Genomic DNA, 72089 nt, shown 5'->3' with positions numbered 1-72089 from the left:
GTGTAAAACAGCACCCTTTTCCGTACTCGCGCTCTGCTTCTGCCCACTGTGGAGGCTGCGCTTGAGTCGCGGAACTTGTTCTCCTTCATTTGTGCACTGAACTGAACTGCCTGACTTCCTTCGAAGAGACTCCCCTTTTGCCCTTTGGCACCAGCGTGTGCAGGTACTTTTGAGCACAAAGCTCCACTCTTCGCAGGGCTCGGACTTCCATCTAGTTAGGTGCCTCTGAAGGCGAACTGGGTCTAAGCATTATTTCGCACTGCCTGTCTTCCTTCCCTTTTAGGTGGACTACCCATTTCGTGCCTCTAATGCTTGAGACTGTCGTATTTGTATATATATTGTGTTGATATGGTATGTGTTGGTTTACTATCGTTATAGTGTGATTTTCTCGCTACGGTCATTGTTTTAAAGGCCTTGAAATAAATGTGTATATATTTTTAATATAACAACTGTTTGGAGTAGTTTGTAAGTGATCTTGCTTTGTGTGCTCATTGCAGGCTTTCAGTCACCCTCAACCCTCTTGAGACCTATTCTTGACCGCCGCGATCGCTACCTTGATTGGTCTGGCTCGTCCAGAGGTTACCCTGTTCCAAGTAATTAGGTTGGCCTTCTGAACTTCTGCGCCACCAGGACAGAGTTCAGAAATCCGTCTTAACAAGTAGGTCGAAGATCTTTGAGTGTTTTGACATGGATCTTGCGTTTGTAAAATTGCAGTGGAGTTTGGGAGTGTTACTTGGGTTACACTTTCTTGTTGAGGTCGTCTTCTGATCGGCGTTGGGGTTTCCTTCCTGGTTGAATTCTTCCTAAGGTTTGGGGTTTCTGGTGTCGGCGTCTTCGAAAAGTTCTTCTAGGTTCTGTCTTGGGTTTTTGTTTTCATCGTGTTCATCTTCAAAGATTTGTGGTTGCCGATTGGAAGTTCTTCTTGCTTTGGTGATGAAAGGTTTTATCGCATCGGAGGTATGTTTGTTGTTACATGTGTTATCCATCCTTCTTCTGCACGATTGTGTGGGGTAGTTTGATGTTGCGGCTTCTAGCAATGGGTTGGTTTGCTCTGGTGACCCGTAGTCAGCGAGGTAAGGAGTTAAGTAGAGGGATTTGTCTCTTCTCTGTGTTGGTTCTATTCTTGTTCCAGACTTTGGGGGTGCTTTCGGTAGTTGTGCTTCTATGTTGCGGTTCCGGAGTGTTTGTTGTTTCATTTTTGTTTCTCTCGGAATGGGTCGTTTGCGTGGCATTGTAAGAGGTTGTTTAGTCTTTGTTTGTTTGCTGATGTCCAGTTGGTTCTGCTTTTGTCTCGTTGTCTTGTGGTGTAGTGTGCGTGGAGGGCTGTCCGCTAACAGTTAGGTCTCTGTGGGTGGTGATTTCCAGCTGATGTAGTCGGCTTGTTTAGTAGCTGCCTAGAGAGTAGGGGAGGTGGGTTGGGGGTGTATCGTTAGGTGTTGTCAGGGTTCCAGGAGTCCAGGAGTGGCACAAACCAACCACCTCCTCTAAGGTTTTGGCTCCTGCAAGCGAGAGCTTACGCAGGCATCTGCAACCCCGGCGGGGAAAGAGGGTAAGGGAATGTTGGTTGGATGGGTACGGGAAAGTAGGAACACCGGATTGAGGTTGCAGGCTATAGTAGTGGATGGGACATGGGCAAATTAGGAAAAACTCATTTAAATACAAGATTTCAACATTGCATTCATTCATGCACTGTTACACCCATTGGGGGTGGCACTACAAACAAATCAAACAAAACATTGAGGCACTTAGCTTTGGTTTTGAGTGCTGGCCTCCTGCCTGCGCACTCCAAGTCCGGTCTGCCTCAGAAGCGATCAAACGCTGCAACAAGAGCAAAAATTTGGCAGTGCTCTGTATGGTTCTGATTTACAGTAATACACATACCATTCACACAGTCATTCACAACGTCTCACTCTCCAACAACACAGAGATTAGTCTCTAAGCCACGTGGGGCCCCTGCCGTGTCTTTCTCCGCCTGGTTCACACATGAATATGGTTACACGCGCCTGTAATGTTCTCTCCTTGGGCGTGCACAAAAGAGAACCGCATGTGATAGTTTGCACGCTTTAGCCAGCAATGTTTTTGGTTTCCTGGACGTGCGTTTAAAAGAACCGCACGTGGTGGTTTATGCTCGCTCCCCGTACTGTTTTGGATTTCAGGGCATTCATTGTTTAGTAGGTGACATGCGGGAGCCGCACGTGGCTAATTAGTAGTCTACGCATGCGATGTTAGTTTGCACCCGCATGGGTTAATAGGGAACCCAAAAGGTAGATGCTGCTTCCTGGATTAACCCCTGTCCCAATACAACTGTACGCTCCACTTATCTTAACTGAGCGCAGGGTGGCTTAGGAGTTTGGGTGGCGTTACCCCCTGCGCGTAATCCCCCTGTAACTCTCTTCCCCAGCTGGTCAAACATGCGCCACTTATCTTTGTATCACAAGGGGCCTGATCGTCGGGTCCTTGGGGCGTGGCTCCTCGTGTTGTCCCCTCTGGCTGGAGCTCAGGTGAATGCGACCGATCGCGCCGGAGTTCTGAGCACAAGCCCCGTGCTCGGAGCTTTGCGCATACGCGTTGCCTTGCCACACCCCATGTGGCTTGTGGAATGTAGTTCTTGCTGCCGGGGTTGCTGGGAAGTGTGGTCCTGGAAGGCTTCTTCCTGTAAAAAGAGTGAAGAAGCCTTCTGTAGGGCAGAACTCTGTTCTGAAGCGCCGTGGGCAGTCCTTTCTTCTGCCTAGCCCCTCTTGTTTCCCCACACACATGCTTGGGCACCCTCGGCACCCTGACAGTACCCTTTTGAAGGATTTGAGGTTTGGGTTTCTCGGGATGGGTAGTGTAAAAGATGCTCACCAGTTTCGGAGCATGGACGTTGCAGGCTGGTTCCCAGGAGCGGTCCTCAGGCTCGTACCCAACCCAATCTATAAAGTAGTAAACCTGACCATTCTTTCGTAGCTGGGAATTCAAAATAGCTTGTACCTCATATTCGGGCTGACCTTGTACTATCACAGGTGGTGGTTTAATAGTACGATTAGAAGGCCTAGCAGGTTTGAGTAAGGATACATGAAACGTGGGATGGATTTTCATCTGGTTTGGCAAAGCCAAACGAACAGCCACCGGATTTATTACCTCAGTAATTGTGAAGGGCCGGAGATACCGGGGTTGTAACTTCTGAGGGCCTTGCAATCGTATGTGTTGGGTGGATAGCCATACTCTGTCTCCCTGTCGATACACAGGGCTGATTCGTCTTTTCTTGTCTGCATAAGATTGGTATGATTCTTTAGCTAGTCGTAGATTATTCTGTATATCGCACCACACTTGTTTTACATGAGCATGTCATCCTACGAGTGTGGGCAAGTCTAAAGAGGGGGCTATGGGCGACATGGGCATGGTCCGTGGATGATAACCATACATGCCAAAGAATGGCGTATACTTTGTTGAGCTGTGCACAGAATTGTTGTATGCAACCTCAGCCAACCAGACATATTGTACCCAGGAAGTTTTGGCGGTTGTGGCGTAGCAGCGTAAATACTGTTCTAGGCCTTGATTGACCTTTTCGGTTTGCCTATCGGTCTCGGGATGGTAACTAGAAGACAGACTAACTTCCATGCTAATTAGTTTGCAGAATGCTCGCCAAAAATCGGGATGTGAACTGGGGACCCCTGTCTGTGACAATACGAGTGGGAAGCCCATGAATGCGCACTACATTATTCAGGAATAACTCAGCAACCTCCCCGCAATTGGCACACCTTTACAAGGGACAAAATGACCCATCTTAGTGAGGGAGCCAACAATAACCAGGATCGAAGTGTATTTATCCACTAGTGGTAAGTCGACAATCAGATCCATTGTTACTGTATGCCACAGAGCCGATGATGTGGGCAGAGGTTGGAGTAATCCTGCTGGCTTTTGATGGCCGGCCTTTTGTCGACTGCAGGTTTCACAGTCAGAAACATAGACTCGAGTGCTTTTTGCAAAGTGGGCCACAAAAAACCTCGCACCACATTTCTTTGGGTTTTTGCTATAGCAGGGTGTCCTGCTAGAGTGGAATCGTGACACCACTGCATCACTTCTGCCTGCAATCTGGTCGTTGGCAAGTATAAGGCTTTCTCATAATAGGGAAGACCATTAATAATAGTATTTTTGGGCCCTCTAGTGCTCCATTTTTGTAACTCTGAAGCTGACATGTTTTCCAGCACATCCTCAAAAATGTTACGTCTACCAACCATCCCTACAATCTGGTGTGGGGGAATGATTGGTCGGGTCTCGCTCACTTTTTTCTCCTCCGGTTCCGGATACGAGACAAGATGTCAGCTTTACGGTTATCGGTCCCAGGCCGATACGTAATGAGAAAGTCGTAGTCGGCAAAGAACAGTGCCCACCGTAATTGGCGATGACTAAGGGTCTTTGCGGTCTTAATAAACTGCACATTGCGGTGATCAGTCATGACAGTAATTTTCTGACGGGCCCCTAACAGATAATGCCTCCATTCTTCAAAAGGTAGACTTCCCTGCCAACAGTTCTCTGTCGCTATAGTGTAATTCGATTCAGCCAGGAGCAGTTTCCTGGAATGGTAGGCTACTGGGTGCAATAGACCAGTCTTAGGATCACGCTGGGAAAGGATTGCGCGCAGGGCGTAACTAGACCCGTCCGTTTCTACCACAAAAGGTAATGACAAATCCGGATGCCTTAACACTGGTGCGGACGTGAATGCCAACTTAAGTTGTTGAAAGCCGCGCTCGGCAGATTCGTCCCAGAGGAATACTCAACCTTTTCGCAGTAGTGTAGTTATCGGGGTTACTAGTTCAGAGAAATTATTGATAAACCGCCGATAAAAATTAGCAAAGCCTAGAAAGGCTTGAACTTCTTTCACGGAAGTAGGTGCAGGCCAATCCAGGACTGCTTGAACCTTCTTTTTATCCATTTGCACTCCTAATGGGGTCAAGAAATATCCTAGGAATTCGACCGTGGTGCAGTGGAATTCGCACTTTTCGAGTTTGGCGAACAAATGATGTTCTCTAAGACGTTTTAAAATAGCCTTCACATGCCGTACATGCTCCTGCATATTCTGTGAGTAAATAAAGATGTCATCTATGTATACAACAGCGAAGACAAAGAGATACTTGCGTAGTACTTCATCAAGGAAGTGTTGGAAAGCCGCAGGGGCATTACAAAGGCCAAACGGCAATACTTGGTACTCATATTAACCTAACTTTGTTCGAAAAGCCGTTTTCCACTCGTCACCAGCTCTGACCCGCACCACGTGGTAAGCCCCCCTTAGATCCAGTTTAGTGTAGATTGCAGCGTCACGCACTTGATCTAACAGAACGGGTATTAGGGAAAGAGGGTATCGGTTTTTCACTGTGATGCAGTTAACCCTGTGGTAGTAGTTGCAAGTTCTTAATTTGCCGGTCTTCTTAGGGATGAAGAAGAGTGGCGACGAGACTGGCGAGTTCGAATGCCTAATAAACCCACTGCGAAGATTATCGTCAATGTATTTCTTAAGGTGGGCCGTCTCAGCCTCAGTAAGGGCGTAGATACGACTGCAAGGAAGTATTGCCCCAGGCTCCAGATCAATATGACAGTCGAAAGACCTGTGTGGGGGTAGTGTCTCAGCAGCTTGTTTATTAAATACATCTTGGTACTCATGATAGACCAAGGGTAAGTGCTGAAGATCTTGTACTTACGTCAACATTATAGTTGACCTTGGCGAAGAGTCATGATCATTCTGGTGAACAATACAATGCTTCTGACAATAGGCTGAAGAAAATGTAACTGTGCCCTTAGACCAGGACACCTGTGGGTCATGCCTTCGAAGCCAGGGGAGCCCCAAGATCAGGCGAAACTGTGGCGCTGCTATAAGATCAAATTGCACCTTCTCAAGGTGAGTTCCCAAGCAACGCAGTTCCAAAACTTGGGTTCTCTGGGTTATGGGCCCGGAACTTAGGACTGTGCCATCTACTGCACGTACTGCTTCTGGATGCTCTTTTTGGCATACCAGTATGCCCAACTTAGCGGCATATGCTATATCTATAAAGTTACCGGTTGCACCCGAGTCCAGTAACAGCGTAACCTGGGTTTCATGATTCTGAAAACCCTTGCAGAGAGATATATGGCGCGTAATTAATGCATTTGTTACTTGGGGCCATTAGAATGTCCTGGCTCGACTGTATGACCCCTACTGTCGAGCTGACGCATTTCCCTGAACCTTGGGCCTTGAAGGGCATTCTCGAATGAAGTGCCTTGAGGTCCCACAATGCATACAAAGGCCCTCTTTTCTTCGGCGTTCCCTTTCCTCCTTATCAAGTGGTCCCCGGGTTGTGCCAATTTGCATGGGCTCATCCCTGCTAGCTTTCTCGGGGCCCGTGTGAAGCGCGACTGATCCAGACGAGCAATCGGGCACGAATCTCTGCGTCGCTTGTCACCCCTTCGTTCTGCCTGACGATGATCTAACCACAGAGCTAGATCGATCATAGCTGGACAGCTAGTCGGTTGTGGGTCTACCTGGGCAATTAAATCTTTTAACTCATCCCGCAGACCCTGGTAAAAGAGGGACATCCTTTTTTCTCGAGGCCAATCGGCCTCTGCCACCGGGCGATTAAAGTGAGTAACATAGGTGATCAACTCCCTACTACCTTCTCGTAAGGTTAAAAGCTCTCTGTCCCTATACAACGCTGCAGCTCTTCAATTAAATATCTTTTCGAATTCAGCCAAAAACTCGTCCCAATCGTATAGAACACCATCATCCCATTGTACCAGCGGATTAGCCCATGCCGCCGCATCACCACTGAGATAAGAAATCACGAGGCTGTTCGTGCCTGTACAGATCTGGAGGCAGCGGGTTTGGTAAGGAAATCGAGCCTGCATTGCGTAATAAAGGTCTGATACTTTTAGGGGTCCCCGGAATACCTCTCCGGTGGAGCTAAGGGTACCACTGACTCAGGAGTGACTTGTACTTGAACTGGAGTAGGAGTGGGTACTCCCCCACTGGGCAAGGGTGCTACCTGAGCACTAAGCTGTGCACTTGAGCAGCCAAGGTAGCATAGTCCTGCCTAGAGGCGGCTAGCTCGGCCTGTACATCCTGCAACACCTTGGTAAGCTCCTCCATGTCTAGGTTGGGTCGTACCACTCGGGCGCCTGCCACACGTGGGCTTGTGCTACTGTCAGGGCTCCAGGAGTCCAGGTGCAGGAGGGGCACAAACCAACCACCCCTCTAAGGTTTTGGCACCTGCAAGCGAGAGCTTACACAGGCATCCGCAACCCCAGCGGGGAAAGAGGGTTAGGGAACGTTGGTTGGATGGGTACGGGAAAGTAGGAACACCGAATTGAGGTTGCAGGGCACAGTAGTGGTTGGGACACAGGGAAATTAGGAAAAACACATTTAAATACAAGATTTCAACATTGCATTCATTCATGCACTGTTACACCAATTGGGGATGGCACTACAAACAAATCAAACAAAACATTGAGGCACTTAGCTTTGGTTTTGAGTGCTGGCCTCCTGCCTGCGCATTCCAGGTCCGGTCTGCCTCAGAAACGATCAAACGCTGCAACAAGAGCAAAAATTAGGCAGCGCTCTGTATGGTTCTGATTTACAGTAATACACATACCATTCACACAGCCATTCACAACGTCTCACTCTCCAACAACACAGAGATTAGTCTCTAAACCACGTGGGGCCCCTGCCGTGTCTTTCTCCCCCTGGTTCACACATGAATAGGGCTACACGCGGCTGTAACGTTCTCTCCTTGGGTGTGCACAAAAGAGAACCGCATGTGGTAGTTTGCACGCTTTAGCCAGCAATGTTTTTGGTTTCCTGGACGTGCGTTTAAAAGAACCGCACGTGGTTGTTTACGCTCGCTCCCCGTACTGTTTTGGATTTCAGGGCATTCGTTGTTTAGTAGGTGACATGCGGGAACAGCATGTGGCTAATTAGTAGTCTATGCATGCGATATTAGTTTGCACCCGCTCGGGTTAATAGGGAACCCAAAAGGTAGATGCTGCTTCCTGGATTAACCCCTGACCCAATAAAACTGTACGCTCCACTTATCTTAACTGAGCGCAGGGGGGCTTAGGAGTTTGGGCGGCATTACCCCCTGCACGTAATTCCTCTGTAACTCTCTTCCCCAGCTGGTCAAACATGCACCACTTATCTTTGTATCATGAGGGGCCAGATCGTCGGGTCCCTGGGGCGTGGCCCCTCGCGTTGTCTCCTCTGGCTGGAGCTCCGGTGAATGAGACCGTTCGCGCTGGAGTTCTGAGCACAAGCCCCATGCTAGGAGCTTCGCGCATGCGCGTTGCCTTGCCACACTCCGTGTGGCTTGTGGAATGTAGTTCTTGCCGCCGGGGTTGCTGGGAAGTGTCGTCCTGGAAGGCTTCTTCCTGTAAAAAAGGGTGAAGAAGCCTTCTGTAGGGCAGAACTCTGTTCTGAAGCACCTTGGGCAGTCCTTTCTTCTGCCTAGCCCCTTTTGTTCCACCACACACATGCTTGGGCACCCTGAGCATCCTTGGCACCCTGACAGGTGTTCTCAGTGGCTCTTTTGTGTCCATCTCCGTATAGGCGGTTCACTGCATTGTGCGAGCTGTGCGGGCTTTGGGAGGAAATCGACTAGTTCAACGTTATTTGGAGAGGCGCAGCTAGGATATATGCGTATGAGTGTTAGCCTCTAATCACTTTGTCACATCACAGTAATTCATTGGTGGGTTCTGTCTCCCTTTCGGGGTGAGTTGATCAGCGGGGTTTGGAAGGCCTGTCTAAGGATCTGTTCAGGAGATCTGAATATCGTGCTATGCAATCTAGAGCTGGAAGCCCTACTTATCTTGAGAGACCTGTAATGGGAGAGACACCTATCAATGCAATCTAGATGTATCACAATCGACTTTTGACCCAGAGACCCCTGCTAAGTTTGAGAGACCTGTATAGTGGGAGAGAGGCCTATCTATGCGGTACAGATATCATACAGTACAAATTTGGACACTGAGGCCCTGTTGGATTTGATAGTGGTCTGTCACTGCGTTCTAGATATCACACAATGCAATTTGGACACAGAGAGCCCTGCTAAATTTGAGACCTGTATTGTGGGAGAGAGGCCTATCAATGCAATCTAGCTATCGCACAGTGCACATTTGGACACAGAGGCCCATTTGGATTTGAGAGAGAGGCCTGTCAGTGTGTTCTAGATATCACACAATGCAATTTGGGAACAGATACCACTGCTGAATTTGAGAGACCTGTATAGTGGGAGAGAGGCCTATCACTGAAATCTAGCTATCACACAATGCAATTTGGACACAGAGGCCCTGCTGGATTTGAGAGACCTGTAAAGGTCTATATTGAGGTGGGGTGATCTGTGCCTAGCTCGTTGGGTGGTTAGTCTTGATTGATGATTACATTATCTCTAATTTGAGGGTGAGAGGGATGCAGAGGGGAGTAATCACCTTATTTATTATGGGTTTGGTAAGTGGTTCGGGATCTGGGGTGGGGTGGTTGGCCTTACTCCTGACCCCGGCCACTCCTACCTTATTGGTCCTTGTAGTTGATGGTTGACGGCTGGTCACTTCTTCCCCTGTGGACACCTGCTGACACTTCCTGGGGTCGCCTCTGTTGGAGCCGCCCTTGGCTTTGGGCCCTTAGCCGCAGGGATGCACGGGCAGATGGCTGCCCTGGGAAGACCCGTGATGAAGGGTGGGAGGACCAATGAGAACGGTGCTGGGTGGGTCGGAAGGCGGGAGGCAAGGGAAAGCAGGAAGAGGGTGTGGGGTGGGAGCGGGCTGCTGGGGGGCTCTAAAGGCCTCAGGGCCTGCAAATATACAAAAGTTAAGGCCCTCCTAGGAAGGCCTTGCAACTCATCATGCTCCGCTGGGAAATGGAGCAGTGCTACCAAGCACGTCACTAGGTTGGCTGCAGTAGATCCTAAGGACCAATGAGAGCGGTGATAGGCAGATCGGGAGGCGGGAGGGAAGGGAAAGCAGAAAGAGGGTGTGGGTGGGAACGGGCTGCTAGGGGGGCTCTCAAAGCCTAAGGGCCTGCAAATATACAAAAGTTAAGGCGCTTAAAAACACAAGTGGCGACTCAGAAGACCTCTCCAACTACAGGCCAATTTCAAACATTCCCTACCCGGCAAAACTCCTGGAAACCTACGTATATAAACTAACCCAAGAATATGTAGAAAAACACCACCTGCTGGACCAAGCTCAAGTCGGTTTCAGACCTGCAAGAGGAAGGGAAGCAGCACTACTATCCATCTGGGACGACCTAAAAACCAACACCGACTCAAACACAACCTCCGCCCTCATTCTATTCGACCTCTCCGCAGCCTACGACACAGTCATGACACCCTAACCAAAAGACTAGAAGACATAGGCATAACAGACACAGCACTACTCTGGACTAAATCATTCCTAGCAGGCAGAACAGAAACTGTGTGGATTAAACCCTTCAAATCCACTCCATGAGTTAACGACTGTGGAGTGCCACAAGGATCTTCACTATCACCACTGTACTTCAACATCTACCAAACTCCGGTCATCCGAATCTTCAAAAAGTAGAACATTACATGCTACAACTACACAGATGATACCCAAATCATCTACAAAATCAATGACACCCAAGCTGATCATTCTACCCTCATCAAGTGTCTAAAAGAAGTCTTCAAATAGATGGCTGCCAACAACCTAAAAATCAATCCAGGGAAGACAGAAATCATGTTCATATCCAAAGACCAAGAGAACGAAATCACCATCCCGTGGCCAATGAAAATGGGAACCGCACCATCACCATCTAAGGTAGTAAGAAATCTGGGAGTCCTGATGGACAACACCCTAACCTTAGACCCACAAGTAAACGCAACAGTCAAGAAATGCTTTTTCCTCCTCCACACGCCAAGATGAATCCTACCTTTCCTCTCCTTCACGCACAAAACATTCACTATCGTCGCCCTCATCATGTCAAGTATCGACTATGCAACAGCCTCTACCTCGGAATTCCAGAATTCCTCCTGAAGAAACTACAATGAATCCAAAATGCAGCACCCAGACTACTCAAACTATCAAAAAGAGAACACATCACCCCTGCCCTAAAAACATTACACTGGCTCCCAGTAAAACATCACGCCACCTTCAAAACAATGTGCATAATGCACAGGGCAATCAATGGACAGGGAGCAGAATTCCTACAAAAAATAAAATAACAATCTACAAACCAACAAGACCCTTCAGGTCAAGCAACGAAATCCGCCTGGAACCTAAACCATTTTGTATTTGTATTTTGTTTATTTGTAGTGCGCACCTTGCCCCGGGGCATCTGGGCGCATGTTTAAGAGGCAGTTACAAGTTACAGCAAATAGATACAATATCCTTTTTACACATATTTACATAAAGTTCAGAGCATCGAATAGAGAGGAGAGGAACGAATATAAGAATACAGTATGAACAGTCTATGTACAATGAGCAGTCGGTAATGAGATTGACAGATGTCCGGATTATTAAGAGGAGGCTAGGGCATCCCGTTCATGCAACCAAAATTTGGTTTTAGCTTTGAAGGAATAGATGTAAGGAACGTTTCTAAGAGCATTGGGTAGAGTGTTCCAGAGCTTAGCCGTGAGGACAGGGAAGCTCGAGCCTCCGGCTGTCTGTAGCTTGAAACTGGGAATAGACAGCGTGTGAGCCTAAGAAGATCTTAGTGGTCTAGTTGCTGTGTGTTGTATGAAGCGAGTGGAAAGGTAAACTGGGGCTGCGTTGTTCTGGGCCTTGTGTGTTAAGGACAAGTGCTTTGAGGGATATGCGGTGAGTGATGGGTAGCCAGTGCAAGTCGTGTCTTGAGTTAGATATGTGGGAACGCCTGGGAACATTGAGAGCTGCCCTTATGGCATTGTCTGCATGACATGGAGTTTATCAATGTTTCTTTGACTAGTCCCTAGGTAGAGGGCGTTGAGGTAATCGATTTTGGACATGATGAGGGTTCTGGCGAGAATCAGACAGTTCTCGGTTGTCAAGAAGGGACGACATGCTGTAATCAATTTGCAAGTATAGGATGACGCTGAGACAAGTGCGTTGGTTTGTCGATTGAGGGATAGAGTAGAGTCAAGATATATTCCAAGTGTTTTTGTGACGTTAGAGACTTTAATATTGTTCCCGTCAATAATGCAGGAATTGTATTTGGGGTCAAGTTTAGTGAGTTTGTATTGAGAGCCAAGAATTATTTACTCTGTCTTTTCATCATTAAGGCAGAGCCCATGATGTGCCATCCAGGCCTGAATGACAGTGTAAACTGCATTGAGTGCTTTAGCATCTGTTACATAATCGCCAGTGATAGGGATCAGTATCTGGGTGTCATCCGCATAATTAGTGTAGGAGACACCCAGATAGTCAAGTATATCAAAGAGCGGTTTAGTAAACACGTTGTAAAGTGTGGGAGATACACAAGATCCTTGTGGAACTCCGCACGGGACGTGGGCTGGATCAGCTGCGGCTATGGTAGAGAAGACCTTCATGGTTCTGTGTGCCAGAAAAGAGCTGATCCAAGATGTGGCTGCGTCGTAGAAGTGGGCTGCAATTTTGAGGTGGTGGCAGCTGAAAGATCAAGGAGGAGCAGGAGCACCAGTTTGCCCTTGTCTTTCAGCTCAAGAAGAATCTGGGAGGCACCTCCTTCTACCACTTAGCCACAAAAACTTGGAACAACATCCCAAAAGAAATAAGAAGCACCAAAGATCAACTGAAATTCAGGAAATGACTAAATACCTGGCTCTTCAACACCACAGACTTGAACTGAAAACCAAATCGAAAAGAAAAAGGGATGAATGAACTGGACTCGCCCAATCCCCAGTACAGACGGTGGACATCTCCCTATGTGACTAAGCCCCGCGGCACCTGGACGAAGGACGCCGGTTAAAGGGGAACACGGGCGACACCCGGACTGAGACGGAATAAACTCCCCCACCCAACAACTGCACTCGTCGTAAAATTGCCACCGGGTACCATAATATAGTGGAATTATCGGGATATTAGCAACCACCACAATATATGAGCTGTGGACATGGGCAGGTGCACTAGCTGTATCAGTGTGAAGGGAAGACCGGGGAGGAGGGGGGCAGATGTGAAAAGTGACCCCGAAGGCCGGTTGGACCATGATCTAGACAGAGGCGCAGGGGCGCTCCCGAACCCCACCTGGGGAAATTACAGAAGCCCAGTGCCTCAATTCCAAACCAAACACAACCACAAACCTACAGCACAACAAACCGCAAAAACTTCACTACATTGCAACAACAAAACAAAAAGCACACATAGGCCCTCATTACAAGTCAGGCGTTAAGGGTTAACGGCGCCGTTGGCGCCGTTAACCCTTAACGCCTGATTAAGAGGTCCCGGGTTTTAACGCCTGCTTTTTGCAGGCGTTAAAACCCATGCCGGAAAGAGACCTTGGTGCTAAGTACGGTGCCGCAATTTGCGGCACCGTACTTAGCGCCGTTCCGCATTCCCATTATGCCCTATGGGGCAAAAATGGGAATGGGGAAGGGCAAATGGTGAATGGGGAATTACCGCCCCACTCACCTTGGAATGGGGCGGTAATTCTGCCATCCACCATGCCGGAGTCCGGCCTGGACCATGGTGCTAAGAGCACCATGGTCCAGCGCCGGACTTGTAATGAGGGCCATAGACTCGCACAACAGTACACAACGACTACAGGCTGCAAAAAACCCCAAGCCCAGCCAATGGACCCACCGGGCTGAGACCGCCAACAGCACATCATTGCTCTCTTGCACTTCTCCAACTACTCCCCACTAACCCCCCTTCCCCTTCCTCTTTCAGAGCTGCCAGAGCTCCATGGGACCACTCCGGTGGTGATAGTGTGCGGTACAAATGTCCTTTAACATTAACATTAACATTGTGCCTTTCATCATAATCAAATCTACGTGTTCTCAATCCCACACCCCATATTATGCATTTCATTTTATGCCTTACTGTTTCAAACCTAGGTGTGTACTCCATCACACACCCCCATTTTGCATTGTGTGCCTTTCTTAATATTTCAAATCAATTTGTCCTCCATCCCGCACCCTCATTTTGCATTGTGTGCCTTTCTCAATATTTTGAATCTAGGTGTGTCCTCCATCCCACACATCCCATTTTTTAATGTGCCTTTTTTATTAATTCAAATCTCGGTGTGTTCTCCACCCCACAAACCCCATTTTGCATTGTTTGCCTTTATTCATATTTCAAATCTGGTTGTATTCACAATTCCACACACGCCATTTTACATTTTATTGTGTGCCTTTCTTAAGATTTTGATTCTAGCTGTGTTCTCCATCCTGCACACCCAATTTTGCATTGGATTGTGTGCCTTTCTTCATATTTGAAATCTAGGTGTGTTCTCCATCCCCCACAACCCATATTGAATTGTGTGCCTTTCTTAATATATCAAATCTAGGTGTGTTCTCCCATCTCACCCCCATTTTGCATTGAATTGTGTGCCTTTCATATTTTTAATCTAGGCGTGTTTTTCCACCTCCATTTTGCACTTTGTGGTTTTTAATATTTCAAATCTAGGTGTCCCCATCCCTCTCACCCATTTTGCTTTGCCTTTAATATGTCAAATCTAGGTGTGTTCGCCATCTCATTCACCTCCCCATTTTGCATTGCATTGTGTGCCTTTCTTAATATTTTGAATCTAGGTTTGTTCTCCATCCCAGACCACAATTTTTGCATTGCATTGTGTGCCTTTAATATTGCAAATCTAGTCATGTTCTCCATCCCACAACCTCCATTTTGCATTGTGCCTTTTTTCATATTTCGAATCTAGGTGTGTTCTCCATCACCCCCCCCCGTTTTGCTTTGAATTGTGTGACTTTATATTTCGAATCTAGGTCTTGTGCTCAACTGCTCCACTGTATCTGCTTGCTCTCTCTCGGATACTAGGTTGCCTTGTTGAGTTTCTGCCAGAGTTCAGTCTTGTGTCTATTCTCCATCCAGTATCTCTCTGCCACCCCTATGGCACACATCTCCCCTATCTACTCTAACTGCTGCAATATCACATATGCCCCTTCTCTCTCAAAGTCTGGAAGAAAAAAACATTTTAAAAAGATCTCTTGACCACTAACCCTGGTTTACCCATCGCAGACACCTACGTCACCACAACCTCCAGACAGATTGTCATTGATAACCTCTTATGTCCCCTCTCCAGATCTCTGGACTCAATCTTATTTCCACTCTCTCCTCTTATCCTCACCCATTAATTGTGGCACTAGATGGGAAGTACTCTTGCCATCCTTCTCATCTCGATTGATCATTAATGTCTATCGCAATGGCACTATCATGGCTCAAGGCCCTCAACTCAACCTACTCCTCTTTGACCGGAACTTGCCATCACTCACCAACTTCCTTCCTGCCGCTGCTACTGCTTCTGCTCTCTGTTTGGGGTTCACTGCCCCTGTACCCCTCACTGGAAAAAACCTTTAAAGATAGAGATCTGCTTCCCCTGGCTACGCTAAATGCCCGCTTTTCAATCAAACTTTACCGACAACTGCCTCCTCCGTGAAGACCTTGACCCCGACATCCTCACTCTTACCGAGACCGGGTTCATGGCCAGATCAGTACTGCTTTTGAGTCCCTTCTCCCCGATGGCTACAAGATCAGCTCTAAGCTGTGCCCTAAACGTGTTAGTATTGTCCTAATTTTCCCTGAGTGGGTCCCTTCCACCTACTGTTAGATCTTTTAGGGCTATATTTAGTATCTTGTGGTATTTTGTTATATTGTAGTAATCTTATTGGGGTATTTTTTTAGTGGTTAGAGTAACTTCAAAATGCTGCCTGACTATTTTGCCAGGGTCACCAACAGTATCTTGTGTACAATACCACTTTATGCCCTTTGGGGTATTTCAAAGTACAGCGATCATTTCAAATCTCAAAATAGTTGTGCACACACATGCATATCACGATTTGTTTTACCACATGCGGTAACGTGAATTACGTGAATTACCACCTGCAGTAAAATGGGCTTACCACCTGTTGGACCTCAGTCTATGTGCTAACACAATAATTCAGACACATATTAAAAGTACTGAATCCAATTAATTTTTCTCTTTTGTGGCTTTATGAAATGTTAAAATTCAGAAAATTACCCAACAGTTGCATCATGCTTTGCTACTTTACAGTGGCTTATACTTGAACATGTATAGAATGCATTTCATTAGAGACCTCGCACACATTAAATAGCTTTTCTAATAAGCTTCAATTGCACATTTGGTATTGGCTGGCTAATGCACAGTCTGTAACCTTGCATGTTTCTCTCTCAATACTTGACAGTTAGGAGCTTGTTGTCTTAACAAAAGCTCACTTCATAAATAGGAATCCACGCAAAATATAGCTTGTGAATTACTTTCAGCAAACAAACCTATTTCTATCACTCAATCTGTAAACATTTCTCACGTATACTAAACACTCCTCAATTACTGCATAACTATCTAAATTTTTTGTCTACTGGACAGGAGAATTCTTATGACATCCACTCCCTTTTTTTCCTGGAACGAACCAGTCAGCCTTTCAGCACTATGAAGTCAGCCAGAGTTAAGGGCCCTGGGGTCAGTCTCTCTCTCTGCTTGTCCTTCTGCTCCCTTCACCAGTGAGTGAATAACCCAGCCCTCTCTGATTCAAGCCTTTTCTCAAACTCATGTCATTCAAAGAGAACCTCCCCTTGACAAAAAAAGCTCATTAAATAGCATATGATTTCCTTTGTGCCTTTGACCGAGATTCAAGCAACCGCGCTTAATAACAATGTTACATTCATTTGGTGCTGTTTTGTTTAAACAAAGCAATGTCTTTAGCAGACGGATCTCACATTCCACACTTTATGACACAGCGCAGTTTTAAGTCTGCACTTTTAGTTTGTCATTTCCCGACCACCATGCATTGCCATCAATCTGCACCAAGTTTATATCATGGACTGGTTTGCACTAAATCTTAGTATGGGAATCTGTTAAATGGGTAAGGTAAATTAGTATGTTTCATGTTATTTTTATTTTAGTGCAACTCCTCCCACAACTGTGGTATCGTAGAGCAAAGTGATTTTTTTCTAGCATGTTTTATGTGCATTCCTAACATTGACATCTATTTAGATTTAGCCTGAGTCTCACACACTTGGACCTAGTTAAAATTCACACTGTTGCTAAAATGTGAATGATGAAATGGGGAGCTACCTTGTTGAAATTCAGAATAGGGCAAAGTATTTCCCTACACCACCCAGCCAGACTCCTCCTTCAAGAGCCAGGTCTGCAAGCTGGTCATTTCTCCTGCCTCCTCTTTGACATTTGCCACTCTCTAGCGACCACCTGGCTTCATCACGCTGTTCCTCTCAGAGTCAGCGGATGTTTCCTCTTCTCTCCTGTTATCTGCCTGTAAAACTGCTGCTGGGTGAATTTAACATCCATCTTGACTCTATCACGGCTGACTCTTCCATGACCTTTGCACCTCGCTCTCCATTCTCCCCTCTGGTCCTACCCACTTGGCTGGACACTGTCTTCATCCACACTGATCTTGTCCCCCCCTCTAGTCACCACTCTTTCCTGGTTAGATCACGCTCTCCTTTCACCTGGGCCCTTTCAGCCCCCTGACCTCACCTCCCCAGTTCTGCCAACCCTGTTCTCAGACATTCGTCTATGTAACGAGTGTCAGCTGCTGCCTTCACATCTACCTTCATCCACCCTCTCCTCCCACTGTAGACTACTACTGACACTGCTCTTAGGAACCTCCACCAACACTCTTGATATCCTTTCCCCAGTCATGAGGATTTGCCTGAAACAGGCCACCAAGCATTACACCTGGTATGATTCTGACATAGAAGCCTTGAAATGCAAGTGCAGAGTTGCGGAACAGAAGTGGCAGACCTCAAGCTCATCCTGACAAACTGGCCTGTTGCCTTCTCCAAAGGCATTATCGTAACTCCATTTGCTCCAAAAAGAGGCCCCACATCCAGGCTTGTATCTTTGGTACAACCAACAACACGGCTGAACTATTTAAAATCTGCAAGGAACTAGCCAGTCCCCACACAGTTTCCCCAACATCTTCCCTCTGCGATGGCCACCCACTTAACTGCAAAAACTCAGGACATTCTGAGCACTCTCTCCTACCCCCTTTACCCTTCCAATACTCCCTGAGCTGCCCTCCTCCTTATCTCCCATCACATTGGATAGGACTCTTCCTTGATCTCCACTGCATTTGATACAGTGAACCACTCCATCCTCACAAAACAGTTACATGATACCCTTGGTATCTGAGATCAGGCACTGGACTGGCTGACTGCCTTCCTCACCGACCGTCCCTCCAATGTTATCTTGGGCTCCTTCTCCTCTTCCACATCCATCTCTACCTGTGGTGTCCCGCAGGCCTCCAACCTCTCACCCTGGCTCTTTAAAGTCTATCTTGCGCCACTTGCTCACCTTATTTCCACTTTCTCTCCCCAGTGTTATGCAGATGACACCCAACTCTTCTTCAAACATTTTGTGATGTGAATTAAGTGTTATGTGATGGCAAGCTGCAATCGCTGTGAAGCACTCATTTATAGAAAGATGCGGATTATCATTGGCCAAATGAGCTTGTTCATTAACCCCTTAAATGCCAAGGGTTTCCCCCACCCTATCCCGGTGCAAGGGCTTTTTTTGGTGATTTCAGTATGTTGCGATTCAATCCCTGGTAATTTTTATTGTAACATGAGATATTTATCCCCTTTTCTTCCCACATGTAGGTGGTCATAATGCCACCAAGGAATTCTAGTTTGCCGATCGAGGGTGCGGGGGGGAGGGAAAATAACCAAAAAGGGAGAACATTTTGGGTTTTTTCAGAAATTGCCAATAAAATGATGTACAAAGAAGCCTGTTGGGTTTGTAGGGAAATATTCCATAGTTTGGGGGACAATTGGAAAAATGACAGAAAAAAAGGTATGTGGTGGACATGTTTGGCTTGGTAAGGCAATGGCTTCTCTGAATTTTGAGAAGAGCAATGCCCCGCTACATTCCCCCAACGCTTCTAGTTAGGAAATCACAATTTTCTCGTACTTTTTCACAAAACAAGCAATACCACAAGCCAAAAACTGAAACATGGTAAACAGGTTTGTTGTGCTTACGGCCTAAACAGACGTACTTCGCATGTATAAGTAAAGAAAACAGATGTTGTAAGGAAGGGCAGGCATACAATTTTTGAAAGAGCACAGGTAGACCTTTTGAAGGGTAGGTGACTTGTGCAGGTTACAAAAGTGTATAGTGCCTAAAGCAGCGACTAAAATTAGGTCACCTTTGGGAAATGAAAGAGTTGTCTGACAAAGTGTAGCAGCAAATGTTTGAAAACATTATGAAAACCATGCAAACACAACAAATGTCCTACCTTCCCACGTTCCCACAGGTGTCCTGACGAAAACGGTACCTCACATGTGTGGTTGCATCTACCTAGGCGTAAAGGGGAAAAGGCTAAACCACTGGTAACGCCAAGTCTTTCGGCAGAGCAGATTTTGCAGGTTTTTGCTCATGTGGACAACCTACAGATTTGGGTCTAGGGTGTCAAAGCCACCAAGGAACCCCATGGTTTTCCAAAAAGAAGACACCTGTGGGAATCCAGAGGTCTGACTTGTGCAAATCACCCCCAGAATGTATTACCCAAAAGCCCCGGCAAAGTCAGAAATTTGACGAAAACCACCCCAACCATTTTCAGATATTTCCCTCTGGCCACCCAGCGACCTCGTATGTGTGGGTGTCGTCACCTGGGTGAGAATGGGTAAAACATCTGTATGTTAAGTGCTCTGGGAATACAAGAATCACTGTGTACTACCTACTGCCATCCGGTTTCTCCTCTTTAAGCCTATTCATAGGCACCTTTGCTCACACTCCTCATACATACAGTTCACAGTGCAATAGTACAGACAGGGTTGGATTTAGCACATTACCGAAAGGTCATGTGAGCAGTAAAGCCACGTTAAGGCACCAACCGTTTTAATGGCCATTCATACACCTTTCGTGTCTGCTGTCAGTAGGCATCCATTTCAGCAGTCACACCTCTACCAAATCACTTGTTCCACAGCAACCATATCTGCACACTTATTGCATGTGGACATTTTCTCACAATGCGACAGTGTCTCTAGCGATATCTTTCACACCATTTTCCAGTACTTGCATATCAGCTGTGTCTGCATTCAAATGTCATGTGGCACCAACCATATCTGCGCACTCACAGCAAGTGGACATCTGCTTAGATTGCACCATGTCTCCAGGCGATATCTTTCACACCATTTTCCAGTACTTGCATAGCAACTGTCTGCATTCAAATGCCATGTGGCACCAACCGTATCTGCACACTGATAGCAAGTGGACATCTACTCACTTGGCTACCTGGCCTACGGACGCTGTCTTTCACACCAACTTCAAGTACACAAGACACACCGCCATTTCATGACACACCAAGGGACGGTGCCAAAGTGGTGTGTACTAATTTCAAAAGACACCTCTTGAGTGGAGGGAACCGAAATGGTGTTCCCGTCGTCTCTAACACACCCCTCGAGTAGAGGGAGCTGGAATGGTGTTTATTTGTAAGGCAAGCCTCAAGTGGAAGGAGCCAGAATCACATTCCTTTCCAATGGATGCCTGAAGTGGAGGGAGCTTCACTGACGTTTCTTTCTAAGGCAGGCCTCAAGTGGAGCAAGCTGCACTAGCATGCCTTGCCAAGACACCCCAAAGGGGAGTGAACCAAAGTGGTGTTCCCTTCTCCAAGGCATGCCTCAAGTGGAGGGAGCTGGATTGGCATTCCTTTCCAAGATGCGCCTCAAGTTGAAGGAGCCTGAATTGCGTTCCTTTGCAAGTCACAACTCAAGCAGAGGGAGCTAGACTGGTGTTTTTTTGTAAGGCAGACCTCAAGTGCAGGGAGCAGGACTAGCAATGTTCGTGAAGGCACGCTAAAGTGAAGTGAGTTGAAATGGTGTTGCAGTTGCATTTTTATTGAAAGTACGCCTCCAGTGCAGGGAGCAGGAGTGCCTATCCTTTGTAAGGCATGCTCGAGTTGAGAACCTATAGGTCCCTTTCAATGAATGATGGGCATTCCTGGAAATCAGTCGATCTCCCAATACTTGTCCTTTGCATGATACAAAAGGAAACAAAGGCTGTAGGCAGAGGGCTGGCTTGGAAGGGCTTTGGAGACAGTACACCCGAGTATCCCTCCTTGTTTTGTACACACCTTACATTTTCTGTATGGTTGTGTCTTTGCGGGTGTTGCAGGAACATAATCTGCAAAGTGTCATCCTTTCAATCTGGCCACATCTTCTATCCCTGGAAAGGAGGGAGTGTGTACATGTTATGTTACTTTGCATTTATATAGCGCCTTATGTACCATTGGTATGATCTCAAGGCGCGGGTAGGTTGAATGCCCTCGGGAACCGAAGTTCAAGTCAGTAGAGAGAAGAGAGAGTCATAAGGTGCGAGTGAGCACCAGATATGTCTGCAGCTGGTGTGGCATTCGTGTGATAGCTGCTTCTTAGCGGTAGGTGTGGTGGTTGATCTAGATCAAGATTGTGTTTGTTCGGACAGGTTGTTATCTAGACCGATTCTGGCTGCGTTAGGCCTGAGGCGAATGCCTAGGCTGGAGTGTGTGTAACCAGCTGTGTTTAGGATGTTGGGGAGTATGAGGCAAATGATGGTATGAGAACAGCTATACCGAATGGTGTCATAGTATCGCCGTGTTCTAGTTGAGTGGTGGTGTAAAGAAGAGAGTAAGCGTGGAGATGTGATATGGTGGTTTACCTTAGGTGCTTGAGATCGAGCGCACTCCAACCGTTCCATGCACTCCGTATCGCTCCATGCACTCTAATCATTTTTTTGTACAGTGTCCATTTCGTGCCCTCTATCTGTTCTGTGCATTCCATCCGTTGCATGTACTCGCTCAGTTCTATGCACACTATCAGTTCTATGAATTCCTTCTGATCAATGCACTTTGTCCGACCTATGCATATTATCCCTTCATCATCCGGTCTGCTCATTTCATTCATTCTACCCACGTTATCCATTCTCCATGCATCAGTCACCCACATACTTGACCCTTTCCATGCACCCTCTTTCAACCGTTCCATCCATACGTCATCCGTTTATCCACATACATTATCCGTTTGTCCACCCACTTCACACGTTCCATCCACTTCACCAGTTCAACCACACACTTCATCCTTTCTTCCACACAAAGTTCATAAATGAGAGGTTGTTTTGTGGAACAGCTGCACGGTATAACATAAGCATTGTGCATAGCTAGATGCATAATGTGCACAGCCAACTTCTTGTACCACATGCGCAACTTGCGTTTAGCATGGTAAGGCTTAAGCAATTGGTTTGCTTTATCTACTCCACCCATGTACTTGTTGAATGCACGTGGGCTTCTGCACTTGTTGAGCCTGCCCGTGCACAGTGATTAGTGCAGTACTTTCATCATGAATAGTACTTAGCATATGGACATCCCTTCTGTCGTAGAATTTTACTGCCAAGAGTTCATCCCGCCGCAATGCCATACATGCTCCCTTGTCCAGCTTCTTACACACAAGTTGTCTGGGGGAAGCCTTTGCAGTTACTGCAGATTGTAGCGCATGCCAGTGTGCCCACATTGTACAATTCCTTGAACAGTGGAATTCCTGTGTAGAAATTGTCCACATAAAATAAAATGGTGATCCTTGTGGAGCAATGGTGTGGCAAGATCCCAAACCATCTTCTCACTTAATACTGCCAGTAGGGTCTAAGATAGTCTTTTCCAGTGTAGATTATCATGCTGTAGACATACCCAGTGGTACTTTCACACAACATGTACACCTTGATCCCATATAGTGCTCTCTTTCTCGGAAGGTACTGCTTGAACAATAGCCAACCTTTGAACAATACCAATGATTCATCAATGGATATGTTCTGCTCTGAAAATCGCTGAGTAAAGTGCTTCAGAAAGTGCTGAAGTTTAAATAGCCTATCACAATTGGGGTCGGTTCTAGGTCATGCTGCCGAGCTGCATTTAAATGCAACATATGTTGCAGTGCTTGAAAATGATTTCTACTCATTATTGCTGGATAAAAAGGGATTGAAAATACCGCTTCAGTAGACCAGTACATTAAGATAGATGGCTTTGGCGAATATCCCCATGAGCATAATGAGACTCCAACATTTTCATCTCATCTCAACATTGGTCACTGGATGGAACCCATGATTGTGCTCTGGAATGAGGTTTGAGAGTGGGACCCAGTGACCTCAAGAACTGTGCAGCGTACAAATGGGTTAATTGCAGATATGGTTCAGCAAACCAATCAACAAAAAGGTTGAAACAGTCAATGGGCTGAAACCCAGCTGCATTCACTTTGCACGCTATTCCATTGAAAGGGGGCACAACAGGCTGAGCCATTGCTGGAGGCACCCACTGAAACTCATCGGCCTTGTCAGGATCTGGCACATTCCTTGCACGTCCTGCATGTACCCTCAACCTTACAGGTACCCTGCATGTGAGAAGTGTCGGAAGAGATGCATGTACTGTTTCATCCTCTTCGTCATCAGATGAGGAGTAGGAACTACCCTCAGTCGAAAAGACTCACTTCCCAGATCAACTTCCTGCTCACATTCCAAAGCAGTATCTGTTTCAGATTGCACATCCGGCTCTGTGCCTTGCTCCGAGCTGGACTCCATCAGTAGAGCGAAAGCCTATGCACCAGAAAATCAGAAAATCATCGAGAAGCCATGATGGAACCCTTCACTGCCCAAAGAACAAATAAAGACTGAAATATTAACAATGTCTGCTTCTCAAAGCCCTCTGCAGTCTGATGTACTCTCAGCATGCTACAAAAAACGGAGTACTATTTTGCAAACGCTCACGTGAAATGCTAAGGACCAGCTCACTGCTTTTTTACAATTGGGTAGACCGCTACAACACACCTGCACTTACAACAAAGACAACAAAAAAATCTAAGCAAAATGTGATCTTCAGCTATACATTATACAAATACAAGTGTGGGGTGAGGATGGAACCCACAGTACCAATTCAGAGACAGTCACTGTGCGTTGCACCCTCCCCTCCTCCTTGGGGTGCAGGTGGAAGGGAAATACAGGTGAGAAGCAACCATGTAAAGTATTAGTGATTGGGTGAGGTGAAAAGGCAGAGACGATTGAGATGCAGATAGTGAAGATAAGAAAAGTACATGTCGGCCCCTTCCAGACAATTGCTGGCACACTTTTGACAAAACCCCCTGCTCATTCACATAGAATCCTGTGTTCGAAGGGGGAAGGTCACAAGGACGGAACTACTGCAAGGTCCAGCAAGTGGAATTAGGCTGCTGAAAGTGGTGATGGTTTGCAAAGAAACAGGCAGCACAGACATATTGAATACATTGACATTCCATAAACACAACGTTCTAATCAATTGCTAGGAAGTCGGAGTCCATCAGTTACTGGGCTTCCCTCCCTCCCCCCCCCAACATATCATCTGGGCTAAGTTCATAATGTCTGCAATGGAAACGTCCATGCCTCTTTGAAAGGTGCACTCCATCTCAGTGAAACATCAGTTCACCTTTGATGAAGCCATGGTGAATTGTCTGAATTTGATCATTTCCCTTTGTCAGTCTTGCCAGCTTGCCATTTAGTTTCCTCACTGAGGCGTTGATGGCCTTTTCCTTCCCTGGAGTTCTCCAATCCCTCCTGAGAATCATCTGGGACCAGGCCACCAGTGTTTGGAAACCTCGGTGATATTCATTCCAGTTCTGCCATCAATAGCTCTTGTTCCCCTTTCCGTCCCATGGACGCCATATCATTTCCTCCCAGGTGCACCACTATAAGGTCAGGAGGGGGGGACATCTCCTTTTGCCTGAGCATCGCAACTGGCTCCTGAGATTCTGAAGGCGCATTCCCCCGACACCAAACCAGTGGACCGAGAGAGCATCCCTCCAAGACCCAGATGTGCTTGGCCATCTGAAATGTCCTGCAGCCCTTTGGATAAAAGAGTGGCCGATAATCCACATAGCCCTCATCCACACTAGGAAATGGGAACATGAAAATATGGCCAGGCATACAGTTTATCAAATAGCACAACTATTGCTTAAACACATTTCTCTTGCAACAATCCCAAGCACACACTCCACCCTGCCCCCCTCCACACCCCCCCATCTCACATGCACTTCAAATGTGAGAGAACAGTAGGTCATTTCCTAATTGGCACATACTTTTCTGGGAAAGAGGTGAAGGACACATTGTCACTGAGTGCCAATGGCACAGTTGTGCTGGCACAATTGTAATCGGTGAAGGTTTCTATTACTGTGGCCTACCGATCCTACCGATTCTACTGCACGGTGGTAAGGGGAGATGCACGTACTGCACTGTGATACTTTGTCAGGGTGACTATTCTGACAGAGTAAATTAACTCCAGAGTGTTGGGGCGAATTCTCAAAATGTTCTAATTTCCCTTACCTTTTGAGACCCCCAACAACTTTTCGGGATTTCTAGGATTTCATGTTTTTACCTGGGAAGAGTGAGCCTTTTTTTCCTCACTCTTCCGTGTATTTTGTGTTTCACTTTTGTGTTCTTTGGTTATGGAGTTTTAAATCAACTCCAGTGGCGGCATATTTTTCTGTGTCACACAGCACTGAAGGTGTCTTTCAGACTCCCCAAGGTTTAACTACCTTCTCTGGGACTGACTACCGTTTCCCAGAGTATGTAAAGTTAAATTGGCTTTACTAGTCTTTTTAAATGTAATGACCCAGCACAAACTATCTTCCTATAGAGTGCTGGAGGGGTTGCTTAGCTTCCCCTAAGTCAAAAGACTCATGTAACAGTAAAATGTTACCTTTTCCTACTTTAAATGGCTGGTGGCAGTGGTTTAGATCAACTACTCTGATTTTTCCCAACCGCTAACAACGGTAGCTAAAAATCGGGTCAGCCATGTTTTTCAATATGGCGCCCCAGACCTGTTTGTAAAAACAGACTCCGTGTTAGACGCTCCTCTGCACAGCAGAACACTGCACATCAGAACACTGCTAGCACCCCCACACAACCTTCCCCGGGTTCCCACACTACTCCCCCCAGGTTTCGAGACTCACGTGATTTGGTTGCCCCACAGGACCGAAAGCTCCGTACCGGGTACAATGTACGTGCCCGGTTGCAGCCCTTCCTGCATTGGCAGTTGCCATGAGAAGCACACATCAGAAGGGGCGGCAGAACGCTTTCGCATCGAACAGTCGTCCACTCAGGTGACTCAGAGCGGCGTTTCCCACGTGACGATGGAGGGCGTCACGTGACCCGGAAGCACCCAGTACATAACGCTTGATGCACGGAGCACTCACCGCTTCTCAGGTGTCTTTCGACTCTGTTTGGCGCTACGTCTGGACTTTGTTTTGCTGGTTTACCTTGACTCTGGATCACTCACCTGGACTCCCTCGGATTATCCTTTGTACCTTTGCTTGGAACTGTTGACTCATCGCTGAATCTCGGCCTGTCCCTCACTTGCCTTCGGATCATCCCTTTGAACTTTGTTTGTCTTCACTACGCCATTGCCCTTTGAGGGCTCACGCTACGACTTCAGCACTTGGTTCAGGTGGTCTGTCCTGTACCCACGTGTGACTCCGGTCCTCATTGTTCTTGGGACTACCTCTCATCTGAGTCTCAAACCTCCTTCACTAGGTCTCTCGGGTTTTCCAACCACCGGATAGGTAAGATTATTCAGACCCTGTGATTCTTGTATTCTATTGTATTTGCCTGGTACTTAACCCTGTTCTTTCTGCAGCAGCATCGGTGTTCCTGAAGTTCTGTGGATCCGGAAAGCAACATCTCCCACCTGTGGCTCCAAAGGTCGCACAGCGGGGTTCTTTTAGGTTCCCCTGTGCGTCACTTGGGGACAGAGGTATCAACGGTCTACACGACACTCAAGTCAGAACACTCTGGTCGTCTTTTTTCTGCATTTCTTTTAGGGAAAGTCCTTCTTGTGTTTGTCTCTGCGTGCCAAACCAGGTTTGGTTCCTTTGTTCGTTGGCCTTTGGCGGGCTTCAGTGCTGAAGCCCTCCTCTGGCGTCTGAGTGTCTGGGGTGGACAGGATGTGAGGGAGGTGCCCGAAACTCCCTGTGCTTGGTCTCCTAGGAGACCTGAATGCACTATGGCGTGATTGGCTGGCTGTCTGGCAAGGACAGCCACCCTGCTATGTGAGTGACAGTCAGGCTGGAATGAATGGGGGAAAACTGTATAAAAACAGGTCTCTGGGACTTGGAAAGCAGAGTCGACCACTGGAACGAAAGAACCGAAGACGAGCTGAAGGAAGAGGACTGCTACAACTCCTGGACGACCAGGGAAGCCCTGCTGCAGGTCCGAATCGCCTGAAACTCCAATCGACCGAGAAGCGCTTCAAGGATAACTTCTTCCCTTGAGTTTGGAGGGAACAACCAACTCATAAGCCACCTGGACACCGTCCCCATCTGGTCGAATTTTTATCAGAGTGCTGTTGAAAACCGGATAGACAGAGGGAAGGAAACCAGCTTGTGGACTTTAAGCCACTCACACCTTAAACCAACGTCTTGCTAGAGCTTTTGGCTTCATCCCTGGGGATTGCAGGAACCTCCCGACGTCCTTCTTGTCCCCATGACTGAAGCTCAGGAACAGCGAAATCTGCTTGAACTGCCAGGAACAACTGCCTCGGCTACAGCTTTCTTCATTAACAAGGTACTGTGCAAAGGCAGTCTGGAACTATTTTCGGCCATCGAGAGTGCGTGAAACTTTCCTCAACTTCGAAGGCTTGTCCTTCCCTAAACATTCGTCAAACTTTTCGCCTAACCAAATTCTTCTAAACTCTGTGGCAAAGACTTAACCATTACCTACCAGAACTGTGCTATCCTATACAAAGACTCTGAACCATTGACTTTGGCCCAGGCCTATGAGAATTATTGCTGGTTGTAGCTAACTGAAACCCTTTGCCCTGCCTATGAATGTATTTGGGCTGTCTATTCTTATAACCGTGTCTTTTTATCCCTTAAATAAGTTTCTGAAGTGCCATTTTGCTCTCACTTCAGTGGAGCTAAACTTGTTCATTTACTTATTGGTTGGATTTTTGTGGTGTATTAGTGTGATATTGAGCTGCTTATGCAAGTGTAATGTTTACTAACTGAGTAAATGTATATTTTACCAAGAAACCTTGAGTAAGTGTTTACTTGAATCACTGTATTAGTTGGTGCTTTGTGTTAGTTGTTCAACTGCTCACTTAAACTCTTGATATAGGTCTGGCTGCTCAACCACCACTACCACTTTACTGTGTAGTACAGGCTTGTACCAAAGGTGAAATTGTGCTTTCACTTGTAGTCTTAATTGCCTGTAGTGTTCCCAAAGGGTACTGCAGGTGATTCTGCTTAACACACAGCAGGTCTGCATTGTATGCTCTGTCAATATAGCCACCCTGACAGAATGTGTTAACAGTTAACAGGGCGATCCAGACGTGGACCCCTTGCTCACTGTTCTTAGAGAGGCGCAGCTTTACCTCACTGATGATGCCCAACAAGGCTGAAACACGTGTATGGGGTTGCTGTGTTACTCTTGTTCAGAGGAGAATTGCCTAGTATTTTGGTGCTGGACTGCCCCTGGGCAGGACAAAGACTGATATGCGGGGACATTTCTTCTCTATGAAAAGAACAGTTAGCTAAAGACTTGGGTGATACTCTCCCAGGGGCCATCCACCCAAGAACAAGTCAATGGGCTGTGTTTGTGCTGGTAGAGAGTTTCCCAGAACCCCCCTACCCCCTTGTCTGACAGAATGTGTGCCAATCGTCACCAACGGATACAATTTTGGACATTCATTGTGAGCTTTGGCCAAAGCTCCAGGACCACTGGTTAAATTGTGGGCAGTCCACCAACTAGGGAGAGAGGGGCCCAAGCTCAGACACATCAACCCGACCATCCTAGACCTCTGGCTGTCCAGCACTACAGCTTTCCCCTCCATGAAGGAATGGGGACGCTGCCGGGGCTCCCTGCAACCACTGCTGAACATGGGGGATGCAAAACCCCCATGGGAGATGGGTGCCCAAGGCCAGCGACATCACCCCTGCTTTTCTGGACCTCTGGCTTGCCTACATTACAGCTTTGCCCGTTGGGAAAGGATGGGGACCCTGGCGGGGCTCACTTGGACCACTGCTGGACTTGGACAGCACAAATGGTGACCATTCCAATAAAAGAAAAGTGATCCTTACCAAGTGTGCATTGCATGCTCAGAAGAAATAAACACCTGCTTTATTAGTGCAAACATGTTTCAGAAATTGGTAGTCATTATGATTACTAACGTTTTTTTCATACAAAGCAGCCAACATCCTCTATTCAGGCCACACCCATCATTGCCCACATTACCTCCCCACTACCCGTTCCCATCCATAGCACTGACACTCCAGCCACAGTTCCTCCCACCACAGTTACCATCCACCCCACATTACAATGCATAGTAACAAAAGCAAATATTGTACTAATTCCATAAATCAGCGAAAGCTTTCGATTAGCCACAACTGCAAAGGAAACAAAAAAGAATTACAATCTGTACTCAGCCTACCAATAATCCATCCAAACTTTCAGGCTGCTGTCTGCAAACCTTTTGATTCCTTCAACCATATACATGCCACATCCCAGTCAGCTACCACCACGGAAGGGTGAACTGTACATTTATAGGAAATGGGAATAAGACCAATGGGCGTATGGAAACCCCCACCACAAAGTAAAAATTGTGCAGGTGGCCTAGTGGCATAGTGATGCTGTTGGCTGCCCTCCTTTTCACTTACTTTATTTTGTTGTGGGAGAAAGACTGCAGCCCAATGGCTTCCGAAAGTAGCCCCAAAAAGCTCAATTGTACACGAAATAGCCAAAAATAGCCCAATAAGGCAAATCTCTCCGCAGCTGACAAATGGGAAGCCTGGCCGACCGGCTTCTAACAAAGCTACTGATTGTAGCAACTATGGTTAGGTAGCTCCTTGCTTGGTCTTATGGCGGAGTAGATTGCAAGTGTTCCAGTCTAGGTAACATCTAGCTTATGCACTCCACTTGAATATCTGAAGGCTAGCACATGCATTGCACGTCAAAATGTGAGTATGTCTAGTACCTGGTGTACTTGAAGAACTCTGAAGGCTAGCAATTTGGGAAGATTATTCATTTTAACAGTGGATTATAATCTACATTTTACTAGAATGATTTAGGCAGTTGGGCTTCTCAATTATTTGTGTTGAATGTGTATATGTGATGTCATCAGTGATGTCCTCAATCACATTTGTGATGTCATCTTTGATGTCCTGGGTGTTAGTCTTAGCAGTTCACAGTGGTGGCTCAAGTTATGGTTGCTTAGCTTACCACAACTGGCCAATTTCTGAGTTTGTTAAGTTTTACTTGTAACCATAATGTGCCTTTAACAAAGATTTTTCAGTGAATATATAAGAGCTAAACCCATGTCGCCATCATTCTATGGGCACAAACTAATCAATGTGCTCTATGGAATTCTTTTGTAATTAACGAATATCTAATTTACTCTAGGACTAGGGGCTCTGAATTTTAACAGGTTCATAATTTCAGCATGCACATGTTAGCGTATGTTTGAAGTGCAACTGTGGCACAGGGTGTGAAACTCAGAATTAAATACATGCCAATGCACAGAGCACATGTCAGGATTAGGGGTTGTTCGGGACTGAAGAGACGCCATAAACTGAACAAATAGGGAAAATACTACAAATCCCATGAGAACTTGTGGAAACTGGTAGTTCTCCGCCGTGCGCGTGTGTGGCCAGCTGAGTTTGATTAGGAACGGTTTATTAAGGGCACACGGTGAACGGCAGGTGTGGCTTATTGTGGGTGTGTGCGGAGCTCCATGTCGGAGTGAATTTCCACAGAGACGGCGGCGGGCAGTGACCAGGCGGTTCGAGTTGCAAGCAAGGCTGCCGCTGTGAAGTGCTGTTTCATCCAGCGTCTGGGATGGCTTCCGAGCCTCCCGGACTTCAGATAAGTGCCTCATATGTTTTTCTCCACGTTTTTGAGTTCTCTGTACCCAAACATTTGGTTATTGAAAGGTTGGGGTGCGGAGGGGGCGGCCATGTACTCCACTAGTCCAGTACTGAGTCTGAATTACAGCTGCTTCTATACGAACATTGTTAGTGACTACACCCTGGTATGCAAGGACCTCTCCAGGACATTCAGACACCAATCCTCAGTCAACAGGCATATATTTTCTGATAAAGGAATGACCGTACAAATGATGTCTGGTATATGGAACCAAGTACTCGAAGTCAGTACTACTGTGTACATGTGTTTTCATGTCTTGTTGATCACTATTGCTATGTGCTAGCCCAAGTTGGGCCACATGTTATGTCCTTCATGAGGAGAGTGAGTTTCTCCAGTGTATGTTTCATCCTGCTTGATTATGTAGTGTTTTATGTAAATGTGCATTGTGGTACATGTATTAAGATGTGCTGTGGTGTTCTCAAGGAAGTTACAAGTATGTCATGTTCAGGAACTATGCAGGGTTAGTAGTGTAGGGTTTTTTCCCTGTTGCTTCCCTCGACCTATCCACACTAGGGTTTCCTTCAACCTCTTCCCGGTTTCCCTATATCCCCCACCCTGTCCACAACCTCTTCCTAACCCTCTTCCCCCCACTGGCTGCCACGTGGTGTCCTGTTCACTATACCAGGCACCTGTGCCAACCACGGTGGGAGGGTCGAATACATTCGGCTTCCGTGGTTCGGGGGAGAGTGTTGACCGCTCTTCCCTATTTGGTTGTGTATCTTGACAGCACATGATTGAAATTGCACTTTGCTTCAGGGTGATAATTTCAATGAACTGAGCTGGATTAAATATAATACTAACATAAATTAACATACTAATTTAACCCAACCCCCGTTAACATGTAACTGAAACCCTTAATAACATTTAGTGCAAATTAGTCCAGGATGAAACAAGCTGAATGCAGATTTGGAAAATGCTTGATGCTCTGGAAATGGGAATTTAAATATGCAGGCTGAATCTGCGTTGGGTGATAAACTAAAAATGTGAAGATCGGTTGTACTGGAAACAGGGCACTGTGTTGGGACAGGAAGCACAAGAAAGATGTATCTCTTGCTGTCCAGCAATGAAATCATGTGCCAGTTCAGTGGAATGATCTGCTCAAGGGAAGATGTTTTTTTGAGTGATGAAAGGGTTTGGGGACAGACTCACATTTATTCATCTTTGGGCACTGGGAGACGAAGGATCTGAAGAGGGCTGGCTAGGAAGACAGAATTCAGTGCTGGCAAGCTGTCTGATGCTGTCCTTATCTGGGTTGACCCTGAGTGAGGCAGGCAGAAAGATTGGGGAAAATTTCCATGCCAAAATGAATCCAATACCGACAACAAATCTAGGTGAATATGAACTTAAGTGAGGGGCTGCTGTTGTGATGAAATCAGGTAGTCTGTTAAGTAGTTGACTTCATTTAGATGCTGTTTATTTTTAACGGGCAAGTAATCCTAGGTTTAAAAAAAAGTGACTTTGAGAAATATAAAGTGTATTCTCTTGCCAAATTTCACAAGGACTCTGCACAGATAAAGTGCTAAAAGCTATTGCAAGATGATATGACATTAAATGTGGGCATAAGTGTCATTCTGTGTAACTTGCATATTTCTATTTCACGATAAAAAATAAGATTCAAATGTAACTTAGTCTCATTACATTTATTCAGCATTCAGTCCATTTCATTTGACCTGTTTAGGGAGACAGATGTGCGGTAAGAAATATCTCAAAGTAGCCACGTGAGCTGTTTATCTAGAGAGATTGAATGAATGTGTAGTATTTCAATTGCATGCTTTACAATTGACTCAGCCAAAAGGGCATAGTGTGGTATTGTACATAAGGTACCACGGGAGGGCATGAACTATCTATCCAGAGTGCATCAAGTCCAGCATTGTTTGTTGATAGTGACCCTGGTAAAAATAATGATTAGGCAGTATGCTGATATTAGTCTCACCACTATAAAAATACCCTAAAGGGTTACTACAATATATTGGCAAGGATTATAAAATACCACCACAAACCACCGTAATAAAACAAATACCACAAAGTAATCAATATAACCTCGAAATGTATCCAGCAAATGAACCTAAAGTCAACTAATTCATACAAATATGTTTTTCATCTACAAAATGGCTGACTCCACAAATTGCAATGAGATAACTTGTATCCATTTAGGAAGTGTTGCAATTAATCTTCTATCTTGTGATTATATTTGGTTACCATATCAAATGCTGTAGACCACTTACTAAAATGGTACTAAGTGAAACGATAGTTTTCACTTTACTGAATACAAAAAAGATCGATTTAGAAAGACTGCTCCGTGACGGCACAGAGCGTTTTTTCTAAATCAAACCACCATGCCCCTGCTGCACACAGGCACGGCAAGACCCAGAGGAGTTGTCGCGCGAGTGTGTATTTATTGGGCCTGTGGCATGGCTGAAGGCCATGTCCAGGGCACATTGCCCATTGGACATGTCCTTCGGCCATAGTGAGTGGGCAAGAAGAATGGCTTTGAGGTACCATTTGGGAAATTAAATGCCCCAGGTAAAGTGTGGGACATCGTAGAATTGCCCTGCCAACAGCCTACATGGAAGCATTCAAGCTATTGAATAGTGTGGCGAAGTGAAAGTAGGGTTTGAAGGAGGCAAAGCGGTAGCAACTGGTTAGGACACTCCATTGAATGTGAGATTTTCCAACCGTTGTTGGCACTCGCAATCTGGCAATAATACTGTCTGACCGAGGGCTGGATATTTTACCATTTGCCCTTATCTTTGCTGATTTACTACTAGGATACTGGCAACGTCATAATGAGCCGCATACTCCATTTGACTAGTCAAGCTAAATGTGTGGGTGCGCCATTACCCTCCTTGAATGAGTGGCTTAATATTGGGTTGAGTTTTGCAGAGTGTTTTAAATTTATAAGAGGCACTTCAGTGTCAAGGTAGGTAATGAATTTGCAGGTGGAAAAGGAATTGCTCGAGCTACAGAAAAGATGTCCCTCTGGTGAATTTTATGGCCATGAAAACTCGAATTGTCACTCTAACTGTGGTTGAATAGATGCCTGCTCATTTCTACTTTTGTGGTCTGAAGAACAGGCAATACATCTTTTCAGACAATTGAGGTTGTTCAGTAGTACATGTGAACATCAATAAGGCCACAAAATGACAGCTGAAGGGCTATGCTAGTGGAATGCAACCCAGTGTTAACCGTTTAGTTTTTCCCAGTAGACCAGGGACTTACTAAAGGAATGCAGTTTGTCTTTCACTTTTAAGCAGTCCTTCAGTTAAGTGCAAAACACTTTGACTCCTTAATAAAATACAAATCCTCCCAGGAAAAAGGGAAACAACGGATAAACTGAAGGGTGATCACGAATCCCACCCACCACAGTTCTGTGTTTGTTTGGCTTAGTGGTACTAGCAGAGCAGTGCCACAGGAAGGAGCTCTAATATTATTTCTGCCAGATCCTAAAAGGATTGCATAAATTACTATGGGAAAAATATTACTATGGGAAAAATATAGCTGTTTAAGAGTTAAAATGTATTCTTAAATGTGGAAACATACCAACAATTGGGAATGAGAATTACATTCCATTCCCTAACATATATTTGATTCCCAATTTGATTCCCAATTTAAAAAAAAATAGGTAGTGAAACTCTACAGCTTCAGAATCTTATCTTGAGCCTTAGAATTTGGTGGACAAAGGAGGGCCCATTGGCACCATTGGTCTTGATCAGTGCGCTGCGTACGTTTTAAAATATTTACTATATTTTTTAATCGTTTTTCTAGGTAAAATCCGCATCAGATCGGGTTAGATAGTACCTGAGCCAATTTTTCTTGGATAAAGGCTGGGGCAGAAAGAGGGCATGTGGAGAATAGATGCACATTTGAAGAGGAGGCAAGAGGAAAGGGATTGCCTTTTTTCCATGACAAAATGGTTCTTTCATCACTATTGTTTAATTTTTCAGTATCGATTGCAGTCCACATTGCCAGCGAACAAGATGGATAGACTGGTAGATGTAAGAAGGGGCACACTTAGCATGAAGAAGTGGGAGATTTGTAAGATGCAGCAACTGCTGGGTAAATTTATCTTACCGTGCAAATTTACCAGGGCAGGATACACACTTTGAATGCTGATCGCTGTTCTGTGTCTATAACATCGGCTAGGCCACAACCCAGGGTCCATGTCTGGGGAACGTGAAAGCAGACTTCTTGGGTCTGTAGGAATTTCAGGAAAAATATCATCGGAGGTTAGTGTGATTACTACTCTATTTCCTGTGCAACAGCAGATGCTGTTTTTCATATGCTCAAAGAGCAACTGGTTTATCTATATATTGCAAGGCTGGTTACTGTGTGAAACTCATCTGGTCAGTCGGGACTGCAAGAATGGCAAGTTAATAAAAAAAGCCCTTTAACTGAGCTTCCACAACGCCGTCTTTCAATGGTTTGCAGAATCAGTAAAAACAGGACTCGCGTATCCTTGGCGCACCTATAGTAATAGATGCATATTTCAATGTGTTGCAACACTTGCTACGGATATGCACTTTTACAAATGGTATATGCAGCCTGGTTTACTTCTAATCCAGGCACTACCTGTGTGGTTGATCAAGGGTGAGAGGTTGCAACAGAATGTCCTCTTGAGCTTCTTTGCCATCTATTAAAGTTCCCTATCACTAGCCCAGTGCAGGGGTCCCTAGCAAGGCCTGACACCATCTTCTGTGTGCTACCATTTATTTAGTCAATACCCCACTGGGCAGACGGGGACCCTAAAGTGGATACCCATGGTCCAAGTGTCTCCCTTTCTGTAGAGGATTAAAAAAGGGCTGCACAACTGTGAATGCTTTTTTCAAAATCAAAATAGACACACAGGACACGGGATTAATCAAACAAACATCAAATTTTGAAATACAAAACAAAAAAGGTTTTATTGCTTGCAATGGTGTAAGCTCTCTACATCGCTAAAACCTACACATTACAGGGTACTGCCTACTTTGAATCTCTGTGGTGTGATCCTACTCAGTCCAAGGCATATTTGTGGAAGGAGTAGAGAAGTGTCTGCCTGAAGGACACTTCCTGTTCGAGAGGGAAAAAGGTAACCTCAAACATGGAAAGGAAACCAGCTACATGCACACATTTGGGAAATGATGGGATGGACTGGTGTAAACCCCTCAGGTAAAGACTCAGTCACATACAGATTGCTGTAGCTGGTCTGCAATGGGCTGGCTTTGGGGAAGACATAGGGGATTATTGAAAAATATACTTGTTCATGATATCCTTTATTTGTGGGTGAAAAGTTGGCCTGATTCACTTGGCTCGGGACCTAGCTGGCCCAGTAACTGAATAGGTAGTCTTCCATCCTTCACTGAGTTTCATGCCTTTCCCTAGGTGTCAAAGTCCCTAAAGAAGTTCAGAAGGGGCTACCTTTCAATTTCTACCCAAGGGAAATGGACAGGCAGGCCCTTGCTCATGCATTCCTCGGTTTGACTTTAAAAGCATGGTGAGAGGCACGCCAAACACCATAAGAGGGAGAGGGTCAACAACCCTTTTCAAAAATAGAAGGCCTCGAGTCAATGGCTGTCCAGTCTCTCACCGGAAGGTTCTGGAAACAGTATTGTCTTGCAGACCACTCTCGCCCATTCTGTTACGGCTGCAATTGAGGTGGCATGCCTTCACATCAGCTGCTCTCTACTATGTTAATATCTCAAATGATCTAACCCTCCCATGTGATGGGCCCCCAAACCTAGCTTCTGGAACCTGTAGCTCTACTCTGCCACATATTTCTCCAAGGAAAAACTAATTGCACCCTTCAAGCTTTTACAAATGTGATGATATCATAATTCCTGCTCAGGCGAAAACACACAAAAACAGTCTCCCATACGCAGGGCCATTTTAAGCACTTTTGGGGCCCTGGGCACAGACATCTTTGGGCCCCCCTCCACCAAACCAAAGGAATTAAGGGATCAAGAATACTGGTCGCGCTCCCCACCCGTCACGCTCACAACCTATAGGTTGATATGCTGTCTCGCAGCATAATAAGCACGTTTACTCCCTTTAAGTCCCCTTGGCTCTTCATTCTGGCTCTAATAAGAATGATAAACAAGTAGCATTTGAAGACCAACATTAGCAGTCTACAAAGACGTTAGTGTTCTAGTGCATACAGGATACTTTTTATCAATATAATCCAGGAAGGTATATGTAGTATTAATGCAGGACCGCATGTAAAAGGTACATGTAACCCATAATGGACAGAAAACTCACAATAGCTGCCTCACAGAATGTAAAAGTATTCTTGCATGGATAGAGACCACCACTTGGAAGGAAGGAGAATGCTACACATAGCGTAGTATGGATAGTGGAGGCAAATTGGAAGCTTCCAGGAAGGTGTCTTTATCCAGACAGACTGAGATCAGAAGTGGGATATGGTTTTCAAATAGTGTTGCCATTAGATATCAAAGGAACAAATGCTTGTGGTGTTCCATATAAATATGCTCACTATTAACAGAGTGAAACCATGAATAAGGCTTTTATGAAGATCATACCATGAGAAGGAAATCACTCAAAAGGGCTGACAATTCTTAAAGGTTTAGGGACTGGCAATATTGAGAGGTTAGGCAATACAAGATTAAATGAGCTGCCCAGGATCACACATTGGTTAAGGGGGGAAGGGGTGAAGCTGCAACTTCGGCATTTGAACACTTTCTTTTCCAATTCTTACAATGAACTAAAACAATCTCATTTTATAGAAAAACGGACTTGCAAAGTACACAAATGACATTACCAAACATGACAATTTTTAAACAAAATATTAATAAGGGTGTTATGCAAAATGGGAATGATTCTAGCTTCATTCTCTCCATCATCAAGAAGTATATAAGAACCAGCATACCACTCGATGTGATTTAACAAATTTAATCTGGGTTTGTCTTTGTATTTTATAGCTTTAAATAATACCAAAACAATGGCTTGTGACATTTTTATTCATAAACGTGCATAAAAACCTTTGACTTTTACCATAAAGCAAAACGTTTTTTGTGCCAAACAAGCAGACCTTAAAATATGCTTTCCTGAGGCCTGCAAAGTATGGTCTGCTCTCTTCTGTCTACCAACCGTTCCACCCAAATGGCCTACATAAGAAGAAAGATCAAGTAATGGGCTAAACGATGCCAGCAGTATGCAAGAAGGCAAACCTCACAGAAGACAGCACAGTAATGTAAGATATATTAGATGATTTGACCATGATCACTGTACCGTCTGCTGGCAAATCCAGGATACAAACATGAACGCTGTCATTCCATAGTCTTGAATTTGGATACTTATTCACCTCTTAGACTAACAGTTTATGCCATGGTTGGAAGCGATTGCCTAGGTTTTACAACACCACATCTGAATTAACCAATTTCTAGACCTTCACCATACGGATGATATGTTCGTTTTAATAGCACCCCCTATTTGGCACAGGTACATTGCTGATAATAGCAGATGTTGTTCTACAAAACCAAGTACATATGTGTTAGGCAGAAACCTGTGCAGTTCCCTCTGGGACCACTGCAAAAATTTTAAGACTACAGGAGTTAGCAGTAAACCCAATTGGTAGCAGTCTGCACAACCCAGAATTACCTGGTAGCTGTGGCTGAGCATTCAGACTTATCTCAAGACGAGTTAGGCAGTATGTGGAGTATACAAGATAGGGCAATTTACACAGTAGAACAAGCAGACACGGATCAGAGCTTTGGTGTAAAGATATATAATTATTTATTTTAAAAAACATCTATGAAAAACACACTGGCACTAATATGGCAAACAAATTCAATCACAGTTAATATAAGTATATATCAATCCCATAACCATATTTCGACAAGTCTAGGTTCAAAGACACCACTTATTTGCAGACAGAGGTGAGTGCTTAACCTAGATGACACTCTAGTATTCGTTAGAGAGGGAGAGAAAAAGGCAGGGTATGAAACCAACTCAGTACCAACACTTTTACGAAGCAAATGCAAGGCAAGCAAGGCAGGGTCTACTGTAGATCACAAAGTTCAGAGGCCAGGCCCACTCGGAGAGAGGCAAGGCGGTATGTCCCAAAAATACCACAGTGGAAATGCACTTCAAGTCTTTGTAGCAAAATGTTACAGAAAGGTTGGACCAGTTTTAGAACAAAAGTTAAGAAGGTCTGGAGGCGACCCAGTGGAAAGGTAAGGATTTAAGACACCTCACGCTAACCGTCACAAGGGAAACCAGGCGGACACAGTACCTTGAAAGTGGAGAGACAGCTCCAGCGGGGGCAGTTGTTCCTGGTGGTGGATGCAAGTCGGGGCTTTGCCAGAAGAAGAGATGATCTCGTCGTAGAGGAAAGTTGAAGATCGTTGCACCACCAGGGAAGAGACCAGCCGCGGAGTGCTCAGTCACAAGGCACCACCTTTTGATCGCGGTACAGTGGTTAGTGGCTATCCGGTTGCCGGGGTGCTCAGCTCGGGCAATTCGGCCACTAGACATTCTGGAAGCGAAGAAAAAGCAAGGGACTGGTTGTTCCCACCAGTCAAAGGGAAGAAGACTCTCCAGCAGGGAGATCTCCTCTGTCGTTGGGAAGTGGTGAGTCGGTTCAGCAGGGCTCCACCGGAGGTGTCGTCGTTGCAGGTCGGCTCAGCTTCTCCCTCGTCAGATTCTTAGGTCCTGTGGCGACTTCTGAAGTTCCAGTCCCCAAAGCCATGCTTTTATTCAGAAAACCCCCATTCATTCAGCCTAGCTGTCAATCAAACATGCTAAGTGGTGAGCGGGGCGGCTCACCACTTGGGCCAATCACACTAGAGTGCGACTTGAGTTGGCAAGGCAACTCAGTCCAGGGTGCCTAAACCCCCTCCCACACCCCATGCGGTACCCAGACAGAATGGCACCACTCTGGAGGGCTTCTGTGCAGAAGCCCGCCAAAAGTGGAACAAAGGGCTCAACCTTTGGTTTTGGAGTTACAGAGGCGAACACATACGCCATTTTAAAAACCGAGTTCTGACAGAAAATACCAACCAGTGAATTCATTTTAATATGATAAACCGGCGGTATGACCGAGGCTACATAGAAAAAGTATTAGCCTCGAACAATGGAAAAATCCCATAGGAATATATTCGCGGTCGAATATAAAAAGTAGTATCCACTGCCACCAGCCAAATCTCGATGAGGGGGGACGGGACAGTGCCCCCTCGAACACCAGACCCAGGGGTAATCGAATTACCCCTACCAGTACGTCCACAATAGGATGGTTTGTACTGGTTCTGTTAGTAAATTTAGGTCTAGTAAAGCCAATGGTAACTTTACATGCCCTGGGAGACAGTAGTCACTCCCAGGGTATGGAGTCTATGGTGGGGGTCACCTAGGACACCCCAGTGTTACGGCACGGGGGTTGCTGTGTAACACACAGCAAAACACATGAGACCCTATGGAGTAAAAGACCCCATAGCCCATAGAACACATTAACATTCAAAGAAATACCACAAATCATGTCCAAGAGTGGGAGAAAAAGAGTCTCACTCTTGGCAGGATGAAAAAAACAAACTCCAGAAATCCAGCAAAGCTGCTGGGGGACTCACTAGGTTAGGAAATTCAGCCTAAACAGAGAATTCTCCCTAACAATATGCAGGCAGATTTATAAACTTCAGCCATACAAAAGGCTCAACCAACCTTGCTGGAATGTGATATCATAATTTTGCATATGAACACATATCTCTACAATGGGTACTTCACACACTGAGCTAACTTCTAAAAGATTGTGGCGTTCAATTTATCAATATGCATTTCAACTTTAGCTATTGCACATGATCATTATAATTCCCACAGGAAGGAAAGAATGCTACAGAGTTGTGCCATAAGGAACACACAAACTATGCACCCATCAAATATCCTGACATGTGCTATTTAAGACTGGTGAACAATGGAATCTTACTTATTCAGATCAGCTAGCCTTTGGGGGCCCCCTCCAAGGTGGGGGCCCTGGGCAAGTGCCCCTTTTGCCCTCCCATAAAAACGTCTCTGCCCATAGGTCTGTAGTAGTTCTGTTCCCCAATGTCAGTTTCAGAATACTGTAAGCACAAACGTGATGGGTGGAAGGTTTTGAATGAATCTAAATCACTGGCATTGCTCTGGGCAACCTTCCACACCATTAAGTAGCCCGTCTGCGCCATTGCAAAAGGGGTCCAGGCATATGCAAATCGGTCAGGTACTGCCACCAATGATAGCAGCCCAGCTCGAACCGCTAGGCCAAGTCCCCTCTGCACGGAAACACAAGCAACCCCAGACATGTTTCGGCCCTGCAGCTTGGTTCCCTATGACGCTGCGAGCAACGGCCCCACGTCTGGGCATACCCTCTCACATAGTGAGACAAACTGTAAGCACAAAAGTGAAGGGTGAAAGGTTTTGAATGAATGAGGCCCAACAATGCCGAAACATGTTTGGGGATGCGTGTGGTCTCATGCAGAAGGGATGTGACCTAGGAGTTCGGGCTGTTCGGGCTGGACTACCCCTTTTGGTGTGGGACCAAGCCTGATTTGCATATGGTCTTTCCCCTTCTGTAATGGCTTGGAAGATGAAGAACAATGGTCTGGAGGGTTTCCCAGAGCAATGCCAGTGGTTAAGAGATTTATTCTAAACTTTCCAGCCATGACGTCTTTGTTTTTGCGGTTTCAGAATACTGTGCACAGAAAACAAGTTCTAGCATGTACAGACAAGGTATTTCGAACTATTTTGCAACCCCAAAAATGGGGATAATAACTCTATATAACTAATTCTTTCAGAGGTATACAGTGTAGAGAAATCTGCTCAACACACTTTGTACTATGCCTAGTTGGCAGAACAGTTCCAGTTTTCACATTGTCCCGTTTGCACAAAACTGCCAATAAACATTATGCCACGACAGCACATAATTGCCATTCTCATATACCCACTTAGTGCATGACTGCATTATATTATACCTATATATTGTTCAATTGTCAGTTTTCATTCTACCAGTAATCATGTGATTATTATAGGAAGGATATGCTCAAGCTTGGCATACAGTTTCTTAAATGCCCAGAAAGCACACAATTTCCACTTTCCATAGTGTATAGTTATCCTATGACTGCTAGTTTAAGTCCCATCAAGTTGAAACATGATTTCCATTTTGCCTATGCATAGTTGGCACATATTGTCAGTCAACATTAAATCAATTATTCCTCACTGCCAATTTTCCCTATGCCCTATTTGCATTACATGTACAGATTTTTAATGGCCACTTAGCATATTATTTCCAGTTTACATTACGTGCAGCTAGAAAATCACATTATCACAACTAACATAATTGAAACCTTCAATTATTTCCATTGGGCACATTGTTTACAGGTTTCATAATCAACATATCACATGATGCTGACACAGTTTATTGCCGGTTTCCATTACACCCAGCAAGCACATCTGTATCAGATTATATTATTCTCAGAAATACTTTATATTAAACCAATTGACACATCATTTATATTATGCCCAGTTGGAATGACATGGACGGTTTACATTATGCCACTTAGCCCATCATTGTTTTGCATCATGTCCCCTCAGCACATCGTTAACAGTTCACTAGAGGCCCAATTAGTGTGCCACTACTAGTTTCTAATTATACCAAGTGTGACAGTGTTGGGGTGGGCGAAACATTTTTCAATAGGAAAGAGGGGTTTGTGTTGCGAGCACCATATTGGTGACTGGGGTGACTGCAATGCCAGCGCAATTTTGCAATTTAGTATATATCCAGTGTTGTGAAGAACAATGGGATGTGTTACTATTAGTGTTACTTTGTGTAATTGATACTTTCAGATTTGCATGCTTATAGCAACATAATGACAAGTCTGCCGATACAATATGAACACAATGTAGTGTGACGTGGTGCCTAAAGTTAGGAAGCAAGGAGTTTTATAAGCGCAAATGATAAAGGAGATTTGCAGATGGAGAAGCCACTCTAAGGGGACGCAGTGCTCCTGCACATAGATGCACAGAGATGCATATTATGGAATTTTCAGGGACATTTGGGGAAACAAGAGGCACATGGCGAATACACATCTGTGTACTGCAGCTGCGCTCTTGGTTGGGGGTCTGTGCAGGCCACAGAAACCTGGGGTGGTGAGAGAAACTCTGTGACCTGGGAAGCTGGTTGATTGAGTTTGAAGGCAGGGGGAAGGCAGCTAACTGCATTCGGGCAGCTGTGATAACATCAAATGGCCAGTTGTGGCTAGGTAGGGGTTTTACAATTTAGTGCTATTGTGGAGAGGAGATGTAATCTTTCAAAGTACATGGGAGCTATTATTCAGTCACCAGAGAAGTCTGGCCTCCTGGTAGGGTTGACTTGGGGCTAGGTAACAAACCCTGTGGAAATGGTGTTTAAGGGCAGAGTTGGTCAATGGTTTATGGGTGGCAATCAGGTTCTCAGGAATTATCAGGATGTGGCCGTAGGCCATGCGTGCTGAAATGGTAGTCGTTATAGATTAGCATGAAATGGGATATCCCAGCAAGTCTGGTCGGATAAGAGAGCTATCATCAGTTCAAAGGAAACTTGCTTTTTTCCCTCATATTGTTTAAGTGTCCTTGTAAAGCCACATGCATCACGACTGGGGATATATGTCCTTGACCAGATGGAACCTATAATAAATTAGGATTGTTGTGTGTGAATATGTAACCATGTGATATCACAAACTACTAGTTAAAGATCCCCAAAAGTGTTGTGCTAATATGTGCTAAATGCAAATGTATGTTGAAAGGAGATGGTTAAATTAATGTATCCAATGAGAATGTGGGAACTTGGAAGGATTAGATTTCCTTGTGTAGGGCTAACCAATCATGTTTGTGTGGGGATCACTTTGTAACAAAATATGTAATAAGTGTGTTCAATATTGCAAAATGTATAACCTGTTCAATATTTGTGTGGTTCATAGAGAATTTGGTTAGTTCAGTCTCTAAAGAGTCTAGCCCCTCCCGGCCGTTTATACCATAAACTTGCTTTACAGACAAACGTGTACTCGCTTCGAGGTGGGGCTTTTTGGGTAAGGAAACGGAAAACCACCCCCACAACGGGGTGATGGGTAAGACCCTGTCAAAGGGAGCTGAGGCACCCTCTCAACCTTGGGTAGGCAGCCTTCCAGGGCAACACCCAGACAGACCAGGACCTGCACCAGAGGATGTTTGAGGGAATTGCGAGGGACCTCTGCATACAGTTACCCAGTATGTAGTAAATTATGCATATACATTAGTGCCTCTATCTCTGTCTCACTGCCTATGGGCCTCTGTACTGCCCATGCTATTTTCCACATGGAGCTTGTCTCTCTGCTGAATCTCTAATGCAGCTTCTCTTTTTCAATTAACCATTCACGTATCTATGCACTCTTCCTCGTGGGACTATGTGCCACATGTTTTATTTTGCCAGGAGCAAGACGAGCATGGCGTTTTATTATTGACTGAGTTTGGGTGTTCTTTTTTGTTCTTCTTCTCTATTCCCAGTTGTTGTATTGATTACTTTGTTCACAATTTGTCACTTTTCTTTTGCATTAATCTTGGGATAGGAACTGGAATATTTTTAGTCTTTTTCCAGCCATCACTGGGTGGCATTTTAATTCTAATTTCTGCCCCCTTTTTTCTGTTTGTTTCCCTAGTGGTTAATATCTTACACATCTGACCTTTGGTGCTGAGGAAGGCGTTTTCTGTTTAGATCTTCACGCCAAAATGTATTTGACCACAACTGACTGACCTTCTTTGGCTGACAGCGGTGGCCATTGTGCCTATATTAGTTAGGCCAGATTCTATATAAGTAGACCTGAGCAGCACTGTAAGAAGCGGTTGGCAAGTGCGAATATATAAATTAAGCCGACACTAGCCACATATTCTCAAACCCTACAAGGAATAATAATAGTTTTTTTTCTTTTCCCGGGCACCCTTGGAATGCACATTAATGGACTTCCATAACTAAAATAGGGTGATAACTGAGTAATCTTATATCATCTTTTGGACATAGGAGAAGGATCTAAGTCCTGTGATACTCAGAATTCTTGTTCAAATGGAAAGTCTTTTTCTTTCATTTGTTTATTTTTTTGAATTTTTCAATTCTCATTGTTTTTGTTTCATCTCTTTTCAATGAGCATTGTTTTATATGGTGCATGATTCATTCAGATGCTGTCAATGTGACTGTAATATGTTATGTATTCAAAGTTGAGTCCGTCTTAAGAAAACTTTGTAAAATGTTACTGAGGCTCATGCACAAAAGATTGTTTTATGTTTTTCATTAGAATAACGAGAAAGACCATTTCGTTTATGGTTAGATTCTGCATCTAGCCAAGTGTAAAAATTAAAGTAATGATCTTTTGATAACACTAATGACATGATCACATGCTAGTAAGATGTTAATGTACATAGATAGAGAAAACGAAGATACCGTCTGGAATTAGGGAGTAGCACATCCAGACAGAAGTGATCCTTCTTTGAAATAGTTTTGTGTAAAACCTGCCAGGATACTATCTGGAATTAAGGAGTAACATATCCAGACTGTGGTAATCCCTGTTTGGAATAGTTCTGTGCAAAAATTGCCCATTCTTCGAGGTCAGAGAAAAAGAGGTGAGCATCGGTAATAGGTATACCGCATCACCATTACTTTATATCCTGTGGGGACATTATTTATTGATTTTTGTGTTATTTTCCACAAAACTACAGGTGCCAGCCTGCACCAGACTGGGCTAAACTGACAAGACCCAGCCTGGAGCAGGAGAGAAATGGACTACACTTCTCCCTCCAGAGGTTGAATAGGGGACCAAACACCTACCTCACAAACACCAACTGGCTAGAGGGTAGCAATGGGGCAGAAGCAGGGGCACTGAAACCAGTAAGGAGCTTACCGGCATTAGAGAAGATCAGAGAACCCACCCCAAAACGTTTGTATGCAAACACTTACTTGGTCCAGGAGGGAAGACTGAAACAAACAACCCAACTGACCACATGGGCTTCGTGGCAAGGGCAGGCTGAAAAGAGGGCAAGGCTAGCAGTCTTTTTGAAGACTTCCAGGAAAGTCACAGCCCTCAAGGGGATAGCTTGGACAGAGGTTGGCCACGGGAATCAACTCGATTAGTCAATAAGAGTGGAGGGAGCGAGCTTGGCAGCCATGAGCTAGGACGTGTCTCATGCTGTCTCCTGCTGATCTGTGCATGATCCTGCAACATAAGGATACTTAAACTGGAGCACGAGTCACTGCAATGGCACCTTAGGCTGTATGAAATAATGCAGTGCTGAAAAAATGCTTTGCGGAAGAAAACCGAACTATAGCACGGCAACTACAGAGGAAACCATAACAAAGGCGGTCTGCAGAGATGTCGGAGGAAAATGGCGGCCGGCCCCGAATATGAAACAAAGGGAAGTGAGGCTGGATTAAGAGGTGAGCCCGCTGGATGACCGCGAGATAGATCGATGCGGTTAACTGAAAGTGCGACTCGCATTGGGAGACCGAAGTGATTGCAGACCTCCAAGGATCAGAAGGAGGGTGGGTGCCTGAATGGTGCCACCGATGCTGTAATCGGAGCCCCCGCAGTGCGATGTGTGGAAGAGCGAAGCAAGCGCAGCACAATGCAGCAGAGCACCCAAAATAAAGGGCACGTATGCAGCAGTAACGAGAGCCCCGCCGAACATACAAGTCTGCTGTGTTGCACAGAGAGAGGCTTGAGTACGGGCAGACAGTCCCGAACAAATAGAAGAAGGCGGGCAGACAGGCGCAGGCAGCTGATGAGTGTGGGCTGCATGGGAAACAATATTACCTAAATCGCAGACAAAGGCACTGAGAGAATCAAGTTGCAACTGTGACACATTGACTGGCGCGCAGCCAAGATCTGTGTGTTGCAACATTGAATATAAACAGTTAATCTCTGTGTATAGAGATACATTGTGTCGGACGGAGGAGGCTCTGACTGCAGCTATATGGCCCGCAGCTATAAGCATGCGAGAATGTGATTAAGGACGTATAAGGCAACAGGGCACACAAGCCTGTTAATCAGTAATCAGATAAGGCTGGGGGCAAATAACACTGCTGTGGGCATGGCAGACTAAGGGAGGGAGAGCCCTACACGAGGATCAGCACTGATAACGCAGAAGAATGAGCTGAATCTCAACTGTGAAACCAAGTGAGACACCCAAGTGCAAGAGGTTGGTCTGGAGTGGTGGAATTGTAAGGGCCCCCAGGGCTGTAGGCGGTAACAAAACAAGCTCAATAGGGTGGTAATAAACAAGCTCAATAGGGTGGACATATGGGGTGCCCATGACCAAGTATAGCGAGGTAATATTGCACCCTGCACCGGTGGGAACCTGACCATAGCCTAGACCCTAGCACACACAGCAAAGCTGGAAGAAGCACTGAGCTGAACCCTGGACCAGAACCCAATGTTGGAATGGGCCACGAGACAGTAGGACCTTACTGTATGAGAATCGACAGTCCAGGCTCAGCTTTCCTGTGAAAAGGGCGTGGCGCGACAGCTGGAAGAGAGCACTACGAGGTGACTACATCTGCTATGCGCTACAGCACTATCATCCTCAGCTTTTACACAGATAATAGGGACGTGGTTATAAAGTCATGGCCAGCAAGCACAGCCCTGCATCTGGCAGGCTGCAAGTGAAAATCTCGTCTGATGTTGCGGCGTCAAGCGAAGTAGCCAGGGCCTCAAAAGCGAAGGAAACTGACGAAGAGCAGTGCACGCCGAATAGGTACTAAATGCGGGTAGGCCCGAGATCCAGGGATGGAGCTGGGCAACTTTTGGGAATGGGAAGGATGGAGGGTGGAAAGGGAGTTGGAGAGTGTGCTGTGGTTTTAATAAATGAACGAGCTTACATCCATGCGCCGAAGCGCAAGATACAGAGGAGGAGAAGGGAGAAGAGCGGAACTGGGTACGGATAATGATGGGGCACCACAAGATAGTTACCTGGAATGTCAGGGGACTAAATAGTTATCTCAAAAGGAACAAAATCATGATGTACCTGAGGAGGCAGAACATAGATATTGATTTACTACAAGAAACCCATCTTACAAAAGGTGATTGGGAAGAAATGGAAAGGGCCACAGTGGGAGCAGCATACTCTGCATATGCTAGAGGGGTAATCACCTGGGTGGCACTGCACGTCCCTTTTTAGCTGCTACAATCTGTGGTGGAGCCAGATGGGAGGATGGTGACGGTACGAGGACTAATAGAAAACAGAGAGGTGTGCATTATTAAAACATACGCCCCAAACCAAGATACTGTGGCCTACTGTGGCCTGACCCTATACAACTAAATAACCCCATACTGGGGGGGCGCAGTTATATGGGGAGGTGATTTTAACTGTACGCTAAATCCCAGGATGGACAGGTCCGATGAGAAATTGGCAAACCCACCCCAGCAGCCAGGACCTTGCAGACCATGCTGACAGACTTTAAGCTAGAAGACATGTGGCGGTTACACCACCCAGATGATGGACATTACTCGCATTACTCAGCCACACGTAATTTGTATACACAGTTAGATTACATGTTTGCCTCCCTGGAAATTATGGGAGAGCTCGTACAGACGGAATATAGAGCGAGAATCCTTTCAGACCACTCACCACTGGTCTTAACATGGCAATATCAAGCCCCCAGAGCTAGAATCCCTAAGTGGCGGCTGAGAGCCGAAGCATTAAAAGACAGTGTTTAGAGAAGACCTGAGAGAGGAGATTGTTGAATACTTTGAAACAATAGTGGAAGTGTAAAATCTGTAGGCTCCCATAGGCTCCCATAGGCATTCAAAGTGGTGGTAAGGGGAGCAGCGATAGCCGAATCCAAAGAACTGCAGGGAGAATATTGCAAGAACTACAGGAGGCCGAGGAGGAACTTGAGGCAGCTACGCGCAGTGGAGTTGACTCCTTAGTCAAGGCGGATACCATAAACCATTTACAGGAATCATGCGAAAAACACTGGGAGAGGTTATGCAATCTAAATTATAAGAAATACATAGAGAGACAGCACGCCGGCGGAGACAAACCGGGGCGGCTGTTAGCATGGTTGTACAAAAGGGAAACACAGAGACCGATGATTAGAGCAATACAGGGGGAAGGAGGACATGTTCTTGATACCCAGGAGGGGGTGAATGAAGGGTTCTTTGAGTTTTATAGATTATTGCATGGAGATGCAGATGAAGGGGAAGACAGCGAGATAGTGGAAACACTGGAAGACATCGGTCTACATAAATTGAGTGCTGAAGAGAGCGAGAACTTAGATGCCCCTGTCACACTAGAGGAACTAGAAGCAGTGATCAAGGAACTGCCCACTTGCAAAGGCCTGGGCTCGGATGAACTTCCTATCGAGTTCTATAAAACATACAAGACAGAGTGCTTCCCCAACTACTGGCCATGCTAAATGAGGCTCTCGAAATAGGAACATTACCAGAATCCCTAACGGAGGCAATAATTATCCCGATCCACAAACCTGACAAGCCGAGCATGGAGCGCGGATCGTACACAGACCGCTATCGTTGCTGAACCAGGACAGTAAAATATGGCTTTGTTGGCCGGGAGGCTGAGACGGGTTATGAGCAAACTTATACATCCTGATCAAACTGGATACATCCCACATAGAAATATATATCAGACAATCTTAGAAGGCTTCACCGGGTCATAGAACAGACAGAAGGGGAAGCACAAGAGGTCGCAATAGTCTCATTGGAAGCGGTGAAGGTCATCGATTCTGTGAAATGTCCATGGTTGATGGCAGCTTTACAGGTATACGGTATAGGGCCTGAGTTTCTAAAATGGGTTAAACTATTATATAGCTCACCACTAGCCAGAGTAAAGACTGTAGCGGTTATTTCAGAGAGGTGGCAACTTAGCAGAGGTACCAGACAGGGGTGCCCTTGGTCCCCGATGTTATATCCTTGCATTAGAACCCCTAGCGATATAAACCTCAGACAACAGTACGAAGAGGTGGGGATTCACCCGAAAGGAGGGCCACATTTAATATTGTTATATGCGGATGATATGTTATATTTAAGATACCTGGAGGAAAACTTGCAATACATCCTGGAAGTAATGGAGCAATTTGCGTCGCTCTTGGGTATTGCAGTCAACCCTAAAAAATCGTGCATATTCCCCCTGGGAAGATATAAAGGGATCCCGCGAGAGCAATTACCCATTCTACAAATACCCTGGGAGACCACAACCTTTCAATATCTGGGGATAGATATCTACCACACAGTGGAGGACAAACACAACACAGAGAAGGCTATAACAGATATCGAGAACAGTATGAGAGTCTGGTCCAAGCTCCTTCTGGCCATGGTGGGGAGGGCGGCCCTGTTGAAAATGGTTGTCTTACCAAGGCTGATACACTTTTTTGGAAACCTACCATACATGATACAGAAATTATTTTTTGCTAAACTTCAGAGCATATGCAGAGGCTTTATCTGGCATAACACTAGGAATAGGATAGCCCTGTGGAAACTACAAAACACATATGACAAAGGAGGCATAAAACTTCCCAATTTTGAAATTTATTACTGGGCCAGTCAGCTACAATATGTGGCCAAATGGCTATCGGAAGACCCAACAGCGGAGTCCAGACTGCTGAGGTCAGAGTGTTCCCCATTCTTCTTGAAAGAATGGATGTGGTTGCCCAAATTGGAGAGAAAGGAGGGTCCGAGAATGCTGGAATTGTGATGGCAAATGTGGCAGAAAGCTTGTCAGGCCATGGAGAACCCGACCCGTGCTCCCTGCAGATACCACTAGTAGCACTAACCAAAGGGGACGTGCAACTGAGGAAAACAATACGCATGCACTGGGAATCGGTGTGCATTGCAACAATGGGAGACATATGGCAAGATAGAAAAATATTGGAGTTTGACGCATTGGTAGAGGAAACAGGCCTACATCGAGGGCAATACATCACATATACTAGATTGGTGGGACGAGTCAATGAAACATGGTCGGAAATAGTGCTGTAAAACCAGCAAGATACAACCATTGAAACAATCTATGACATCACAGAGGGAGGGCACCAGGTCTCCCGAATTTGGTAACTATTGATGAGCAGGGTGGGGAAAGAGGTAACACAGTTAAGACGGGAGTGGGAAGAGGAAGTGGGAGAATGTATGAATGATGGGCTTTGGGAGAGACCTCGACGGTATCATAAGGTGATGTCTAGAAATGCAAGGCTGCAACAAATCCAGCTATAGGTAACTCATAGAGCATACATGACCCCTGAGAGGATAGCGTGATTTAAAAACGCAGAAATACAATCATGTCCCAAATGTGGAGAAGTGAATGCGGAAATGACCCATATGTCCTGGACATGCCCGGAAATAAGCACATTCTGTAAAGTGGCCCACCGCCTGACAGAAAAGGGATCACGCTAGATGTGGAATCGGTATGGGCATGTATTTGGGGAGGGTTCCCCAGACAACGCAAGCTAAAGCATGTGAGCTAACTTGGCTTACATATTGGCCTAGCGGAGGATTGCCATGGGCTGGAAAGCATGTAACAGGCCAAAGGTACAGGTGTGGTGGAACGACCTCAAGAGATGGGCTGAAACCAAAACGGTGGTATGGACTGAAGCAGCTTGTAGAGTGGGGGAGGAAGAGACAGATACATTGACGGCCTGGAGGCATTTAGTGGCCACATCGTTTGGATCCACCCAAGTATGCCTAAGCGGGGATGATACCTCCCAGAGTACGGAAGAGGGAACACCCCGAGAGGATGTAACGGCGGAAGACGATATGGAGTAGGCTCAAGTTAAGGTGGGAGGGTAAAGGGTAGGCAGAGGTTATAGTTAATTTTTATAATTTTTACGAATTTTTAACAAAACATAACCATCACACACGACATTTTCGGTTACAAGCTGTTTAGCATACATGTGCGTATTACGGTCTTCCCCACTACCCCCACTTTAACTAGAGCTCCCACTTCAGTTCTTCGGATTACCCTTCTTTTGGGGGTTAATCCCCTTTGCCGTTCTCGGATGTTTCATATTCGCTAGAATTGGCATGGGAGGATCCCGACAATGTGGCTACCATTTGTATCCATGCTATCAGAGGTCCCACTTCGTTATCCTCCCCTTTGCTGGCTGCCTCGTAGGCAGCGGTTATAGATAAAAAAGAAATGTAACATTCCATAATGTATAACATGCACCGCTACATTTTTTTTGTATGTTTGGTTGTTATAAAAATGTATAATTTTTTATAAAAAAGAGTGGAGGGAGCTTTTAGGCAGGAAGGGGAGGGTTATAGAAAGCCAGCAGAGACAGTGGACAGTGAGAGGTGCAGTGTTTACAGAGAGTAGGTAAGATGTTGGGTGAAAAAGGAGGGGTACCAATTGGGTTTTGAAGGAAGAGGAGGAGGAGGAGGTAATTTGAGTACAAGTGTTTAGTGGTTGTAGGTAATTTGAGGGAAAGTAAACAGTGGGTTGAGAGTAGAAGGAAAGGAAGTGGGACAAAGGCGGGGGAAGGAGAAAAAGGCCATAATGGGAGGAGTGGGATTTGGAAGGAAGAGAGTGCGAGAGAGCGGAAGAAACAGACCAACAGAGACAAACAGACCGAGGAGAGACAGAGCAAGAGAGGAAAGAAAGAGCGAGTGAGGAAGAGGGAGACACAGAGACAGAGAAATAACACAAGCTCTGACGTTAGTCTCTATATGGATCAGGGATAGACCAAACAGCAGGGTTACTCTGGCTCCAGTGAGTTGGCATAACCTTTTGGAGTAGGGAGACTTTGCTAGGCAGATGGGTGTCTTTTTGAGCAACTTGTCAAAAGTGGTGACATCATAGGAGAGCTTAGGTCTCAATACAGAGAAGCCCAGAAGGGTGCCACAGAGATACACATTAGTACTAACAGTACAGCACCAGTGGGTGGCCCAGGGAAATGTTTAAGTTCAAAGGGAAGAAACCACATCACTTAACCCAGAAGGGAGTTGTCATGCAGAGATAGGAGATGGAGGGGGGGAGAGATAAAAAACCAGGAAATTTAGTGTAGTGAGAAGGGAGAGACGGAGGGAATTTGAAGCTGGAGTTAGGAGACAAGAACGAGAGAGATATCAACAAGATACAGAAACCTCTGGGAAGAGAGGCCCTGAGGGCAGAGACAGGAGAAGAGAGAAATTGATAAAAATCAGGAGACCAGAATGTGGGTGTAGAGAGAAAGAGAGATTTGGAGAGAGTGGGGACAGGCGGTAAGGTGAGTAAGATAAAGATTAGGATAGGTCACAAAGGAACCTCCTGAACCCGTTAGATAAGGCTTCAGTTTTTAGACCCTCCATAGTTCAGGGATGGACCAGTCTGTAGGGGTACCCTGGCACCATTGATTGCCATTTTGACCAGCTGATTTAGGGAGACCCGGCTCTGAATGTGCAAGCCCCTTCAAAAGCTAAATGAGAAGTGCTTAGGGAGCCTAACAATATTGCCAGCCAAAAAGTGCCTGTCTTTGCACATTTGTATACCCTCTGAATGCTTAGTAATTTTGTCTTGTGAATCATTGAGCACATTGTCACATCAGTCAGCACTTCATTACCAGTGTGGGCCTTAGTCGGCCTAGAACACAATAGCAGACAGATCGTAGCACTCCCCTCTAGGAATTTACATTTGTGCACAAGCGCATCACTTGTCATAGTACTGGCGTTGGCCATGTGCGTTGGTCTTGGCATCAGCTCAATGATTGCATTTGTACTCTATCAGGGTAGAGGATATTGCAAGGAAGCTAGTTCAAGTGTATGGGTATTTTTAAGTAGGTGGTTAAATAAGGGGTGTGGGTCAATAGATAGAAAGGTTTTACAGACCGGAAAAAGGGAGAAGGGTCTATCTTGTTTTAGTGGCGATCAGCTGGCAGAGTGCCAGGGACATAATGGCCTTGAGGCCTGCAGAAAGGAGGGCTCATAGGGCGAAAACGACGGGCAAAATGCATCACAAGGACAGGATACTCGGGTAGATCAAGGAAGGTGTGTTTTGTGTCAGAGAGAAGGGAACAAGTATATTAGTGTGCTAGTTTGAGAGTTAGGATACTTTTGTATGGTGAGGGGACCAGTTATAGCCTTGTTGTAAAAATAATCTCATTGAAGTAGCCTTTTCCGAATGTGCAGTAAAAGTGACGGTAATCCAATTACAAGCACTTTTTAAAAATCACTGCTTCTGTCTGAAAGTGGCCCAAAGTTGCAAAAGTAAGACATTATATAAAATGGATCAAAACTAGAAATGCAGTTTGCTTTCACAGTTGATATTCTGAATAACAGGGACCACGATTCAAATAAGATCTAGAGTTCTCAAATGTTTTGCTACTTTGTGCATGTCCTAGTTCAAATTTAAGTTTTCGACAAATTGACCCACAAAATAAGGTTTGGAGGCACACATTCAGCAAAATGCAATTATTTTTAAATGTCCTACTTCATCAAATTTAGCAAAATATTGTCCTAATGCTCTTGGAGTTCAAGATGATTTTTAGTCGGATAACTTTGCATCTGTTGTGAAATAATTGTTATGGTCTGTGCAGAATAATATTTTTCAGACAGGGGCTTCGGTCTTTTACTGTCAAAAGAGCGAGACTTGACAAAGATGTTGATAGGAAAAAATGACATACCATTTGAACGGTGGGAGGGAACCAGAAAAAACATGAACAAAGAGAAAGTGGAAACTACAGAACAAGGAGCTGTACACAGCCAGTGGGCCTGATACCAGCATTTGGTACTTGCCTTTACCGGCTCTTGGTCTGACGGCATTGCCGCTGGATTTTGAGTACCGGAGGGATGGTGTTCATCCCCGTTCATGGAATCCCATAAGACTCCATGAGGAAATTTGCTGTCATTACCGAATTACGGCATTTATTGCCGGTAGGGCACATGGCTAACCTCCAGCTTTTAGCTAGAAGTAGCCCAGGTGCCCCAATGGCAAACCTGTAGTCGGGCGGTCCGGTAAAGTGTTGATATTGACAAATACCGGCACGTTTTTTACCGGCCCGCCGACTCTGAATGACAGCATGAGAATGTGAGCAGTAAAGGAGGATAAACAATGGAAATAAAAGATCAGGAAATAAACATTGGAGGAAAAACTGGTATAAGGACAGTTCTTAAATTTTTTTTTTGTATATAATCTTTTTAGATTTTTACAAAGGAGTTTTCGTAGGTACATATACATGAAAAAAAAAATGTTGATCACTATTACTGTTCATGTCCAAGAAAGTTGTCGCAAGAGCTTTCATCGTCTAAACTTTGCAAGTCAAAATAAATTGCTTTTTGTATTTTATTTTTAGTTGAAATTCGTGGGGGGACATTAGATTTGTGGTTTTCCAGAAACATGGTATGTTAACCTGGAATTTAAACCCAGGTATGTTACTTTATTTATTCTACTTACTCATTAAAAGGCTGTAACAAAATGGGTATGTTGATTTATATTGACTCAAGGCTTCAGTGTGAAATAAATTCCATTAAAATTAATCCCAACATTAAATGTGTTTGTTTACCTATGCCTGGCATGCAATGTATTTACTTGATTAATGGTTACAACATAGAAATGAGTAGTGCCGGCGACTCGAAAGTCTTAAGCAATCTGACGGATGTATAAGAAGCTCTGGTATGCCCTGTTACAAAAATGAAAGCAGTGTAAGAATCTTTGAACTTTGTAGGGGGATTTAATGTGTCTTAAAATATGAAATTATTTGAACCACATTTTATGATTTTATGCTAGAGATGTGGGGAATTCTGTATCCTGTTTTTAATTCAAAGGGAGCAAATAAAGCAATTCCAGTTTTTGATTTTATGCGGGCAAATGGTTTGTCAACTGAATAGTTGCACGCCATCAGATTCCTCAGTAGCTTATACTTTTGTTGTGGGAAATAGGACTCAAATCGATTGATACAGCCTTCTAGAACTTGGTGAGTGTCATGGAAGTAGTGACTCACCATGAAAGTGACCACAAGACACTATGTGGTTGTTTTTTTCTTGAAAAATGATTGATTTATTAAATGTAATTTTGTCCCAAATGATCTTTAATAATTTTCCTCCAAGTGGTGATGTAAGATGCTTCTGTGGATGGCCTACCCCACTTTCAATTAATATTAAATGTGTTAACTGAAGAAATGCAGTGATGTTATATTAGGAGCTGACAGAGTTGCCTCCCATTTCATTACTCAGAAAAAGGAAAGAAAATGGCATGCATCTCTTAAAAAAATAATAATCCTGGTTGCAGAACGAGTGTAAAAATAGAGTATTCTCTAGGCTATGAGAAAACGACAACACTTTACTGGTAATTAAATATGAGATCTCAAGACCTAATACAAGCAATTAGTAATGAGGAAGAAGGATTTGTGTCTGAGAAAATGCGAAGAACTACAGATACTCGTAGATAAAAAAAATTGTGAAAGGTTTTTGGCAATTTATCCTCTAAGGTTTTGCATTGGTAATGTTCCAACACTGTTGAATAATGCAAGTAGTAATGAATAGTACAAACATTTTGCCAGCTTACATACAATAAGTATCCTTTTAGTAAGTTCACAGATGATGGAATGTATAACTGTTGCAGAAAGCTAGTAGAAATGATATAGCAACTCTAAGTTTCAACCAGGATGTGCTGAAATGGGGTATTCTGTCACAAAACTCCAATAAGGTACCAAGTGGCCTTCCTGTAGATTTGTTTAAAGAATGTCTAAATATCTGGCACCCATAGTGTAGAACAATTTTAAGGCAAGCCAAAAATTGCCCAACTACCAGTATCCTGGGACTAGTCATTGACCATACCAATGTTTAAGAAATTACAGACACATTTTGGATAGCCTAGGTAAGATAGTGTGTAAAATAATATTTGAAGCAGAGAAAGTTGTAAGATATACATTTTCTCTCGGCAGCACGGGCATTGTTTAGGAAAGGTGAAAGTACTTTTGACCAATGTTGCTTTTCAGAAATGTGTCCACTTAAAAAAGGGTAGCCTTTATGTGAACAAGTCGAAATTGTGTAATATCTTAGTGCTTAAGGGTATCCATCATCACAATTAAATTGAATGAGATTGGGAGAGGGACAAAGGTCTTAAAGCTCCCCCCGCCTGTCTAGTTTATATTTCATTGGAATAGTGGATGATTTGGTCCCTATGTCAAATGATGATTGCTGATTTTGTTATATGCAGATGATGCTGCACTATTGGCCCAAACTGGGAAGGCGCTAAAAAGGCTCTTCAGGACATTTAACGATTACTGTTGTAAATTAGACCTATCTATCGACACAACAAAAAACAAAGTGCTGATTACGGGTCATGGAAAGTTAGCCTATACATTTTGGTGGCACTATACCAGATGCTACTTCATATGACCAAATGGCTCATGGGCAAATCAAAATAAAATAAAGCAAGCTCTGTTATAACTGTCATGAAGATCAATTTTAATGTTTAACATGCATTAAGGAGGCTATGCTTTAAAAGCCCCTCTTAAGGTCCATGAGTCTAAAGCGACTCCTGCAGGACATATGGTGGTCCTCTCTGGGGAATTGAACATATTTCCTTCTTCATAAGAGGAGAAAATACGTTTTTAAAACAACTTCTCTCCCTTCCATGCTCCATGCAGCAGGTGCTTTGCTGCATATGGAAATTGGATTCTGTATATTGATAATTACCTAGCTTTCAAGGCCAATGGAATTATGGGAAGAACCTGGCTGAGACCTAATGATGATGATTACAGGATGTTATGGGAGATTGATGTACCAGGATATTATGCAAGTCTATGCAAAAAGGACAAGCATACTCGTCCTTGGCATTTAAAGGATGCCCAGAGTATTTCTTGGCTGTCACATGTGAAGTCGGTTCTTCTAATTGGTCTTCCCACTATTTGACTGTCAAATGATATTGAAAGAAGAAAGTCATTGCAAACAAATATTGGGAATTTTGTAATGGTCTGTTCATAGACAGACATTTTATTATTAATAACTTGGATTTATTAACATTTACCTTCATGTCTTTCATCAGACTAGTTCATGATTACATCTTGGCCTGGATGTCACTTATCTTGACCTTTTATCCTCACCTCACCAAACGTTTTGTTTACAGATGCTGCCAGTTCATGTTTAGCAGCTGCGATAAGCTAGATGGCCATGAAATGTTCTGTTAATGTTTTTTTAAGGCACATGGAATTTCCAATTCACTTTAGGTTTCTGTGTCCATATTATTTGCACATTAGATCACAGCACCTGTCACTGGAGCTCATAGATTCATAGTACCATTGTAGTTGCTCTCATGATGATGTTGCATTATCTGGGGTCAGCCAGTATATTTGGTGATCATGGAGGTATTGTTTCATTGAGTTGTAATTGCATAAATATTGTGTTTTTAATGGTTTTAGAGATTGTGAGAGAAGAGTTTTATGATATAGTGGTATATGTTCATTCAGAGGTATAAACCAATGTATGATGAATTAAGTGGCTGCACCTGTTTGTACAATCTGTGATTCTATACTGTTGTACTGTAGTTATGTTGTATTTTTCTAAAGCTTACAGCAACTAAATAAATGAATGACTATGATCAGTTTAAATTCAGCATGTGTCAAACAGTGAGGGAGGCAGTTGAATAAGATCTGTTAACCAACCTGAATTTGAACAATTGAGTATTGAAATGTGAATACACTGCTAAATAAAATGTGTTTTCAAATGTCTGTTTCCATATTGGTAGTAGTATAACTTTATTTGGAAGACAAGCCACCATCAAAGTACAATTTACAAAACAAGACATAAAAACACAATGCGCTAATATCTACATATATTGGTTCTAGTTTAGAGTGAAAACTGTCAAGGTAGGTACATTTTTAAGTGAGACACTTGCCATATTCTTTTTGCACTTGTACAACTACTTTTTGCAAATGTTAATACTGTGAGCTATATGGGATAATGTACCCCTAATGTATGTTATAAGGATATTGCAAGTCACTGAGGAGTTCCTTGACCAAAATGAGTAACAAGGCTGTACTGAGGTTACATGGCCTCACACCATCACCCCCTCTAGCACCTGTTGTCTTGTTTAATCCAATGTAAGAGATTTTACATTTGCTGAACCATTACATTTTAAAAAGCTAACATGCAGCTTCTAATGTGTTGGAGAAAGATAGTGAATCTGTTTAATTAAATTAATTAGAAAAAGCATTTCAATGTGGGCTTTAAAATAAGTAAGAACATGCAGAATCTTGTTGACAAGTGTTAAACTCCAGCAGAGCACCAATTAAACATTTTACCATATGTCCTTGTCAATTGAGTGTAAAGTGTCACCCAAGACTATATACAAGTAATACATTAGAAGAGCTTGTCTCGGCTTTAATTATGTTCTGCAGTGACAGCGGGAATTCTATTTGCAGGCTCTAGCAGCAGGCATTGTGATGTCACACGTGAAGTGTAATTAAGAAGTAAGACCCTCTCAGTCAGGCCGGATGGTGTGGTAATGGCCCAAGGGCTAAGTTACATGCCAGAGCATAGAGAGAGAGCCTTAACAGTGGGCCTTGGTGCCATTACTACCCCATCTGGCGCAGCCAGCAAGGGTCTCATTGCTATTAGCACCTCGTCTTTGCAATCTAGAAACCTGGGGTGCTAATATAAATGTATTTTGTTTGACACAGCATCCCCTTCATTCAAACAAAATACTCACTCAAGATGGCCACTGTGGAGCTTGAAGGCAGAGCTCCATGCGGAACGCATCTTACATTTCCATAGTGGCCAGCAGGGACACAGAGCGGTACTAGGGGGTGATAAGGGCGCACAGAACCGACTGGAAGGGAGAGGGAAGGTGGGGGAAGATGGCAGGGTGGGGGAAGCAGCCATCGTCTGATTCAGCCCGTGATCCGAACAACCTGATGGGTTTGGCTCCCCTGCCCCGGGTGCTAATAACTGATTACAGAGAAATTTTGATGTAAAGCTAGCCTGTAGGAAGAACATTATTTCTAGGCGTTTATACAGATATTGCAGGCTGTCATGTATTATGAGAATATGCTTATTTTAAAAAGTCCTCGACTGCTCGGTTAAATTCTTCTGCAAAGCGCATATGTAGGCTATGTCTTCCCTCTTGCACCATATGCAGTTGTGATCCCTTAATCTGCTTGTGAATAAATTCTGCATGGCATGGTCGCACCAGATTATCTTCCTGCCCATGAATTATAAATGTTGGGCACTGAATGAGAGGCAGAATATGGCGACAAATATTACCATTGTGAGTCTTGGGAAAACAGGCCAGTTGTTTTACAAAGTCATGGAAGCCTTTAGACAAGTACTCAGCGTCATACAGTGTTAGCCGGGTCTTTCTAACACGATCACTCAATTGGGAAATATCAAGCAAAACATTGAAACGCTTCACGTCTTCATTCAGCACATAGGAAAACGCCCCCGAAACAACAACCTTGCGTATTAGGTCAGGGTATTGCCCTGCTGCTACGAGGGCTGTTGTGCCACCAGCGCTCCACCCCATCACAGAGAACCTCTTGAACTTCAAGGCCTGCATCAGATCCACAGCATCCTTTGCATCCCTTTCAAAGAAATCTGGAGGATAATCCCGACATGGAGGAATGGAGCTCCCTTGGCCCCGTGGATCCAAGGCCACCACAGTGAAGAGCTCTTTATTCAAAGTCTTCAGCTGTAGGTCAAAGTCTTTTGCAGCGCTACCCATAGCACCAGGCATAAGCAGGATGGCATGATTGCCCTGCCCTGTGAGCTGATAATGAAGGTGTACCCCGTTTACTTCAACTTTGGCAGAGGTCACAGAGGAGCAGTAGGACCTTGATGGCTTCCATGGCATCAGCAAGGCAGTGTTGGGAGATCTAGGAAGACGCCATAAGGGAGCAGTTCCCCTCAACAGAGCCATGTCATGGGTAGAGAGGCCGAGAGAGCACCAAGGGGAGGCAGTGCCCTAATGGATGAGCACAACCGAGGATCTGTCCAGAGAGTTCTTCTGTTGGCAACAGGGACAGTGTTGTCTGCAGCGTCGTACACTTAGAGCAGGTGCAGTGAGAGCTGATGCAGTGGCATATATGAACTGAATCCACACAGGAATACAATAGGCTGACACAGTGGCACAAAAGTCTGATAAAAGGGCCTGTTTATAGATAAAAGTTGCATAGAAACGTATTCAGCAGCACAGTAACAGAGGCCTGGTGTGGAGTGTTGCTCTGAATAACTAATGACTGTCGTAAAATAGACACATGCGAAACAATAAGAGACCACGTGAGAGAGGCTGGTGAGGATGTGCAGAGAAAGTGAAAGAGCCCAGTATCCAGAAACGAGTTAGAGGCTTTGGATCAAATGTCAAGATTGATGGACAATATTATAATTTCCTTGCGCGAGACTCTGTACAAGTCAGCTGAGAAAGGGTGATCACAAGTGACAGACGTGCAGTACTGTGTCAGACTTGCGCAGAATGCTCGCGGTAAGACGTGTCCATTCAAGAATCACTATTTGTCTCCATTGGTGCTGTGGTGCTGTGAGATGCTCTGCTGAAGGCTTGTCTTCGTTTCTGCACTTGGCGACCCTGGTTAGCCTTTTCTCGTTTTGTTCTCAGTAGTCATGATTTAAAGATGGAGGCACTACCTATGTAGCTTCTTCTAGTCCTTTGTTTGGAACAGCATGATCACTCTGGCTCCACGTTGGAACACTTTTTCTCTTACTTGCAGGTCTGCTGAAAAAAAAGAACCCTGGAAAAGGAAAAAAAGAAAGGTGTTTGATTTCTAAAGAATGCTGGCAAGACACATGGCCATCCTAAGGAAGACAAACTATCTTGAGGCTATGCCTAGGGAACATTAGGCTTTGGTCATTGGCTTTGACCTTGGCGCAGTATAATGAACAAATAACATGTGCCAAAAGAGTGACCTCTGGTCATGCCCACCTGACACTGGGCATATTCACTGTGTCTGGGGTAGTTGACATACAAACCTTCCCTGGTGAACATGCCCAGAGGGCACTGTGTACATATCATGTTCTTTGGCAATGCCCAGCGCAGAGAGGGCATGCCAAAATCTGATGTGCATGCCTTGCAATCATGCCTAGAGGACAGGTGGCTTTGGCATGGAGTTTGGCAATGCTCCTGGTACAGTGCATGACCTACGACCAGGCCTCTGGGGGCACTATTGATGTTTTGACTGCACCCAGGTCATGGTTTCAGACCATGCTCTTGGCACTGTGCAAATGTGAACGGTGCCCAGAGGAAATAACCTATGGCACAGTGCACATGCCAACAATGCTAAATGGGCATGCCACAGGGTGAAAAGTGGGTGAAGAGATGTGACTCCTGCAACAGGTAAACGGAGAAGTACACGGAGAAAGCTGAGAAGTTATCTTACAAGCTATATTTGTTGGCCAAGTATATTTGTGGGTATGATAACAGAGTAGATTATTTCAACCATGTCACAGATTTTTGAGTAAGATGAAAGACAGCAGTACCAATTCAAACAGGCTCAAGGGCTTCACATTCTGATTTTGTAGGTTTCTGTGTATCGTCTATGTCTCTGGTTCTGATCCTGGTAACCAGACCTGGACGAGTTTCCCAAGAATGGACTGGCGGTAGTCCACAAAACCTTTTATCGAGGCTTCATCCCTAAAATGAGAACGGGACTTGTTTTTGCACAGACAAATCCAGATCAAATCACACAGGGCTTCTGGCTATTGCTCAATCAGGAGTGCCGGAACGCATGACAAATAATGGGCTTGTTTGTTGCGTTTATCTCTAGGGATCTGCAACTTTTGGATCTCCAAAACATTTGGACTACAACCCCCAACAGAAGCTTACATATTCAATGGAGAGGGGTCATTGGAGTTGTAGTCCACTGCATCTCATGTGCCACAGGTTGCAGACTCCTAGACTCATCGCCAATCAAGGCTCTATCGGGTGATCTGTCATATTATTAAGACAATCGGAGCCCACACATGCCACAAAGGAGGTTCGTCTCCTATATAAGGTCAAGCTCACTTCCTGTTTCTTTGTGAGTTTTACTAGGTTATGCAGGAATGTTGCACAGCTCAGACTCGCACATTGCGAGTGTCGGTGGGAATGTGAAGCCTTGTTTTGAACAGTTTGCAGTATTTGCTAGTTTTCAGTCTTGGGGATAGTTTCTAGCTGTTTAGTGTATTTTTTAAGTCCATTTTGTACCCCTTCCTTTACTGTTTGTTCGGGTTGTGATAGAGTGGTGTGTTAGTTTGCCTCATATAAAAAAAGAAAAACATATATTTGCCAATTCCTCTTGTGCCGGTCTTTTGTGTCCCCTTATAAAATTTAAAAAGCCACAAAAGCTTTCCTACATGGTGGTTTCAAGTAACACAGAGGCAGGGTCTCATTTGAGGTCTCTCCTGCAATTGGAGACAATATTCTGGACCCATTGAAAACTCAATTTGACTGGATTTTCACCAAATGCGGCAGGAGCACCGTCTTGGTCCCAAAAGCATGCTTTTGTAAATTTGGTGAAAATCTGTCCAGTAGTTTTTTTTTTGTTGAAAAACGACCAAAAAGTGGTTCTCAAAAGATTTGTGATATCTATATCCGCTCCGGAGACACACTTCCCTGTTCGATCCGTGGACAGGACTCCAATTGGCTTAGAAGGCAAAGTGGTGCAACATCGAACGAGCCAACTGATTGGATGGTGAAAAGCGCGAAGTGTGTCAGATTTTTGGAAACGCCCGCCATCTTGGATAAACGGACAGCGACTGGTGTCCGCGACCATCGCGGTAAAACATATAAAAAAAACCAACATTGCACTTGTCAAATTTATCAAATAATCTCTGGCCAGCTGAGGGATGATGGGATGCGTTATGGCTGCAAGAAGCAAAAAAAACAGGTGTTTTTCACCGCAAAAGTCTGCTAACAGTCTTGAGAAGTTCGCAGACACCTCAGCATTACAGGGTTAGTGAAAAGCAGTTGGACATTCTAATTGAAAAATGGTGCTCATTGCTAGCACTGGAGACATGCTCAGCTGACAGGTGGATTATGAATTCCGAGTGTTCATGAAATGAGAATCCCTGGAAATTTCACGCGGCATTGGTGTATGCAAGCAAACAATTTGTTTGCTTTTCAAATATTCCTAATGCTAGTGATGCACCTGGGAATCTATGCCGTGGGCCTCAAGGTCAATGCTTTGAGCTGTCTACTGCCTCGCGTCCTTCCGAGCAAATTTGTCATTTCCATTTACCAAAAGCAAGCTAGGTATAAGCCCCTATTGTTTTTTGTCCTTGGAAATAAAGGGAGGTTTTGTAAGGAAAGGAATTGGATGAGGTATGTAAAAACATCAAACATAAGGGTCAAGATTCCAAAACTGGACAAAGTAACATTTCATTTGATGAAAAATCATTGATCTGAACAGACACACCACGTTACGCCAAGAGAATGGAAATGCCGATTATTATGTACGTTTTACTGTAGACGAATTTGTAGACAAAGGAGTCAAGGTTTCATTTTATGACTGGTATGGATGGATGGCTGGCTACCATTGCAATGGCTTGTTGTTTTTGGCAATTGGTGAGGAGACTCAGATACAACCGGTGTGTACTTGTATTTGTCCCATGGCACGTGGGCAGTCCAGCACCAAAAAGCATGGAGTCCACGTCTGTGTTCGCAAAGGTTCCACCAATGCCCAATTCTAGGCTAATGTTATGTTAAAATGCTGTCTGAGTTATACGAATTCTTCAGTCAACTTCCGCATCGGCCTCCCATTGCGAGCTACACACACTGCATTGCACTAACCTCTCAATCACATCATTGACTCCAACATTGCATGTTTTCTCTGTTTGCATTGTTTCCCGTTTGTGTTCATCCTTAGTTTTCACATGGTGCATAAGTAATGGATCAATTAGAATATAATTAAGAACGGCTACTGAGACACATTTCTGTTATGTTTTCTACACAGCCACATCCTTCCCTACTGCGAATGTCATTTCCAGATACCAATTGATGGCTTCTTCAGGCGGCAGTTGATACACCTCAATGGTTGGATGATCTTGACATCGTTTACGGTGGTGTAGCAACAAGCTGATGCCAAAGCCGTGCGAATCACAGTGCCTCCATCCAATGAGCTTATACCCAAAGGAACACTGTGTGACTCACGATAAATATTTGTGTATCGAGAACAAAGAAACCCAAGTCGCACTCCTGTTTGATTGGCCGAGGGGACTCTCCTTGCCAGGACAGCCACTGTCCTGTGTGATTGACAGCCAGGCTGTATGAATGGGGTAAACTGCATAAAAAGCAGGTCTCTTAGGACTGAAAAGGCAGATTCACCACTGGAACGAAAGAACCAATGAGTAACTGGAAGAAGTGGACCCCTACAACGACTGAACCGCCCGGTGAAGCCCTACTGCAGGTCTGAATCTACATAATCCGATGACAGAGAAGATCCTCCAGGAAACTTCTTCCCTTGAGCTGGTGGGACCAACCAGTTCGCCCAAACTACAAGCCAGGACTCCTCTTGGTCAAATTTGCTGTACAGAGCTACAGTGGGCCGGATAGCGAGGAAGGTCAGACCCTGCTTGGGTGTTAAGGAGCGCACCTTTTATTTATTGCCTTGCGCTGCTGCTGGTTTCTTCCCTGGCTAGTGCAGGACCCTCCAGTCTTCCTACTTCTGATCAGTCTGACAGTCGCTTCAGGAACCGTGAGCCTGCAGGAACTACCAGGAACGTCCGCCTCAGATACAGCTCCCTCTTCATTTTATGGAACTGTGCAAGTCCGGTTGTCCGTTTCGTTCAACCGCGGTGAAAGTGTTTGAAATCTTTCTTCAATCTGAGGGCTTGTCCTCTTCTTCTCTTTGAACTACCTTTTGTATCAACAAACCTCGTCTGGAAACGTGCCACGAACTTTACCGCAAACTACCCTGAACTGTGTGATCTTGAGCAAAAGACTTTTGACCCATTGACTTTGGCCCTTAGCCTTTTCTACCTGATTCTATCTCTGTAGTTCCTCTTGTTCAATTGCCCTGAGTACTTACCTGTTGGTTTGACCTAATCTCTAATAACTTTGTTTTTCCCTCCCTTTTAAATTGCTAGAGTGCTGTTTTGCTCCCACTTCATTTTGTGAGCTTAATTTGTCTGGAATTTAAGGGAAAGGTGTGGTGTATTAAAAGTGTGATTGATTTTTAGACTGCTTATAATAGTGTACTGTTATACCACTGAAGAGTAAATACATGTATATTTTTACTTGAAAACCTTGAGTCAGTGTTTTCCTGAATCATAGTAATTGCCCTTTTGATACTTCTCAGTTACGCGAGAGAAGTCGGGCTGCTCCGCTTCTGCTACCACTATAACTTTGTAGTACAGGCTTGTACCAAAGGTGAAATTGTATTGTCACTTGTAGTCTTAATTGTGTGTGGTGTTCCCAAAGGTACAGCACATAATTTTGCCTAACACACAGTAATAACACGGATATAGGCGGAGAATATTGCTAGGAATGGTCATGCCAGCTTCAGGGGCGGGGACTATGATTAAGTGCCGAAAGGGCACTCGAGCTTAGGACGATGCGGAAACGGATAAGATTAACACTAAATGGCCATGCCCTGCTGCCTGATTTTGCATATGTAAAAGTGAGGAAAACCACAGTAACGTGCATAGGAAACGTTTTTACGATCTATCAACGTATGCTTAAAAACACATGCCCGAACGCTTGGGACAATAATATTTTTGAGCGCACTACTCCTTTAATGAAACTGCATGACATTTTGCAATTTTATTCCCGACCTACTTCCGAATGAGTTTGCAAAGTCTGGTAGGATTCTGTCAAGAGGGAGCAAAATTAGAGGAGGGGGTCTCAAAATTGTAAAGGCTTATAAATGTGGTGCCATTTGACAAATCTACACAAAGGTTTGCAAAAAAGATGATAGATCTAGATATAAATAATTTTATAAAGTCAGAATGGATTTTGTCAAGTGGGGGCTAGGTTATATGACTATTGAATGTGCATACATTTGAGACTTTTGAAAAAATTAAACGTTGGTGGATTTCCAGCAAACATGTGTAAGGAACATTGGCAAGGACCTGAAAGAATGGTTTTGCAAATATGAATGTGTTTTATTTTTTGATAAGTGTCACAATGTAGGCACAAAAAATAGTGATATACCTTTGGTGAATGAGGTGTAGCCTATGGCCATGGGCAGTGGTCAGATTGTACGGGTCATGGAATAAGGTCATGATCCGGACAATCTGGCTAATGGCCATGACCACGAGGGACAACACATGGGGTTAAAGTGGCCATGTGCACCTGGGACTGGCTTTGTGGTAAAGTTATTCGAAAATGGGATCGGTTTGAAAGGGAAGAAAAATGTGCTTGTGGTAATATGGTCATAGGTTTCTCTTTTCGTCTTCTGCAAGCTGCTATGGAAAGCGAAGAGGGGCCCTGTACGGAACCAACCCCGCCTTCACTTTCCAACGTGGCCATCTTGGAAAAGGACTTTCCTTCCTACATCGGGATGCCATAGGCGTCCCGGTGTAGGAAGAAAAATATTTTGTGTAGCACCCCGGGTTTCCGCTTTGGCCTTCATCCTCTATTGCAGGGGCTGGAATGGAGGGATAATGGTCCGGAGACCTCGTTATCCACCCTCGCTTCACTTGGGCTGATAACTTGGGCTGCCAGGCCGGTATCCACCGTTGCAGTCCCTGGAACGGGGGATAAACGCCACAATATTGCCATTAGCATAACACAAAATGCAAATGAAAATGTTGGAAAATCTTTTTGACTCTATGTACTTTACTGAGAAATATAAAGTTTTTTAGCTGTATTTTTTTAACTGTGAAAGGTGGTTCCTAAAGGAACATTTCTTTCATTGTTTTTGGATGTGTTTTATTTTGCCAGGAGAGCCACGAAAGGTGGGAGGGAAATGAGCGAAGAGGCACCAAACACTAATATGGAGGGGCAGGTGGACAGGGGAAAATATTGCACATGTGTTAATTCTAAGGTAGGGGGCAGTGTTTCTCATGCTCCTTGATTACAGCAGTGGTAGTGTCGGTTGGGGACGAGGGATGGCATTAGCTGATTCAATTTTAGGATAAATAGCAGTTTTGTTAAAAGTATTGTTAATGGGTGAGTAGGAATAGGTCTTGGAGCTGTGCAAGGGAAATTTTGAAGTTGAAATTTCCTAGATCAGTAGCAAATGCAGTTCCGAACTGTCCACGAAGGACAGATTTTATAGAGAAGTGCAGACGGGTTGTCGGACACATCAGGCCGCGTCCCAGCGTATGGTCATGTGGCACTGTCCGGATGTTTTGCAATGAAGTTAGATGTCCGTAGACTTCTACGGATGCAAAACTAGTTGAAATTGTTGCAAAAACTGTACAGAAGTGTTAAAAATGATTCTAGAAGGTGGGAAATGGAAAAGTTTTAAGGTGACAATATGTAAAATGGACAAAATTGCTATTTTGGGTAAGTATGATATTAGTAAGTTCTAGGAAAATAGCATGCACTGGTAAAAACCCATGAAATTCACTGAAAAATCTTTGTTAAAGGGACGTTGTGGTTAAGTTACACTAATAAAAACCTGTGAAATTCAATGAAAAAACTTTGTGAAGGGGACGTTATGGTTACAAGTAAAACCAAAAAAAACCTGAAATTCGCAAGTTATGGTAAGCTAAGCAACCATAACTCACGCTACCACCGTGCACTGCTAAGACTAACACCCAGGGCAGCAAAGATGACATCACAAATGTCATTGACATCACATGTGAAATACATTTTGATGAAAAGTCCCTACAAGGAGTTGTGCTTATATTGTTGGTAACAAGATGTCAGGGGTGATCGGGGAGACCTATCATGAACTACTTAATCTATTAAAGAATGTACTCATCTAAAATCATTATATTGGAGTGTTGTTAATACAGAAACCTAATCATATATAAACATAGGCAATGACTGCAGCATGCATCATAGAAGTATACTATAATCTTGTAATTTTGGATAGTAAATAATGAATGCTACCTTATCATAGTTTTGAGTAATGTTAAACATGTAATAACTAGCTAACAATTCAAGACTTGTAACACTTGTGCTGATACACACAATACATATGAATAACCCCAATGCATACAAATCAGAGGCACATACAAGGAAACTAAAGTAAGGAAGAAACGGCATCATCAGAAAATGTTAATGACATTAAAGTTTATCTTCATGTATACAAATGAATTCTGTTTGAGACCTGCTAATTTCCCCATGTATGTGCACCATGAGCCGAGACTAAACCCTAAGGAAAGTACTTAAAGAAAATGTGATAAGGTTAACGTCTAGATATATAGCCCCTTTTTCAATTTTAATATTCTGACTCAATGAACAAACCCACCTGGCCTATATGTCGGTGAACAAACACAAGTGACCGAGATACGTGATGTCATCAGTGTCATCAATGACATTTGTGATGTCATCTTTGATGTCCTGGGTGTTAGACTTAGCAGTGCACGGTGGTGGCGTGAGTTATGTTGCTTAGTTTACCATAACTGGCCAAGTTCAGGCGGTTTTCGGTTTTACTTGTAACCACGTCCCTTTTAACAAAGTTATTTTTGTGTGTCTATATATATATATATATATATATATATATATATATATATATATATATATATATATCTATGACACACACAGAGACTACTCACACTTGACGAATGGTGGGTAATTCTATTTAGTGAAAATTATCTGAGCTTATCCTTCACCGTAATTGCATTTTAAGGCATCTATTTTGAAACATTTCATTTTGTATTGGGTTTTATCACACTGTAGAAGCTCGTGAGTCTGTAAGAAAGTTGAATTATAGAGCTGTCCTTTTTTGGTGCCTAAATGTTACGTATTTGTAGTGTCTTTACTTCAAAGGTCACAGCATGTGAGAGGAAAGCGAGCACATGCACGAGACGTAGGAGCGAGACTGGAGAAGGAAGGGTTCAGTTCCAGCTTGGAATACGGGAGAGAGAGACGGTTGAAGGGAAGAAGGAGAGAGAAGACGTTCGTTGTTCATGTCCCCTTATTTGAGCTTTATATTCTTGTGAAACAGTTACTTTTACTACAAGTTATACAATAATAAATATACTTTAATCCCTCTCATCATATGCCCCGTTACTTCATTGGCGACGAGGATCACCAAATCCATTTCGGCCGTTGAGAAGGATCTCCGGCCGTAAGTGAGGTAGGAGCGGTGCAGCCATCCATTCGCCCCGCCTCCCGTACATCTGCTCCCGCTTGCTCCTCCATGTGCGCACCACTGCCCCGCCTTCAATTTCTCTAACGGAGACGCTTTGCCGTGCAGCCTAACATCTGAGCTATCACAGACGTCAAGGTCTCTCACTGGCCGCCGAGAGTGAAGGATATTAAAGAAGGCGTGCCTCCGCCGACAATCCGTACATTGGCCTACAATAAAGAGAAGGGGTGGGCTCTACTCAAGGTCTCTCATTAGCCGCTGAGAGAAAAGTATATTAAAGAAGGCGTGCCTCCGCCGACAAGCCCTACATTGGCTTACAATAAGGAGAAGTGTGGGCTCTACGTATTTGAGAGAAACAGCTGCTACCAAGTCACGACACCAGCTGCTACCAAGTCACGACACTAAGTTAAAAATAAAACGAGGAAGCATACAACTGTATTATGTCATACAGTGCATAAAACCAAATCACGTGCTTCACAAAAAAAAAATTAACATCAATACAGTATTCAGCAATGTTCCAGCCCCCCTCTGTATTTGCTGTGACGATCTTCATTATCCAACACACTCATCCCCCTCCCAGTGAACCATTGAATAAAGCCCCAGCTGGTTATTATGTTTTGCTGTGATAATCCTCATAACTCCTCGTGCTCATCCTCCTCCCAGTGAACTATACAATAAAATATTGGAGACTAGTTCACTTGTTCAAATTGAACACTGAGAATTGTAGGAGCACCACAAAATTTCAATTCACAGTTCTGCAGCAAATTAACACCCAGCGTAAATTTGACACATTCAGAAAATAACATGGCGATGCAGGGAGTTCAATCTCCTCACATGTTCCTGCCAGAGGTAGGAGTACCAATTCTTCCATGGAAATGTTGGCTCAAGGCATTTGAGCATTATGCACATGTTGTCTGTGGGGCAACCTACAGCATTTAAATGAAGAAATCTTTGCTGTTGCACTGTTTGGGTCCGACAGGACAGGAGAAATATGAGGATCTCCCAGATCTTTTCGATGAAGAAACAGGGCACATCAACGAATATGAGGTAGCCATCACAAAACTCAACAAGCACTATGACAAGAATGTTAGTACCATACTCGAAAGATATAAGTTTGGTAAGCGGATAAAGGAACAGGATGAAACAGTAGAACAATATGTCACTGCTTTGAGGAAGTTGGCCCGTAATTGCAAATTCAATCAGCAACTCGAAGAGAGGATCAGGGACCAATTCATGCTCAAATGCAGGAGTAGTGAAGTCAGAGAGAGACTCTGGTCTGAAGACGATCCCTCACTTGATATGGTTTTAAGGCTGGCTAAAGAAGTCGAACACACAGAAACGTGTGTACTAACCTTGGAGAGCAGGGTGAAGGACATAGTAGTCAAACCATCAATCAGTTCTATACAGTCTGATCAAGATGAAGAAATAGGAGTAATAAAGGATGGGAGAAAGAGATTGACATATAATTCCAACACTCTCCAATGCAGAAGTCCTGGGACATCGGAAATGTACAGAAATCGTGCACCGATGAAGAGACCCGATAGACTGGAAATGAGAAGAGCTGATAGATTGGAGACAAATAGGGTGCCTGCACCAGGTGGAGAACATCAATACAAGGGACAAATTTCCCAGAGTAGAAGGGGAAGAACCAAACAAAGAGGATGTTATAGGTGCGGCAGTCCATCCCATTGGGCAAACAGTAAAATGTGTCCGGCTCTGAAGATTATCTGCAGGAGGTGTGGTGGTAAAGGGCATCTCGCCAAGTGTTGTAGGAGCAGTCAACATGAGGATACAACCTCTAATTGGATTGGGGATAACGATGGAGAAGAGGAATGTGTATTCATGGTCTCTGATGAAGGCACACAAGTTGAAAGTCACAGAGCAAAGATATCTGTGAACGGTTTTCCGTTGTGATGATGGTTGATTCGGGTGCCAAATACACTCTTATTCCGGAGGATGTGTGGAGAACATGTGGCCCGGAATATCTAT

The 72089-nt window shown here is 44.6% G+C and overlaps 1 pseudogene; it reads right to left on the bottom strand.

Annotated features, from left to right (window-relative positions):
- Nucleotides 1–59959: 59959 nt before the first annotated feature.
- Nucleotides 59960–70653, bottom strand: LOC138514477 (valacyclovir hydrolase pseudogene; annotated as a pseudogene).
- Nucleotides 70654–72089: the final 1436 nt, after the last annotated feature.

Source organism: Ambystoma mexicanum, chromosome 12, assembly GCF_040938575.1.
Source record: "Ambystoma mexicanum isolate Mex_15411 chromosome 12, UKY_AmexF1_1, whole genome shotgun sequence".
In the NCBI taxonomy this organism is placed as follows: domain Eukaryota; kingdom Metazoa; phylum Chordata; class Amphibia; order Caudata; family Ambystomatidae; genus Ambystoma; species Ambystoma mexicanum.
Note: the sequence above shows the minus strand (reverse complement) of the source record. Positions and strands in the feature narration are given on the sequence as shown.